This window comes from Leuresthes tenuis, unplaced genomic scaffold (assembly GCF_036924035.1).
Source record: "Leuresthes tenuis unplaced genomic scaffold, fLeuTen1.0.hap1 SCAF_13, whole genome shotgun sequence".
In the NCBI taxonomy this organism is placed as follows: Eukaryota; Metazoa; Chordata; class Actinopteri; order Atheriniformes; family Atherinopsidae; genus Leuresthes; species Leuresthes tenuis.
This window is the reverse complement of record NW_027325367.1, coordinates 20,400,650-20,461,597: the sequence shown is the minus strand read 5'-3', so window position 1 is coordinate 20,461,597 and position 60,948 is coordinate 20,400,650. Positions and strand designations below refer to the sequence as shown.

General features: G+C 38.9%; 3 protein-coding genes across 3 annotated transcripts in view; 1 reads left to right on the top strand and 2 right to left on the bottom strand.

Annotated features, from left to right (window-relative positions):
* The first annotated feature begins 3,418 nt into the window (after window positions 1-3,418).
* On the top strand, window positions 3,419-25,646 carry LOC140267026 (prepronociceptin-like). Its single transcript, XM_072362187.1, has 3 exons — window positions 3,419-3,510; window positions 16,996-17,253; window positions 24,340-25,646. Exons 2-3 carry the CDS (start codon window positions 17,116-17,118, stop codon window positions 24,991-24,993), a joined length of 792 nt encoding a protein of 263 aa, XP_072218288.1. The 5' UTR covers window positions 3,419-3,510; window positions 16,996-17,115; the 3' UTR covers window positions 24,994-25,646.
* Window positions 25,647-27,999: 2,353 nt separating this feature from the next.
* Window positions 28,000-43,332, bottom strand: znf395b (zinc finger protein 395b; the record flags this gene model as incomplete). Its single annotated transcript, XM_072362518.1, has 10 exons — window positions 28,000-28,856; window positions 29,329-29,435; window positions 29,799-29,894; window positions 34,124-34,418; window positions 37,251-37,351; window positions 37,531-37,730; window positions 39,971-40,083; window positions 40,168-40,328; window positions 41,010-41,188; window positions 43,140-43,332. Coding segments are annotated over 10 exons (1,557 nt in total), but the record flags the coding sequence as incomplete, so codon positions are not given.
* A 16,768-nt stretch (window positions 43,333-60,100) lies between these two features.
* The window catches only part of paqr8 (progestin and adipoQ receptor family member VIII), a 1,717-nt gene continuing 869 nt past the window's right edge, over window positions 60,101-60,948 (bottom strand). Inside the window, 1 exon segment of the mRNA XM_072361890.1 lies at window positions 60,101-60,736. Within this exon segment, the coding sequence (XP_072217991.1) occupies window positions 60,408-60,736 (329 nt within the window). The 3' untranslated portion in view covers window positions 60,101-60,407.

The window sequence follows — 60,948 nt, the reverse complement described above, 5'->3', positions numbered from 1 at the left end:
GAGCAGTATTACTGAATGATGAAAGATCATTTTCTTCTACACTGAAATTAACTTGTCTCTTCTCCAAGGCCAAAACATTACATGTATATTTTTATATATTATACTCATTAAAAAGAGTAAAAAACTGTATAAATCATTTTTGTTTGCTTGCTTTGTATCATCTCAGTGACAAAACTCTCTACATGACTAAAGGGCTCTCAGAAACCTCATGATACAGAACAGCTCATGAATTATGAAAACCTATCATCTTCACTTTAATTTAATTTCAGAAAAAGTTGAGTTTTTCAATTTGGTGTTGTAGAACAAGAATATAACAAAAACACCATTAGAATTATAACACAGTGGTCAGTGATAGTTAAGTATTTGAAAGCTGGAGTGCCTCGTAGGGGGTGAGGTTGTCTGGTGCGCCCTGGACGGCGTGGCATCCACCACAACTCGCTACTTGAACATGCTTCCAATGGCTCTTGGCTGGATAAGCCTATTATCATCATTATTATTATACTATTATTATTACCTTCTTATCACTATTATCCTATTTATCAATTGAGTTTACACTGATAAAAAAATATATATATATATTTATATATATTGTATATAACTGCACCTACAAGGCTCTGGTATAATATGAAGTTAAGCATGACCACTCTTGTCATCAAGATAATCACTGCCACTTGACCACCATAGGAGGCGTTTATGTACACAGGACTGGTGGTGGATAACAGCGATATCAATGACAGACAGGCCTCGGAATGGCTGCTTGTTCCTCTGGACTCCTTATCTCAGTTGCACCGAGAAGCTCTGTCTATGGACCCAATTCATCCATCACTATCAGACCTCATGCAGGTTCAGAGCGAGCATTCACACTGTCACAGCGAGCAGAGGCTAACAACTTCTCAAGATGAGAAAACAGCTGAAGTGTTGAACTTCTAGACCAAAAAAGCAGGTTTCCACCTTGGCTTTATTATTATTATTATTATTATTATTATTATTATTATTATTATTATTATTATTATTATTATTATTATTATTATTATTATTATTATTATTGTGCTATAAATCAGTTCAACATGCTTTCTTATTCATCTCAAAACACCTACTGAAATTTAGAAAAAAATACATTGACACAATGTCACCTAACAGCAGACTGGAACCCTTCTGTGTGAGGTTTGCATGTTCTCCCCATGCATGCATTGGTCTCTTTAGGTACTTTAGGTGCTTTACTCCCACATAGTAGGGAAACATGCATATGAGGCAGATTGGTAACTCTTCATTGAGTGAGTGAGTGTGAGCATGCATGGTTGTTTGTCTCTGACTGTGATGGACCAGGAATATGTCCTGCGTGTGCCCTGCCTCTTGCACAATGGCAGTGATGATAGGCTCCCGCTATACACATATATGATATAATCAATTATGTAATGAATTTAATATAATTTATTTATATAGAGAGAGATATATCATATCTATATCTATACATATATATATGTACATATATATCTATGAATAGATATGTATATATATATATATATATACATATAAATACACACACATATATATACATATATATAGTTACATTCCGTTGAACATTCCCAGAACTGGAGTCAGATCCGAACATATGGCAAGCCATTTTAACATTTAAAAGCCAGACTGGATATGGATACTATATGGATACTATTCAAAATGTAATTACGACAAGTCAGAAAGACGTTGTTGATATCTACAATGTTAATTCTGGATAGTCAAACTTAGCTTTTAAATGTTAAAATGGCTTGCCATACGAACGTGATGGTGCTCCCGGAGAGGTTTAACCATAAAGGCTTCATATGTTGTCATTCAGGCTGTTGCTGACACAAGTTCATATCATACTGTGTATTTACATACATTACCTGTCATCAAAACCTGGGCACTACAGTAAATACAAACATGATGAAGCTATTCCTCCAGTCACACCAAAAACACTCTTGTTGTATTTGTAGCTATAGATAGTTACAGGAAATAGTTTATCAGTTTAGCTGTGAGTTAGCAGCAGATGCTCGTAAACAAGGTCATCTGATCAACATTTATCGACCAAGCCAGAGATGTACACAGTACATCAACTCTTGCTGGAACATTACCCTTAAATATAGTTTATCCGTTGTCCTCTTAAATCCTCTGAGGATCATGGTAGATGAAAGATGCATGCTCCACAGTACAGCTGACGAGAACATTTTCACACGGAGCTGACTTCCCTGGTCTAGCAGGTTCAATGCAGCCTAAGAGGTCTAACCTCAAAGAGGAGATGAGTGAACTGGAGGAGTGACATAATATTGAAATTAAAATCAGAATGGCCCGTTAAATCAGGATCTTTCATACAAAGGGGCACTTTAAAAAAAACTGTCAGGCCTGTATTTTTTGGGGAAATTTTGAACTTGCTGGTGATTTTAGATACCCAGATATATGCTCTCAAGAACAGAAAAAGTTATTTTTCCATTCTACATTATCTCCCCTTTAAAGTCTTGGCAGCACAGAAAAAGCAATAAATGGTTCTATGAACCTTAATAAATTCGGTGGCGCTTGAACACTACCTCATATAGTTTTTGTGTTCAAAACTCTAACTAATTTTAAAATAGTCTGTACAGACTTTTAGAGTTGAGTAAATCAGTGTAGGTAAAGGAATAGTTTATTGCTGATTAGCATGTTAGCAAACAACACAAAGGTAGTTAACATTGCTAAGTTATGTACTGAAACACTCCTGATATCATCTTCTCAAAATACTCAATGTGTTTTTGGGAAGCAGGCTACAGGGAAAAGACGTCTTATGTCCCACATGACTAATACTAACCTATCATCAGGCTGCCTGCATGATCTTTCCATTGACTTCACTGTCTTACAATGTCAATTTTTTTAATTCAGAAAGATAACACCGTCTCCCATACAGGTGTATCATCTTAATCAGTAACAAAAGGCTTGTTAGTTTAACCTTTTCCAGCACAAACAACATTTATTGAACCATGATCATTTCTCACTTATGCTCAACTTTCCTGGTTAAAATGTTAGATTTAAAACGCCATTGTCTCCCTGACCTTAACAGCACGTTGGCATTGGTTATGACATTTTCGGACACCTTACACAAGGCTTCTAGATCAATCTCACGGTAAATTATGCATATTTTTAGTGCACCATTAGTTGGCTCAGTGAAGACGAAATCGGTGGCGTAGGCAATGCCTCCTACGTCACTGTGGGCCAGTGGTTTGTGTGTCTACCCAGGGTTTGTGCGTAACAGAATGGGGGAACCCACCTCTTTCTCTAGCTCTCCTGTGATATGAATGGTGATATACACTAGAAGGGAGGGAGGGAGGGGGGGACTAGAGGGTTGAGCCAGGAGGGATGGGGTGTGCCATTATAAGAAGCCTCAGAGGAGGCATGCGTTTAGTTGTTGAAACCCTGCGCCAAAGGATACGAGCTGAGCCACCAAATTCTCCTGTGCCTGCAGAAGGGAGGACTTTCAGAGATATCTTTACGTCACGCTTACAGGTAAGGAAGTGACTTTCTTTCATGTGAATGTAATTCTACCTGTGTGGAGAGATTATGTTGTTTGCCTGGGATAAATAAGGCAAGACAAAGTACTAGTTAAGATATTTGAACATTAATTAGGAGAGGACTTGTTGTCTCTCGTCTGCACAATTCAATAGATTCAGAGGGGAATATTGTTGTCTTTGAACAACCATTGTTAAAATTTTCCATCATAAATTCTTCTTTTTAACCAGTCGGTCTTTGCTGCTTTATCTCTGTCTGGCTTTGTGATTTCAAATGTTGACCCTGGAGATGATAATGTAAATAACCCTATCATCTAGAGTAGTCTTGTTTTTTTTCCATTACTGTGTTTGTGTCCCTGTGGTTCTAAAGGATCACAGCCACCATCAGCAGTATAGACTTCACACTTGTTTACTGCTTAATTAACAAGAAAGAAATCCCAGCTCATGCTGAGAGAGCCAGAGAGCAGGAGCCACTCAGCTACATTCTATATAGGGCTGACTTTTTTGTATTTTTGTATTTGTATCATTTATTTTTTCATAAACTGGATTAACCAAAACAGCACCAGCAAAAGTCAATGAGCTACACACTAAGCCACTCCAAAAGCACCGTAGTTGCGGTTGGCTCTTCTTGTCGATAGTGGAGTATCATACATCAGATTAAATACATCAAACAAAAGCTTCAAACAAAAACTGACAAAAGCTGTATTGCTGTTTCTCAAATGGCTCCACTGTCAACCTATAGTAGAGGAAAAGCTTGAGAAGTGAATCTCCTGAATGCTGTTGTTAAACTAAGCACACGATAATGATGATTGTAATGATAATGGTAATGAATGTGCATAATCTTTTCCCATTATAAGTAAAGGCGATACTCAGAGACCAGGAGAAAATGGGTGGTTAATGTGCCATTCTTGGATAAACGACTCCACATCAGAGTTAGGTTTGCAGTACGGAGTCAGAGATTGTATTTTAGAGATATATCTGATCTATTGAACTAACCAATTTTAGTGTTTGGCTTTAGTTAGCTTAGGTTTTCGATTTCATATTTTCCTTTGAAATATGTTGTATTCTAAGAAATACATTGTTGGATTTGGGCTTTTCTCTTTTTTTCCCCATAAACAATAAACTGGTTTAAATAATTATAAATATATTACACAAGAGTCCATAATGTATATTCTCACTTGTACATCTGAAACTGCAACGTGCAATGTATTTATTCTGTCTTTTAAAAATGGTTTACTTACCAGAGCAGAATAAACTCTCCTTTTGGATTTCTGTTGCCTTCTTGAAAATAGCTGGCTCTTGCATTGTTGGATATACGCAGATCCTTATGAGAAACCAGATGTAAAATATATAACAGAAAGAAGACATTCCATCATCAGTTAGCTCATACTGCAGCCACCTCTCATCCACAAAAAAATTGCTGTTCAACACTTTTTCTGGTTTCACTGTCATCACCTCAGTAAGTAAGGCGCTTGTCTGGTCGAGATAGATTGCTTTTCTCAGGCTCCATGTCCAATGGATTCACACAGGTGTCAGCGCAGCTTAAGAGCAACCAGATCAATGATGACACCATGTTAGCTGCCTAACTCTGCGGAATTTCAGCTATATAGTCAGAGCTGCTAGGCAATAACACTAGCAAACTGAATGCATCATTACTGTCCCTGTTGTATGAAAACCTTTTTATTTTCCAGTTATCAAGAGTAGAGCTGCCAGTTGATATTTTGTGACACATTCACTTAACTTTTTTGGATGTATTCTTGAGGATTATTTTTGTCCATGTCAGTGTGTGTCACTTTGTCATTGGGTCATAGAGAAATATCAAAACTAACTAAATAACCTCATCCTCTACTACTTTAGGAAATGACAAAGGAGTAAAGTGCAATTCACTGCAGTATAAAACATCCCTCTTCTGCAGACTCTCATATCTAATCCTCCATCAGCTTCAGCCTGTGTGACGGTTTATCAGCCAATTGGATAGCAGCTCTGACTGCTCTGTGTTCTACGCTGTGCGAGAATAATATCATTTTTGGGCTATTAACGCTTCATGGGGGCTAAATAAGATGATTGTTGATGTGATTGCCTCTATGATGGACTGATCTGATGCTGTCTATAGCTATGCTTAGGTGCAAATATGTTCCCAATTAAAATAAATCCCGCTAGTGCAATTGATGGAAACAGCAGTAATAATATCGTAATTTCACATGATGTGATGGTGCCTAGAAAGAATCCAAATATGAATATGAAAAGTATCATATTTTCATTTAATGATTTGAAATAAATGAGTGTTAGTATAGCCTCTGTGGGAAATGAGGAGAAAAAAAGCGGAAGAGTTTATCTTATTGCTTCTCAATTTGTGCGCTCAGCAGTGTGCATCATGACATTTCCTAAATAACAGCAGTGCAAGATACAGACAGTAGCAATAGTTGTGATAGTAAACACAAAGAAGTAGAGATGAAGACAAAGATAATTCAAAGGATAAGGAGAGTCCATATTGCATGTTTCGCATCACACTTTGTCATATGCTTGAAAATATCTGCGCTTACAGCATAATTATACCATCACGACCTTTATTAGGTACCCCTTTACCTTTATGAACTGTCAATTGTGCATCTGTGAGACAGTAACAAGACTTGAATGCAGCAATGGGGCAGGTAATAGGTGCAATCATGAAATCTGCTGCAGCTGTGTCAAAAATGTCTAAATCGGATTAGGTGTGTTCTCTCAGATTAATCATTTCAGGATCCTGCGAGGAAGGGCAAAATATCCCTTCTGCTCCTGGTTTTCTGAACTCTCAACTGATTCAAACACTGTTTATCTGTGGCTACACAGGCTGGATTTACACTACTGATGAGCCTGTGGCTAAGTGTGGGAATCCTCCATAAACTGAAGGTTTTTAGTAGAGTAACATGTTATCAGAGTTCTGACAGGACAACAGGGGACACCTATGTTGTAGATATTAGTGGTCTTGTATTAGTCTTGTTGGAGGTTTTGATCTTCAGTGGTTGGGAGGGGACCAATGCAGTGCAATCACAAAATAACTAATGGGAAACACTTGTTTTGTTAATTTAATAATTATCCATGAGGTTTATAAAGCAAATATTTGCAGTTAGATGCTTCTCAATTGTGGAAATTTGTATGTTTTCTCCATATCAAATTGAGTTGTTTATTTCTTGCTTTTGGACTGCTGTTTAAGCAAATCAAGCATTTGGACCATGGGTCTTTGGGCTCTGGAAGATTCTTCTCCAATTTCATAGACTAAACAATCAGCTTCAATTATTTGAAACTTTGCAGTACATCCTTTATTTGTACAACCTTCAATTTCAGAGGTAAAAAAACAATTATGAAATTATTCCATTAGAGGTGGGACTTAAAATTAGTTTGAGCTTAGTCTGTTTTAAGGCAATCAGAGTACTATGAGAGAGATCGAGTTGCAGTGTTTTTCTGTCAAGACTTAATGAGCCCTGTTATGTTGCAGAAAGCCTGGTTTTAAAAAGTAAACATAAGATACATAAACACATACAAGATAGCTTCTACAATGCTAACACTTGTGCCATTTATTTGATGGTTTATATTCATCAATAGCATAGATGAAAAAGGTGGGAAATATCTATATTTTGAAAGTTTCCTTGTACCTGCCTTTTGTGTCTTTTTACCACCAGTAGATTCTGGAAAGTAAGAAGCTGGAGACAGCTCCACCATTGATTTGGTGCAATGTAATGATAAAAGTCAGGAAGAAATTAAATATATTGCAGTGTGGCTGTGAGTTGAACTCAAACTTAACAACTATGGTTCTGTTACCACAGTGTTTCAAGCATCAGAAAGAGCTAAAGACTGCAGTTAAAAGAACAAATACTTTTCCCCAAACTATCTATCTAATCTATCTACATAGCTATCAGCTAACTAGGTAATAGCATGTCTCTTTGAAAATAGTGAAAGGTGCCAGTCTGTAAAACTAACTGAACCTTGACTAGGTTAAAAAGGCGCTCCATAGAGAATGAAATGATTCATCATGCTGTCATTCTTGCCTGGTTAGATTTGGTTTTGTTTGGCTAAAGACAACCAAATCAAGTGGAGAAGAGAAGAAGTAGAGAAAGAAAAACAGAGAAATAAGATTGACTCTAGTGGGGTTAATTGAATCACACCACTGAATGTAAGATCTACAAATTAACAAGTTGGTACTGTGCCAAATCTGATCCCTTGCAAAATCCAACCTGCATTTTTTGGCAAATCTATTTAGCTAAATAGATCATAATACTTCCAAATGCATTCAGCAATGTGTTTATTATATGAAGTCATGTGTTGTGGATTTTATGAGTCACCCTAACCCTAAAAATTTAGATGTGTTTTGATATTGATACTTCTAAACTGTGATCTGTTTTTTCTTGCAGTGGACTGATATGTTTAACATTTGGTTATGAGCATTAGAAAGGAACTGAGGTATAATTTTACAATTTGAACATAGAAACACTATTCTGAAGTTCGAGACCAACTTAGCATTTTCTAAGTTCTTGTAGAGTTGTCCAGTCATGTCATTGTTGATTTTAAATTTGTAGGAAGAGGTCAACTCTTCATCAGAGAGTATTGGGTTGGGTTTTCTCAGTATCCGACAGCATATGACTCTCATTCTAAGGATGCCTGATTTTAGAGTTTGTTGGGCTAAATTTTATTTTTTATTTTTTCCCTTGTCCTGTTCAGCATTATGGCAGAAGAATTGTAATCTGAATACCTTTTATGCCAAACAGATTTGCTTTGCCAAGGAAAGCTTTATAAATGTAAAGCTCCCCTTGATGCCCATCAACTGCTCATTTATTTATTTTTGTTTACAATATATAACATGTAATAGAGCCGGACCGGGGGACAAGGAAAGAAGAAGAGGAAACAGAACAAAAATACAAACAAAAACCAGACAATCAGCTGCTACACCTGTAAAAACAAAACAGACGACAATCCACAGCCTCTGTTGGGAATCCAGCCTTAGTGCCTCCAGGAGCACCTGAAAGCAGACAAGCAGAGAAAAAACAAACACACAAACAAACAAAAACAAGCACAAGAAGCGGCAATCGCATACAACACAACTGTGGATAGATGACCTGAAACCACAGGATAACACATCAACTGCTTAGCGAGCATGCTACTGGGCTAATAAATGTGTGTGTGTGTGCGTGAACATGCAATACCCATGGCACAGGACCTACATGATAACCCTGCTTAATTATGAGTGTATAAGTGTACAGAGCCACAATCCACAGCCACAAGACCCAGGTCACCAGCAGCCCCCACGGAGCACAGAACCCAGGAAGCATACCGCAAGGACAACCACCCAGAAGACTGCAGAGGAAGCCCCTGGACAGAGCCCCCATAAGCACAGGGCAGAGGCCCCCCGGGAACCCAGGGCAACGGCTCACCGACCCCGCCAGGCCCCAGCCACCCAGACATGGGCCGTGCATCGGACCCGGGCCCCAGGAGCCCGAGTGCCCCCAAACCTCCCGGTAAAGGCCCCACCCAATACCCAGGAGGGCCAAGCGCCCCAGACAGCCACACAGTGGGTCAGCACCTGCCCCAGCGCTCCTGGCCAAGTGCCCCGGAAGTCAAGACGTGCCCACAGGTGGGTGAAGTCGCGAGCAGTGGGGAGAGGCAACGCCACCCCCCCACCGGGAGCAGCACAAGCAGGCCAGGCGACAGCAAGTCCCAGATCCAGGCCCAATCATTACCACACACACTTTCACGTCCCATACATCCACACGTCCTCCCTCCCTCGACTCCGCTGGGGTGTGGCGCAGCGGGCACACCAGGGTGGGCCAGCAGCCCCCCAGCCACCACAGACCCCGAACCAGCAGAATAATTCATCCTCCTGGCCCCTCCCACCCCGGGCAGCAACCAGGAAACAGGGGTGTGGGAGGACTCCTCCCCTCACCCTTCTAGCTCTTCATTATTTTCTAATAGTTGGGCTAAATTTCATGTTGCAACAATTAAAAAAATTTTTTTTTTTTAGAATAGATTCAATAACATACACATAATTGACTCATTGATATCAGGTTTCTATCTGCTCTTTACAGTTTTGATTAAAGATGTTAATGTTAATTTTTGCTGGAATTTTTTCAAAACTTCGCTCAGGCTTGGTAATGACAATAAAGAAACTTACTGTACACCAGAAGTCTCCCAAGTGTCTCTGATCCTTAGAGCCTGAGGCAGATTCAGTTTGCCCCCCCACTTCTGGAGATATTACTGGCTGACTTTGAAGATGTTTTTTCTTTTTTTTTCCTTCTTTAGGTATAAGTTCTGAAAAATAGCCAAAGGCTTGAAAGTCCTCATTTATTGGGAATAAAGTAATCTCACTCCGAAGGGCAAATCTTGCAGGACACAGATAACGCAACAATAAGTTGTAGACCACTCAAACGAGCTGGCATTATTTTATCCAAAATGCACTTTTTAAATCATGGATAGGTGACCTATGATTTTTTGGGTTATCACTCTTACCTTGAAATGCATGGATTACCAAATTGACCTGTTATCCTACCCGGGAGCTCTTGACAACCAAGGGCTTAAAAGGTCACAACTTTTCCATATCACAATAATTTAATTTTCAATATGTATGACATTTTGAGCTATAAACCCAAACACTCTTCTCTCTGCTATATTTTCAGTAATGATTCAGTTCTCAGTCTTAATATTACTAGTGACCATTTTTGGCCACCGTTACCTATAAATTTGCATATCATTTCAGCTGTCCTCCAACATTTCATATGGTTTGCATAATCTGTTTGACAGAGCAGACGCTTGACAGAGTGCAAGGGGCTAATATAGGTATAATGTACCACACAAGGATAAAACTGAGATCAGTGGTGTGGGGCGTCAAACGCTAAGCTTTTCCCCTGGGCTCAGAGGTAACATGATCTGTCAAAAAGCTTGCGAGGACATATCAGCAAGGTTTGCATTTGAAAATAAATCTTCATCATATGTAAATTGAAACCGCCTTGCCTTCCTTGATGAAAGCTGGCATGAAAGCAAAAAGAAAATGGACTTTAACGAAGAGCCGGATGCTGCTCTATTCTTAGATGCATCCTTCCATCTTGTTGAAACGAATGCTTTTACCCAGTCCTTTCCAAAACAAATATATTGTTGTGCACTTCCATTAGAGTTAACTAAGACCTTGAAAATATTATGTGTTTTCAGGAGAAATGCTCTTCCTATTGAATCAGCGAGGAAGCAATCAGAACATTCACAAAAGGGCTACTGCTCTTATGCATTTGGTTTTGTTATTTAACTGTGGTTCTTGTCAGAGCAGATAATGCACAAGAGCAGGAACGTCTGGTTCCACCCATTTATGGTTCATTGAACAGGCAGTTGGGAGGTCGGATGAGAATATTATATGTCTAGTCTTTGAGTTGAAGGAGAGGGCCATTTAATGTATGTAACTTTTTCCTTGTGACCTCCTTTTGTGTTTAAAAAAAGGGGGGAACACAGTCATCATATCAGGACTTTATTTTCTTTATCTATTCTTTTACTCCTTTATAGCTTTTATTATCCCGTTTGTTGCTATATTTTGTCCCCCAAAAATAGAAAGTAGCTGCATATTTTTCTCACCACTTTCCCTTTGTTTTGATTTTGATTCAGCCCTTCTCAAAATCCAACTACTTTTTGCGCAGCCTCTTAAAAGATAGCAAACAATGAATAGCTGAGTGGGATTTATCTGTTGCGGACAAACTTGCACACTGAGGGTAATTAATATAGGTAAATTAGCATTAGCAGCTTAAAATGAAGGGTGGAAAAGGTGCCAAGGTGTCATGGATGTGAGTGGTTGAGAAGAAAGCTTGGTGCTCATTTCTAACAAAGCTGTGACGCACTCTATCTCATCCATTAGATGTTTGCATGAAGCTGAAAAAGCACAATGGAGTCTGTTAATGCGGAGATAACCCAGGGGTCCCTAACGTGTCTGTCTCTTTCGTTTTCCCTCCAGCTTACTCTTTTGCATCTACCTTCCTGTTCTTGTTGCACCTTCCTCCCGACACGCTCTTTCTTCCTCCACTCACCTCCCGATGTTTCTGTCTCTCCATTGTCACATTGTGAGTTATGGCTTTTACCTTTTTTTTTTTGACCTTTTATCTCTATTGACATATTATGCAACATTCCAGTCTCTTCCATTGGCAATCGACAGTCCTTTATTAAGTTTGAGCCAAAAGCCGCCACAGATGACAGCATGAAGATGTGATCACTGTGTAGAAGGAAAGATGATTAAAAATTCTGCTCTACCAATAACATCTCATGGACCATTAATGATACCTAATGAATCTTTACATCACAAGATTCATGAGGGTTTTATGACCATACACCAGTTACTGCTGGTAGAAAACACTTTGATCTGAGTTAATAGGCCAGTAAAGTGTGGTGTAGCACAAGAAAAGAGGAAGTGGAGGAAACAAAAAACTCACAGTCCTCACAGATGTCTCTTTGTTGTACAGTTTAAACATGTAAACTGAAATATGAAAATATTTGTTGCATGGAGTAACAGAAGTAATTTACTGTAATGATGTGGATTTTTAAAAAATTAGTTTACTCTAATTACTCTAAGTAGAACTATATATACAGTATTTGTCCTTTAACCTCCTTTAATCTCTGAGTTTTATTCCTCAAGTGAAAACAACTGCTAAATGAAACTTATATTGCTCATATTGTCAACAGCAGCAATATTTTTCTAGAACCTTTTTTTTCTTTGACAGAAAACAGTTCAAGTGAAGATTGCAGTGTGGATTAAACAAAGCAGATGTATTTTACTGGAATGAGTTGATGTGGATGATATTTCTTTTAACATTTTTGCATTGAGAGCATCAAATAGATTCCATTCACTTCCATTTTCTGGTGAATGTGGAACTCTCTACATTCAAAGTAATAAAACCCAACACTAACTGAAAGACAGTTAGATTATATGAAACAGCAGCATATATCTAATTCCTACAAACAAATTCATTATTTATGACTAATTTGAGGTAGCACGTATGTTTAGACTGACATGAAATTCTTTAATAACGTTAAAATATGGATCTGCCAAATCTTCGGACTGATCATAGCTTCAATAGATTACAGTTTTCCAACAATCGTCGCATTTAAAGTTTGATATAGAGTCACTCTGTAGTGATGTAACATGACATGGTAAGTTTACTGTATTGTACTGTAAACATTTAGCAAAAAACACTACCTCTCTGCATGATCACAGAATAAGGAAAACTAAATAAAAAATATTAGAATTTTTAATTGAATGACTTCTACAGTTACATCCACTTCTACAGTGGAAACAAAAATTACGAGGAGACATTACAAATGAATACAGTTATTTCTTAAACACATATCACACAGTAACAAATCGTAACAGTAGGAAGCCCAAACACCAGAGAATAAGCAAATATGATCTTCCTCATTGAACTTATGCACAAGATGATATTGGTCCCAGATGAGCAAACTGAATTTAACTGAATTAAATTGAAACTGGAAATATGCAGTCAGAAGATGGTTATTTGGTAATAATACTATATTTCTGAAGACTGGATGTCCCATGTTGTGAAACTTTGTATTGAAGATGTTCATTTGAGTGAATCAGAGCAAATGGGATGAACTGCTGGGAAATAAAGAAGTTAAGTGTGCCATGCTTTGTAGGAAGAAGGTGTGCAAACAGTGACCAATACAGATCACTATCATACCCAATCTGCAAATCTCAAAGTCACAGATGTCTGGCAGTCTTTCAACAATGAAAGATCCTGTCACCTGCACATGGCTCTTCATTAATGGCGTCCATTCATTGTGTTTATTGCAGTAAGCACTGACTTCCTAACAAAAGAAATCAGCAGGCTATTGCATCTTAAATCACAGTGAAAATTTACCTGAAGCCCTGAAAACTTGACTGCTGATCATTATTTTCACCAAAGAATTCAATAGGTAACAATCAAAGCAAGGGCTTAGGAGGAAAAAACATCCTTTAGTACTCTGATTGGTGCACTAAAGTGCAAAACTGCTGACAAAAAAGTCCTCAAATGAAAACGCTTGAAATGGTTTGAAATGAAAATGCATGAGAGAAATACAATTCACATGAATGTTTCCACATAGAATCACATGTCACCCTCAAGTGTTTCCTTTAATAAACCATAAATCTACATTAGGAACTGAGGGGAGAGGACCAACATATGACAGCTGTTACAATGCGACCATCACCTTCATGGATGCCATTTTGCTAGATACATTGGTTAGATGTAATCACAACACATTATGACAAAGTTTATTCTTCCTGGTTGGGTGTAGGCATCGCTTGGTTTGGCTCAAATTGAAAATGACATGGTTTAGAATAAAAATGATAATGGTAAGGGCTAAAATACATTTGAATTTACAAAACAGTCTTTCTGGATGCCATTTTTGCACTTTGCATGCTGTTGCTCTTATGATCACCAGAGGCTAGATAGTTTATAATTATAGATCCAATATGACGACATGAGCATATGATCTGTGAGGTTGTATTTGGGAGGACAATCTAAATTATTCTTATATCAAGCAATTATTTTCTATTGTGGTGAAAAGGTAATTGTCAAAATAGGAGCCAATCACTCCAAATCTTTTTGAAAACTGAAAAAACTTCCTTCAAGGACCGTTTTTAAGTGTCTCGAGATTCCCTGACTAAAACTAATCAACTCAATGCTTCATAAAATAAAGTTTTCACTCAGATGAAACTTGTTCATAAATGTTTATCTTAAACAAAAGTATCTTTAAAAGTATTAAAAGCTTAAGTTTGAAAGCTTCCTTAGGATATATAAGGTGTCTGAAAGACACTAATTATGCTCTCTTGTGTGTAAGATGTTCAAATACGGGTCCCCTATTGTTTAGCTGAGAGCCTAAATCACAATATATCAAAAATGAACCTGTAAATGTCTGGTGGCCAACAAATGGATGTATTATGTCTAATTATTAAAACATGAACATGGCACGAATTTGTTCATTAATAATGGTGTTGACAAAAATGGCAAACAGAAGCCTCAAATGCCAGACCATATCAATACACGGGTAGAATATTAATAATGTGTGAAAGCTGCATCTTTGTAATACAGGAGTACATCTAGCGCCCACGCCATCACTCACACTGCACTGCTTTATTCATTTATTCAACTTAGAAAGGGCCACTTAAGAGAGTACATAACAATATCAAATGGACTTAGTCAGCAGGCTTGTAAATGATCATTGCACAAAACATTTCAGCAAAGCAAACAAGCAGCTCCCATAATGAATTCCCATAAAGATGTTTATAAATGGGCCGAAGTCACGTATGACCTGTTTTGTGCGCCATTGAAAACTAGTGGAAATATAGAGTGGAAATGCTCATGGTGTGCTTGTTTTTAACTATTCATTTAGATCGATCTCAGTGCACCCATCAACACAGCATCCATGCTGTTTATTGTCAAATTTTCCCATTCACTTGCATCGAAATGATGTCCTCCCGGTGGGAGTGTTGTGCTGTCACTTGCTGAGGCTTCTCCTTGTCTCCGGCAGAGTGCATTTCTGAGTGGGTCGAGGAGACAGTGATATTACGGACACATTATTATGCATCGGAAGTGTAGATGTGTTCCATTTATAAATTCTTAATCTTTTAAACCAACTCTTTCTTTTCTCAACATTCTTCAGCTTTGTTGTTTTATAGAGAAATTGAGCCTTTCCACCAATGTAGTTTAAGGACTCCTCTGGAGTCTGTACCTTCTCTTAAACCAGTTTTTTTGTATTTTGACCACGTGAGGTTTTTTGAAAGACATACAAGATAAATCAATGGCATTCCATAGATTATTTTTAGCCAAGCTTTGGCTGACCTTTGGTTGACTTGGACATACTTGAAGAATGACTGTTTTGCTGTGTGGAGTTCAGTGATTACCAACCTTCAATTTATGAACCAACCATAACATTCTTCCGAATATTTCAAGGAACCCATGATACAAACAAAACAGACCCAAAGACCATCCCAACAGACACGCTTGTATGTTAGCTTGTTGTTCTTCTTGTCAGGCAGACTTTACCCCTCTTACACTCTGACTTATTACTGGTTGGTGGATTGTTGCAGTTCCTGTTTAGACTCACTATATTAAATAGAGTCATGGAACTCTACTGGGCTGCCCAGGATCCTAAAGCCTGCACAATTAAGTTAACTTATTCACAATGGAAAAAAAAAAGAATCCTGTGTTTAAAACAAGTTCAAACAAACCTTAAGTTTAGTAGTGTTAACCCAATGTATATATAAATATTTAAAGAACAGAAGCATTTCATGTAGGCAATTCCCCATAAAAAAGGGAAATAAAATGTTTGAAATGATAATGTGAAAATGAAAAAAACACAACTCAGTTCTTTTCAGGTTATTTTCTACTGCCTTCCAAATAAGGAATTAAATATTACACTCCCTAAACAAGATGTTGACTGAGTCGAACATGAATTTAAAAATCTAAAACAGTTTCCAGATAAAATGACAGCTGACTGATTATGTGCTTTAAAATGCAATTAATAGAAATAGCTGCCAACAAGCTTTGTATATCAACAGCAGTGGAGTGTCTTGAAATTGTTCTCATCTTTCATTTTTGTATTTTTTCAAGCTGCAACTGTTGTTTTTAGCATTTATAACTAAAACTCAACCACAGACAGCAGAACATTACACAGATGAAGTGCCACATATATAGCTGGTCATACCTACAACTAAAAAGATGGTACTAGATTTGATGCTGTTTACAACAAACCTCCATAAATGGAAGATGGATATGTGAATTTGCAAGTGAGTGTTATTTCTGCATCTCAGTGGCCAAAAAAAATCTGTTAATTGAATGTTTATTGAAGGCAAACAATGTATACAATGTTTCTGTGTGGAGGCATTTTTGATGGGTTTTTTTTCCCTTCGTCATTTCAGTATTAATATCTTATATAGCGGTGCATGATAGAATAGATGCGTCTCTGGGAGTGAAGGTCAAGTAACAAACAAATTTATGTATCCCTCCAGTTATTCCCAGTCAGCTTATGCATGCAACTTTTGACACAATTTTTTAGTACAAGTTTATCATGAACTTTTTGACTTTTTACTCAAATGCCCTGTTTTTACCCTTCTCCATCGTTACATCTCCTATTACATGGAATAAGATTGTTGTGTATGAGTTATTGTTGCCATAGGGTATGATCATTGCGATTTAAAGCTTATCTCCACATGTAAACTCTTACAGTCCAATCTCTGCTATTAGAACGAGTCCAATCTGTGAAGCAACCTGCAGAGGATGATTCCTGCCCAGTGGAAAATACCCATTTTCTCATTCATTGCGTCGGGTTGTGCTCTCTCTCCATCCTGCCTACACTGTCCATCTCCTGATACAGGCTGAACACTCTTCCACTACCAATGTTTTGACTGACCACACAAATACAGCTTATTATCTCTATGGGTTGAAATTGATGGAATATTGCTGTCACTCTGTCTGCCCTCTTCCTATAGACTGGAGCCAGATCCCAGAGGTTTTTACATTCCCAGATTCTCCGGCTATTGACTCCTTGTTGTAGACTTTTCTGCCTGCTGGGCTCCGGTTCATCCCTGTCTGTCTGGGTGTGCTGAGCGATGAAGGTCCCTCTGTGGTCCCTGCTGGTTCTGCTGGCATGTCTCTTCACGCCTGGACGCTGTGACTGCCAGAAGGAGTGTGTGGCCTGCGATCTGCTTCTTCAGGAACACCAGCTGCAACAAGGCTTCAATGCCATAGTAAGTATGTGTGTGTGTCATTGTTAGTCTGTGGGTTGCTACCAATAAGACAATCCACTGAATGGCTTGTCAAAATTGTAGTGCGTCTGTTTGGATGTGACTGCAATAAGCATTCAGTACACTGAAAAAGGTGTCACTCTCAATAAGAATATAGTGTTTGTTGGCACAGCCTCACAAAGGTACGCACATGAAAAAATATATACATATAATACAGAATGAATAACACAAACATAAAAACTGAAGAGACATACAAGCAATGATAGTCATAACATTTGCAGCCAGATGTATACACCTCTAAATAATTTTAATTCATTCAGCAAAACCAGTGCTAAAAGATTCAAGTTGTTCAACTGATTCACACACAAGAAAAGCAAAAGTGCTACATCATACATCATAAACTGAAGCTTTCCACACAAGCACATTTTGTCTATCTTCAGTCCTTTCTGCCATTCTGCTTATTCAGTGAAACATTGCAGAGGTGTGGATGGAAGTTTTCGTACAGGAAGTTCTTCTTGTTCTTGCTTCATTTACTTTGTCTAGTCTAGTTTTTTTTTCTTTTTAATAATCCAGATGTGTATTCTGCATTTTCACACTCAGTTACAAATGTTTGGACTGCATGCAGCTGGCTACATAGGAACCAGGTAGTTCCTTGTAGATTGGTGTAGATTTACAAGCAGACACGGTACAAGAATTCCAATTTCTAAGAGACTGACAGTTTAAAGTCAGATTTCACATTTGGGATATAAAACATTAAACCAAAGTGCATTTAATTCTTAGGTGAATTTTACAACTGCTGATGAAGTTGACTGTTACCTGTAATAGCAAATGGATGGAGAGGCTGTGTATCTGTACTCTGTCCTCGAATTATGACACACGAATCAGTCTGAGGAGCTTACTGAATCAAATGTTTTAAACCAAGGGGCTTGAAACAAATTGCCAGACACCATATGCTCTCAGGCACAGAAAAGTGTCTTTTTTTCATATTACAGATAGTTTTCAATTATATGGTGGCCCTGGGGGCCCATTTGTGTGCATTATTAGCCAACAGATAATTGGCACCATCTGGAGAGCCATTACATCTGAAAATGAAAAAATAACCTGAATTTCTAATCCAAAAGTGTGTTTGGATTATAACAATTCATGTCTAATCACTGTTTGCTGTCTTTTTTTTAAAAGTAGTTTGACTGACAACTTCCATAGCTGTTGTTCTTAGCTTAGTGTAAATACATAGATACAGACCTGCTTTTAACAGTTGGAAAGCTAGAGATACAATATTTTAGCTGGCAAATTATTGCTGTGTCTTTTTAGTGTCATATTACAGGAGGTTTATTTGCATGTGTAAGTATGCACAGCACATTTGCAGTGCTTCGTGACCAACATGAAATACCACAACTTTAGCATAGTGCACAACCTAATTTCCAAACAGTTGAAGACACATCATTGGATAAAAATAGTCTGTGGGCGTCCATGAATAGCTGCAGGATGGCTAATTTGGCTGATAATGATGCAGAGAAAGACAGCTGGGACCTTTTTGGGAGTTGTAATAGAACTATGTAATTGACTGCTCCTCAGTATCATCAGCACAGGCTTACATCGGTGACTGACACATTTTATCAGCCCCTCATTGTTTCTGCCGCCTTTCCACTGAGCCGCAGATGGAATCCACTGAGCAATTCATTGTTTTCCATTCTAGAAGGAAAGAAGGTGTGTGAGGCCGCCGCTGTTTATTATAATGTCAGGACCCATTGATTTATTCCTGCACACACCTACACACTCGTGCATGTATCCGATCACAGAGACAAACAGTTCACAGACTCACACACATAGACACACACGTTATTCCTTCCTCTGACTACATTAATGACAAAATGAAGTTTGCAAAGTTAAATGCCAGTTTTTGTTTACATTTGCGCTAATTATCAGATATGGGGTTTTTAATTGCCGATTCTGTTCAGTTCATGCATACGTACATGTAGTTCTGTGAATCTTTAGTGTTAGAATAAGGTGTGTGAGGTTTCTTTCTGTTTACATGACATTACGAATTGTTGCCATAGGACCCTCTTGCAAATGACCTAAGGTGCATTTAAAAGACATAAAAACCAAAACAGTGTTTCAAAAACAGCCTCTTAACACCTGAGGATTTTCTGAAAAACCTCTTTATCTCTATATGATCTCTAATATGAATCATTTGATAAAGAAAACCATTGCTAATTAAACCAATTGAAAATAATTGTTACTTTTATTACTATAAAATGATAACACACTCCTAGAAGTAAAAGCAAGTAAACCTTGCTCAGTTTGAAATGGGTATATATAGATTAAAACAGTCCCGGTGGTACCTCTAAGATGGTGGCATGGACGGATTATACAAAGAAATACAAAAATCCACACTTACTAGCTAGAAGCTATACACCCAGTCTGGATGATACCCAAAAAGATGTGGATGTGTTTTCTATCTCTTTCTCAAGTAGATGGGAGCCGTTCCATTAAGCACTTTGTAGGCTAACATCAGTGACTTGAATTTGATGCGGGCGGCTAAGGGTAGCCAGTGGAGTTCAATGAATGTTCAATGAATGTTTCATAGCACAGGCTGGGAGACCAGTTAGGAGAGAATTGCAGTAGTCAAGGCGGGAGATGACCATGGTCTGCACCAGGAGTTGGGTGGCATGTTGGGTTAGGTATGGTCTGATCTTTCTTATGTTTAGTAATGCAAAGCGGCATGAACGAGCAACTGAGGTAACGTGATCTTTGAAGGTTAGTCGGTCATCAATCATGACACCCAAGTCTCTAGCAACCTTTGATGGAGCAAGAGATAGGGATTTGGTTTGGATGCAGATGCTGTGGTGTATGGTTGGTTTGGCTGTGAAGACAAGCAGTTCAGTTTTTGGGAGGTTAAGTTGGAGGTGATGAGCTTTCATCCATGTTGATATGTCAGAGAGACAGTCTGAGATTCGTGCTGAGACCGTGTGGTCGTCAGGTGGGAATGACAGATAGAGCTGGGTATCATCAGCATAACATTGGTATGAGAAGCCATGTAATCGGATGATCTGTCCCAGTGAGTTGGTGTATATGGCAAAGAGAAGAGGTCCCAGTACTGAGCCTTGGGGAACCCCTTGGGGGACCCCATTATCTATTCTTTTTTTTTTTTAAGACATCGTGTTTTTTCTTAAGGCGAGAGTGATCACTTGTATTTTCTTTTGTAAGCTTAAGAAGTCTCTGGCTGATTAAGAGAGATTTGATCCCTGTGTTATGTAGAGGGTGGGCAGCATTGTCAACTTTTGCAGTATTCGTTGCAAAATCGGCTCCAAGGGCTCCAGAGCAGTCCCCAGCACTTCTTTATCAATTTGTTCAGTTTCTTTGACTCACTAGTTCTGATGCTACTACCCCCAACAGGTGGCTCCAAAGCAGATTGTACTCTGCAAGACTGAGATATGCAACACCTTGGTGCAGTCATAAAAAGACCTAAGATTTTAAAATGTCATCTGAGTATTTCTGAGGATGACAGGACTCTTGAGTTGTACAGAGTGAAAAAAGGTGCTCACAGAAAAACAAAATCCTTTAGTCTCACAAACTCTGGTCAATTAGTACCGTAGTAAATATTTTTAAGATGATTTTGGAGGCATCCACCAGTAATTTCTGGAACTTCATACATCACAGTGCAGCGCGAAAAATGTCAAACGCCCGAGTGAAATCAAAGAACATGATCTTCTCAGTGCAGATAGACGATGGCATCTTCAACCCCAACCCCAGGATGAGAAACAAATTGTGGTGAGTCATGAAAGGTGTTCACTTACTTCCATCTTGATACACCCCTGAAAACGAAGACTTTTCCTCAATATAACCCAGCAGTGAAGAACAAGGTAATACTATGTAAAACCACTGAATAGTGGTCAACCCTCATGCATCTCTTATAGAAAAATAAAACCTCCTGAAAAGTACAGTCATCTCAGAGACATCAAGCATTTTATTTTAAACTCTTGTTCTCTCGTGTATATAAACACTTGACTACATATTCACAGACACACACACACACACACACCCACACACACACACACACACCCACACCCACACCCACACACTCTCATATCCTTTCACTTATAAACTCCTTTAGATTGCTCCATTGATCTGATGTGGAGAACCCCCTGGTGTGCTCATTTAATTTACGATGGATAATTAATTTCCGTTGATGGATTCACAGCGGAACTCCCTCTTCTCTCTTTCCTTTGATGTGAGCAGGTTTTCTGATAACAATGCATTTTATCTAGTTTGAGAGAGCTTTGACGAGCAAATGGGATTTCTTCTTAGCTTAAACTGAAATTTAGCACAGGAGCTCAGGAGTTTATGGAAGGGGAGAGGAAAGTACATAAATCTCCATAGTGCCTAAGCAGTGGCCTATATTCTGATTGTTAGCACCGTCACCTCACAGCAAGAGGGTTCCAGGTTCGATCCCCACCTGGGGCCTTTCTGTGTGGAGTTTGCATGTTCTCCCCATGTATGCGTGGGTTCTCTCCGGGTACTCCGGCTTCCTCCCACCATCCAAAAACATGCATGTTAGGTTAATTGGTGACTCCAAATTGTCCATAGGAGTGAGTGTGAGCGTGCATGGTTGTTTGTCTCTATGTGGCCCTGTGATGGACTGGCGACCTGTCCAGGGTGTACCCCGCCTTTCGCCCGATGACTGCTGGGATAGGCTCCAGCCCACCCGCTACCCGATTAACGGACTGTCGGTATAGAAAATGGATGGATGGATGGATGGGGTTTTCTATATTTATGGGCATAGATAATACATTCTGTCTTATTTTGGGTGATTTGAAAGAGTGATGGCAGTCATTCTGCTATATTACTATAAGATAAAACTTGAAAAATTTTGCTTTCAATACTAACAACAACAAAAAAAAGACTTTATTATTTAGCATACATCAAATGTGCTCATGTCCTTATCTCTGTACTGGTAAAGTTGCTGTCCATCATCGAGTTCAAGCATGAAATCAGACTGTCAAGTGTGATGATTATAAGACAGGAAAGTCATTAAATCTGTGCAACAACTTTATTCTATATAAAAAAGTTCAGTTCTAAAAGATTGCATGTATAATTTCAAGAGCAAAAACATCATCAGAGTTGAGGAGTCAATTGGAAATAAATAGTTGTGCCAAAGGACATCATTTACCTGCTGTCCTTCTAACTAGTTTGTAATATTTTCCAATTTTGTGCTGTCAATCATTCTGCAGTAGCAGATGTCACGTCTGTCAAATGATGGACATTTCATATTGGCCCATAACCTTCCATATACGCTGAACACAGCAGGGACAAGGCCCATTAACTCCCATGACATGAAATACTTGGATACTGAGAGTCTAAGATAGGGTCTGGTAATAAAGAAAATAAAAATAATTGCATGTCATGTATTAATGACATATTTATGGGTATCTGTTCATTTAAAAAAATATATATTGTTGATATTATCATTTTGCTTGTAGAGTATGATTAAGAATGATGAAAAGTACTGACAGGTTAATGTCAGTAGGATTAAAGCTGTATTAGTCAATATTTCTATATAAAAAATTGCTGCAATGAAATGTGAAAATGGAGTTGTATAGTACAAACGTCTTGGCTCTGCAGTTTTGTTATTTTTCTTAGATTTTCAGCCCATTATTTTGTGGCCCACAACTTAATTGACTATTTCAGTCACCACTCTCATCAATCACATATCCACCAACAGCTGGAATGCATTTTTGGCATGCAAACTCTCAGTGCATAAACATATTAGCAAAATGCTGGTAACGCTAAGAGAACATGCAGGAAGCTAAAAGCAAAAACATAAAGAGAGTGAATGTTTGGCTTTAATCAGGTAGTCAGACACACGAGCAGCAATGCTGCTCTCTAGATAACACTTTGTTAACACCTATGAATATCAACTTTACAAGATTATAGTTTGTCAAACATGATTGTTAGGTTTAGCTTCTTTAATTAAAAAAGCTCCAGGACAGCGTGTGATAAGATGGGAGTCTGTACAGGTGAGGGTTTTACTAGATATGGAGATATGACTTTTTCCATCCATCCATTTTCTATACCCACTTAATCCAAATCAGGGTTGCAGGAGGGGCTGGATTCTATCCTGGCTGCCATCGGGCTAGAGACAGGTTACACCCCTGAACAGGTGTAATCACGGCTTTATTTTATCTTCAATTATTTTCTAAACATAGTCATGGTCTGTGTCTATTAATGATTTTGGTTCTGTTTTTATGTTACTTTGTTTTTCAGATTTCCATTTTTTCCTTTGTTAGCCTCAGTTAAATTGGATTGTATTAACCATTTACTGCACCTGCTCCCTCAGACAAAATATTCCTTGGTTTTCTTCGTTCACTACCAGAAGTGCATCATATTTACTGCCTTGGCAGAACTTTTGGCTTATTTTAATTAAAGTTTTTGTTTGTCACTCACTTGCCTCCTGCCTGCTGAGTCTAGCTACTTCATTTGTCCTGGGACAAGACAGTTAGATAGATGTTTTTGCTCCATGATGGGTTTCTCTTTTGGTTTTGGCTGGGTTTTTTTGGTTTTGTTTGTTTTGGTGTTGGAGACACCCAGTTGTTTTAACCTTTGAGTGCAATAGCAACAATCTCAGTTTTGTATGGTTCTTGATATGAGATTGGTTTGCAACGACAATTTTTCCCACATAAAACCCATTAAAAATAATTAAACTGTGTGTGTTCTCATTTTCAGTAGTTGAGGACCTCATATCCTGAATGTGTGACAGGCTGTCGTTCTGGATGCTTTCCAGTTAATATTCCTATACAATAATTTTTTTGGTGGTTCATTATTTCTGCTTCTCCTAAATGGAAAAAAACATGCTCTTGGAGAGTGAGGTATTTCAAACTTCACTCATTTTGAGTTCTAATCATTAGCATTGCCCCTCAGACGACCATATCATTTCTTTTGACCTTCATGGCATCTGGGCAGATTAAGGTTGTCCCCCCTCATTAGGGCTTAGACTTGGTTGCTACTTTAATTTGTCTACCTAAAGTGTGTCATCATTGAAAATGTTTTTATAGTATTTTAACTATGAATCACTTTCTTTTCCCTCTTCAGGTGTGTCTGTTAGAGTGTGAGGGTCATGTCTCCTCCTCACTCACATGGGAAGTTTGTAAACGTGCAATAAAGCTATCAAACCATCCCTCACTTCCTGGGGGGGGCGCTGTCTTCAAGAGAACAGGAGAGGAGCTGGACCTGACCCCTCTTGACCTGAATTCTGACAATGAACTGCTGCAGTCCGCAGCCGCAAAGCATTTCGAAGAGGAGGATCAGAAGGATGAACCGTATGAGCAGCGCAGTGTCCAGTATGAGCCATCACTGCTGGAATCCTCGGAGATGGGGGAGAGCCTGGAGGGTCTGGATGTCAGTCTGGCGGATGAAGAGAGGAAGCATCGGGAGGAGAGGAATATGGATGGTGTGGGCCAACGTGAAGGGGACGAGGATGACAGCTCAGAGGTTATCACCTTATCCAAACGCTTTGGCGGCTTCCAGAGGGGGCGTCATGGATACAGGAAGCTGATTGGCTCACCCATGAGACCCTTGCAAAAGCGATATGGTGGGTTCATAGGTGTCCGGAAATCTGCCCGCAAATGGAACAGTCAGAAACGTGTGAACCAGCTGCTCAGGCAGTACCTGGGCATGAGAAGCAGCCGCAGCGGCAGGTTCAACAACATCCCCGTTACTCGGGTTTGGAGGCAAAACAAACTGTAATTTATTTCTGTTGTTGTCACCGAATCCTTACTAAATCAATCATTTTTTTCAGCAGCTCTTTCAGTTCAAACTGTGACGTCAGCATTGTGATCAGAACAACAGACTCCATCTCCCTGCACCTCTCTCTGTGTCTCTAAGTAATAAAGAATGTTTTGACTGTGATGTCCCTCTTATGAAGCATATTTACATGCCATTCTGTGAAATAAAAGAATTAGAGATGTGCAATTGAATATATTTTTGTGTGTCGGTATAATAAAAGTGGCCAAATGAGATTGGAAAACTAGCTGACTGTGAGGTTTGTCAGAACTTAGGGTGTGTTAGTTAAAATCACGTTGAATGCACTTTGTGTGGATGGGACAAAAGCTATGGCCTCTGCACTCTGTGGGACGGATGGGATTGGACTTACATAACACTACACAGGTTTTCACTTTTAAAAGGCATTTGTGGATTTGAAACAAACCTAATACATGTTGTCATTTGTCTTCAATTGGACTATAAGTACTTAGTCATAGCAGGAGTCCATTGGAAATGTACCAGGACTGTGTTTTAGAAATGATTCAGTCAGAAGTTCATGTGGTTGGACAGTGTGACTGTTGAAGCACAAACTGTTAATTATTGGTATAAGAAGCTAATTCTCTGCTTTGGAAATTTAATTAACTAAACACAATGTAGATTAAATTGGTTTCCAACTTTTTAAACTCAAAACTGCGTCTTTTCTCCAAAAAGTCTGTTCCATCAGTCTTGCCAAAAAACAGAAAAAAGTATCTCTCCTTTCTATTTTTTCTAGGTTTTTGTCTATAATTTTTGACTGCAAAGCTTGTGAGTGATGAGTTTCTTTTGTGGAGATGGGCAGCAGGTTGGCAGGCTCCCATGAGCGCCTCACAGTGGAGCAAAACTGCCCTCTAGTGATCAAGGAACAAACATACTGAAGTTGGATACTAAATGTACATTAGTTTGATCATATTTATGATAAACTCTCTTTTCCTCTAGTGTGACTGACATTAGAAATCAAAATTAAACAGCAAAGTGAGCGCCCTTGAAATATATTTTTAAAGAAGATATTACAAAACTAGTCCAATTCATCTCAATATTATTAGGTGTATGCAGGGATATTTCCTTGTGAAGAGGGATGGAGTTAAGTTGGAGCAACTGTATTGAACCAAGTTGTTATAAAACCCAAATTCAAGTGGTGACACTGTGTGAAATGTAAATAACAAAAACAATGACTTGCAAATCTCATAAACCATTATTCTATCCACAACTGAACTTAGAAAACATCAAATGTCGAAAGTTAAACATTTTACTATTTCGTGAAAGATATTAGCTTATCTTGAAAGTTGATGGCAGCAACTAGTCTCAGTTCGGACAGGTCCGTGTTAGCATAGTCTATAAACAGGAGAACTGGAAACTGGAAACTGAGGAGACCAGTTGCTGGACCTGTGGGAAAGGAATGTTGTCATTTTCTTGTCTTATATAGAATTCTAATTGCTCAACAGTTCAGTCCTTTGTCATATTTTGTGTCTCATCAAGCACCAGATGTTTTCAGTTGGTGAAAAGTCTGGACTGCAGACATGCCAGTGCAGCACCTGCACCCCTCTACTATGAAGCCATGCTGCTGTAATGGACGCAGTTTACGGCTTAACATTGTCTTTCTGAAAAATGCCACCCTTTCCCTGAAAAACATGCCATCTGGTTAAGAGCATCTGTTGTTCTAAAACCTGTATTTACCTTTCAACACCAGTGGAGTCTTTCCAGATGTGCCAGCTGCCAAAACCATGGGCACTAACGCACCCCCATACCTTTAGAGATGCAGAATTTTTAACAGGGTGCTTATAACGAGCTGGATGTTCTATTTCCTCTTTTGTCTGGAGCACATGGTATCCATAATTTCCAAAAAGTATTCCAAATTTTGATTTGTTGGAATGAGCTTTGGCTTAGTAAAGACAATTTTACATTGCATAACATTCTGAAGTAGTTCCATAATTTGTAGACACAATTTTTTGCAGATTGCTGAAAGACTCTACTTCTCTAGGTGCTCCTTTTCTAATTATGTTACTGACCTGTTGCCAGTTAACTTAGTACAACATGTTCCTCTAGCTCTTTCTTTTTGTTACTTACTTTTCCATTCTTTTGTTGCTCCCATCCCAACTTTTTTGTGACATTACAAACATCAAATTCAAGATGAACAAGTATTTTGTATATATTTTGTATAATATAGTAAATTGTCCCACTTTCAGCATTTTACATGTTTTCTATGTTCTATTGTGATTTGGTTTCTGAGATTTGCAAATCATAGCATTCTGTCTTTTCTTTTTACATTTTGCACATCTTCTCATCTTTTCTGGAATTGAGGTTGTAACAACACAATCAATTACAACTTTTTTCCCCAGTTTCTGGAATACTGTGTGAGTAGTGTAATATCATTCAACATACCAGCCTACACCAGACTCCATATATCAAAATTATGAGACATTAATCGTACATTAATCTGCCAGGTAAACTAATATTTACTGTCCCAGTTCTCTCCTCTTTTGCATTCTTAGTTTCCCTCCATCCCTACCTCACCTAATCAGTTTAGTCCAGTTGCCCTTAAGTGTATGAAGCTGCCTGGGTCATTGGGTGTGTGCCACATTGTAGCAAAGGAAGTGGGAATTGCAACTAAGAGAACATTTTTGCTTGATTTAACAAAAAAGAAAAGAAAAAAAATTCATTTGTTTTTTCTATTAATTTTCTCTACGAGCAGGTTGAATTCATGATGTTGCATTTTTATAGTGTTTACTTCTGTCTGTTTAATAGATACAACTATTTCTGCTGATGATAGTGTGGGTGATCGCAGTGTCTAAATGTGCAGATGCATGTGTGTTTCTATCGAACTCAACACGGATTTTGTGATTCGTTTCACACCATGTTTGACTTACAAAATGTATGTAGAGAAAAAAATTACAATATTTTACTATTCCTCATGTGGACTGCAATGCAGAAGACAGAAATAAGAAAGAGCATCTCGAATTCTCAGTGCTTTTTTTTTTTTATTGTGTTTGACAATATATTTCCTTGAATACAAACTTATTCCCCTAATGCTAATCCCACTGCCATGACTCAAGAGTTTCACGAATAAAACCATTAACACTGGTCGTACTCCAATACAGGGCAGGAAGGAAATTGATTACATGGAAGGAACTTGGTTGAGTCAAACCAAATTTAGCTTATTCTTGTGAGTTAATTTTCCAACAAAGTGCAAAAAACATTTTTAAAAAAAAACAGTGCCCAATACATGGGCTAAACAAGACGATAAAAAAAAGGTATAAAATACTCGTACGTAACTCAAAGTACACAATATAATGTACATCATAACCACTGTGTAACCACTGGAAGAGAAGACTGGAATAAAGAAAAACAGCCAAGTAGCAGTCTAACATAGAGGAGCTACAGGGGCACTAATATGACCTTTGGATAAAGTAGGAGAGTATATTAGGCCTTGCACATCACATGGTCAAAGTCAGTCAACAGCACCATCGCAGACTTCAGTTTTCAGGATCAAAGATACAAAGACACACAAAAGTCAGTTTTCATTCCTTCAGGAGAGAAACAAAAAAACAAAAACAAACAAAACAAAACTTGTAAAAGAACTTGTTTTTCTTGATGGCTCTCAGGCCCTGATTCGTATTCTCTTTTTGATAAAAGTCTCTGTTCACACTCCATCAGTCCACATCTTTAACTCTTGCGCTCTCTCTCCTTCACACAGCAGCATTTAGTCTGGGAAGCGCTGGCAGGCCTTTTTCCAGCGGCAGGCGGTGCACCACTGATCCTTGCGCTCCACGCCGTACACCTTGCGGCACTTCTTGGCCTCCCCTCGACCTTTCCTGCAAAAAGACACACATGGCAAAACGAGAAGAGAAGCGCTTCATGTAAGCAGTCTCTGTAAAAATCAGGCTTATTGAATAAATTACATAATTCCAACCTGAAGGGAATGTGATAGCAACAAGGTGGGAAACAAAAAACAAAGATAGCAGGAAACTGGAATTAAAACTTAGAGCTTCAGAAAAATATGTGTATTGTGAAATATTCATATAATTCAAGGTTCAAAATAATCAGTCAGCTAGGGCACCTTGGCCTTAGTGAGAATTTCCTTTAGCAACTTAATTGCAGGTCTCCAGAGCTGTTTAGGTTTTGGACATTTCCATCACCCACAGCTGCACTTTTACCACCAACATAAAGGGATTTAGCAAATTTTGTGAACTGAGATTTGAGGCTAAGATGGTCATTTGAGTATTTAAGTCCACAAACTGCTGCTAATGAGGCTGCAGGCTCTGAGTCTCATTTAAGTGTTAATACCTGAAGGAGCAGTGAGTGCGGGAGGGCGACGCACTCATTGGCTGCAGCCTGTTCTGTTGCAGCCATTGTTCCCCGACGCTAACAGACCGGCAGCGAGGTTTCACCATCTGACGAGACAAGAACACATTAAGTAGAACAGCAGTTTGGAAAGGGAGTGACAAAAAGTGTGGTGTTGCACATGTGTGAAGGCACAACTGGAAAGAGTCAGTCTAATCTGTCAGAAGTGCTTGGCAGAAGGTTGAATAGCTTCCGAAACACTCTCCTTCCCCCACGCACTGAGTGCACAGCGACAGAAATATTTAAACTACACGACTTCTCCCTTTCTGTGACAGGCCGCTTATCTATTTGCTTTTAAGTGTTTTTTCTGATCTGATATAGTCAGACAGAAACTTCTTTTCTAGTATAACTCTGCATTTACCCAGCACTCTCTGTATGTACACGGCACATATAAGAATAGATAAAAGACCCACCTGAGTGTTACTGTGGCCCGAGACGGAGGTGGACGGGGTCCAACCCTGGCTGCAAGGGCTTTTGGGAGCCACAGAGACCTGGACAGGGCCACATGCCTGGATAGGGTACAAAAGAGGAGACATGATTCATCACACCAAGAGAACCGTAAACTAGCAGCATCATCCTGTGGGGATGTTTCTTCTACGACAGGGACTGAGACAAAGTCTGGAAACAGAGGAAAGATGGATACGAAAAACACAAAGAAAGAAAACAGAAGTGGCTTCAAAAATCCTGAATGAACTGGGTCGAGTCTGAATCTGAACTCAACAGCAGTGGTTTCCAACCTTTTCATCCTGTAAACCAAACAACCAACAACAACTCTGCACCCTCCTCATTCAACTGCCCAAACCCTAACAGACAGATGCACATACATGTGTGCGGAAACAAATCAAAAGGATAACCAACAAAATTTTATTGGCACCCATTTCCAGAGCAATCACACTTTCCTTTTGTAAAAAAAACTAACGGGCATATTGAGCTTTCATGCCTTTGGTCAGGGATGAGATGTCAGGTGTGGTTTTTGTGAGACTGTAACAGGCTTTTGTTTCTGAATGGGAGAATAACCAGTCTTGGTGCAACAGTGTGTCTTTTGATAATCAGTACTATCTAACTATTTCTGTAACTGAATCAGCCTGAAGGAACAAGCTCACTTTCACAGCTGAAATATTCCACATTTTCAAGACTAGAAATGTAGAGGCCCAAAGGTATGATTTCTCTGAGAAGCATGCGTCAACATTATTAAAACAGGACTTCATTTTTTCCTGAAACATGTTCATATGCTGAATAAATGTGTGCGTAGAAAAGCATACTCTGTGCCACCGAATGTTTCACCTACAATGGAAATTGTTGAGGCTCCCCATTTGACATTTTTTCAACTCTGTATTCCAGCGTGCACACAAATGTGTCTTCGCACCACATGATATCTGATTCAGATTCCTGCACTTGCTTTTGAGGAGTAAATTTGTCTGTCAGGTATGCTGTTTTATCCAAAACACATCAGAAAGGTGTTTACACTGAGTTGTAGGTGGAATTCTGGGAGTTCTGAGAGGGCTGCAGCTCCTGCAGTGTGGACACAAAAAAAGAGGAGGAACTTCCATTAATAGTAGTAAGAAACTACAAAGTTTCTCTGTCCAAGAGCAACTCAAGTGAAGGCTCTGAAAGTGTTCAATCATCACTACAGACTACATTCCAGTTGGACTTAACTTCTTTAAAGTAAACAAATAAAGATACATGCTGTAAAACCAAAACATTGAGCTGAAAGATGCTAAAATGCTCTGTAGAGTTTTGGACTATTACAGATAATTCTATGTGGGTTTGTCAGTTATACTGACACACTTCAGCAATAACATAATGGCTACCTGCCAAATATTGAGCAGGTCTTCATCATGCCCTATGAAAAGAGACCTAACCAGTCAGAACATGGACAAATAACATCTGAGGGTTTCCTGTGGGTTGTGGGGTCTTTGTGGATTGGGCTGGCTTCCCACACATGCCATCAAATTCCATCAGATTAGTATCAAGGGAGTTTAGAGGTCAGGTGAACACCTCTGAGTCTTTGCCTTGTTCTTTGAGCCCTACCTAAACTGCTTAAGAAGGGCTTACGGCTGATGTGTAATGTATGTGTAATAAAATAAAATTTCAGTCATTTTAAGGATCTGAGTTCATTTCTTTTTTGCAGTTCAAAGGAGGCCGATCACCACAGTACAGGAAATAAAATAAAATCTGCTTATTGAGTTATTTTGCAACTCAAACTAGTACAAGCAGCTTCTGGCCATGTTTGAACTTCTGTAGTTTGGCCATGAAAAGGCAACATTTAGCTAGCTTCCAGAAACATGACTCCCAGCAGACACATTTCATTAACTGAAACAAGGGCTACTAAAACAACTAAAATGCCACACTTTAAATCATTATTTTCTGTGTAGTTGCTCCCATTTCTCCTCTCAGTGCAATGTTCAACACTCTGAACAAAGAGAACACAAGCTCCTACTTTCATAACATCCCATCCCACAGCGCAGACAGAGAGAGACGAAGGGACAGAAAAAAATCTGCAAAGCTAAATATGAATTGTGCACTGTGTTAACCCTAGCAGTTACAGTCAGTGAGCCAAGATCAGGAAAACTCATGCCCACGTGAGTGTAATGTTGTGATCAGGCATTTCAAGCTACCAGTAGCCATGAGACACACTCAGAAACACCACTCCACCAGCAGCACTGACCCACAATTCAACTCGCCCTCCCGCCCAGGCAGAACACTCAATAGATTTTCTGCCTCAATGAAGAAATCCAAGACAAATGAGGCACAAAATTGGTCTTGTTTTCCAACATCCATACCTCAGTCATAGTTATTTTTTGATTAAGCTTTTGTTTTTATAAAGACAAAGAAGAAAAAAGTTTGGAACTTGAATCCGTCCAAAGTGTGAGTACATTTGGTTATAACCACTGCACAGCTAAACTGGAAGAAATAAGCCGATGTTTTTCTGCCTTTTACAGGCTGGTGAGAGTCTAGTCTTCTTGGCAGAGAGTGCAAGCCGACAGCTTGCTCTCTCACTGTCACAAAGCATCCATTTACAAGCTCCAAGGTTCAGGGTAAATGCAGGTCACCAGTGAAATGTGCTGTTTTGTGATGCATAAACAACACTGTAGCTCACTGGCTCATTAGAGGGGCTTTCTGCTCGGAGGCGCTGGGTAAGACAGACTTCTTAAAGATGACTATGACAATGTAACATGAGACTTGCAGAAACTCCGGTCAAATTAAGTTAATGTCCTAACTGAGCAACTTTGTATGAAGAAGAATCCTGATCATTTCATCTATGGTTTAATTTCCACCTGATTTCTTGTAAATAAAGACAGAATTTGGAATAGTTTGCATTCCTGCACTCACACTGAAATTTAATAATTCAAGCTGGAAAGTCCAGTGCTGTCTGCCTCTATTTCTCTCAAACAATCCCTAAAACCCTATCTTTTTCATTAGAACTCAAATTCAGGGAAGCAAATTAGGCATTTACTGAAACACAATTATTTTTACCAAAATAAGTCTACAGGAAGCTCCAGATGACAAATAATAATATACTATAAAAAGCCAGAGGAAAAAAAAACTTCACAGGAGTGTTTTATGAATCAGGGAAATCTCCAGGAAAACAGATTTCTGAAAGCGAAAAATTTTACCATTTCATTAAAAACATTATCTCATCTGGACTTTGATGGTATCAACACATCTCAAAGTTGGGTCAGGCCCGTTTTTACCATTCTGCAGCATCCTTTTTTTTATTCAACATCAGTCTGTAAACATCTGTAAAAAGACTACACTAGTTGCTGGACCTTTTGAAGAGGAATGTTGTCCCACTCCTGCCTGATATAGGATTCTCGCTGCTCAACAGTCCTGGGTCTTTTTTGTTGTATTCTGCAATTCATGATGTGACAAATGTCTTGAATCCGTGAAAGGTTTGACCTTCTACAATGAAGCTATGTTGTTGTAATGGATGTTGTATGCCGTTTAGCATTGTGTTGACGAAATATAAAAGGTCTAACCTGAAAAAGACATATCTAGATGGGAGCATATCCAGATGTGAACCCCAATACCTTCAGAGATGTAGGCTTTTGAAATAACTACTGATAACAAGCTGGATGGTACCTCTTCTCTTTAGTCTTGAGAACACAGTGGCCATTAATTCCAAAAAGAATGTCACAGTCATACTTTGTCTGACCAAAGAACAGTTTTTCATTGTGCCTCAGTTCCTTTTAAATGAGCTTTGGCCCAGAGAAGACTGCTGCATTTCTGAATCATGGTCACATATGTCTTCTTCTTTAAATGAAATAGCTTTAACCTGCAATGGTGGACGTGGTGTTCAGTGTTCCTGTGCCTATGCAGTGATTTCCATAACAGAATTGTGTCTGTTTTTTATACAGTACTGTCTGAGGAACCAAAGATCCCGGGCATCCAGTATTCATTTTCGGTCCCTTGAGCACAGAGATGTTTCCAGATTCTCTTAATCGTTTCATGATTTTATGCACTTTAGATGATAGAATATTATAAAGTCTTTGCAATTTTATACTGAGCAACATTGTTCTGAAATTTAGGACATGTTGCTGCTATCAAATTCAAGATGAGTTAATATTTTAGTAAAATATCATATATATGTGTGTGTATAAGATATATAATAAATCATTGCATTCTGTTTTTTTTCCAAATTATCCATATATAGCAGACAATATAGTTAATTAATATTTCGATTTTTGTTTTCCCCCACATGTGCACACAATTTCCTTCCTAGTACTGCTGCACCTACCTGATAAAGATGTTCAGAGTGGATCTGCCAGATGCTGCTGGGGGCTGACTGGCTGAGTGGACTGGGCCTGCTTGAGCCGGGCACAGAGCTGGAGTTGGATCTGGGTCTGTGAGCCAGGGGGATCTGGAGCTCTGAGCCTGGTGGGGAACCACAAGAGGCCCAGCTGAGATGAACAGAGGAGGGCTGGCCCGGGGACTGTTGGGCGGTAGCTGCAGTAGAACTGGCCTCCACGGTTTCACAGCAGATCTTGGTGTAGTAAAAGTCCTCCTCCCTTTGGGACTGATCTGATCCATTGCTGTGTGTGTGGAAGGGACAGGCCAGTGGGCAAACAGAGAAAAGAGTGACTTGTGTGTTTGGAGTATTACTAAAAGCAACCACTCACTGCAGCTCAGATCTAAAATCTCTCTTGATCTTACCAAGTCAGAGCTCTTCACAACCTGAACATTTTTATTCCCTCTTGTTTTTTTTGATGTTCTTTTGCAGCTGAGAAATGTTCTAAAGGGCTAAAGTGTTTCCACTCCAGCTCAGACTGGAAAGTGGTCAAACATTGTACACAAAAACTTCTTAAACTAGACTTCTGTATATCACCATATGGCCTACAGGTGGTGACCAACTGATTAAACTGACATCAAAAGACCTTATCAATTTGCCATTAAAACTACACGATCTGCCAGAGACTGCAAGAGAATCCTTTAGTTAACAAGGAATACTGTTGTAAAAATGTTGTAAATACTACCAATGCTTTAGTATTGACTGAAACAATAAAGCTTTGAATAAAAAAAGTCTGATCAATCTGTTTTAGTTCTTTAAACACAATTGGTAGACAGCCATGGGAAAATAAAATAAAACTGATTTCAGGCCAACATTTTTTGGTATGAGGACATTAAAAAAATGATCAGTTCCATACCAGGTCTTCGCATTTGGTAATTAGCTAAAAACAACCATGTTTTGTTAAAAAAATTAGCATATCGCTATTTCTATTTTAAAAACTAAGCCAAAATACAGAAAAAGTTTAAGAAAAACTAAGTACCACCCATGATTCAACAACATGTAGAACCAATTTTAGCAGCAATCACTGGAAAATTTAAATTTTCTGTATGATCTTAACAGTTTCACATCATTGCGGAGGAAGTTTAGCTTCTTTACAACATCGCTTCAGATCATTGAGGTTTCCCATATCTATTTACACAAAACTTTCTTATAGTCCTGCCACACTATTTCAGTTGGGCTGAGGTCTGGACTTTGACTGGGTCATTACAACACCTCAATGCTTTTCATTTTCAGACATTCCGTCGTAGATTTGCTGCTGTGATTGAGATCACTGTCCTGCTGCATATGTCCATATACTTTGCGTATGGTTTTATTAGCGTTCCCTATAAGACCACTATGTACAGCACAATACTTATAACATATTTAAGTTTGGATAAGGGTACAACCATGAACAAATTACTGAGTGTGCCTCGGCAGCCAAAGATCCAAGGAGTCATAAGAGCCTTGCTCTAAACCAAGAAATACAATTTGTTCATAGAAAGACATAAAACAAGCAAAACAACATTGAAAAGAAATGGAAAAAAAGATATACAGTGAGCACAACACAGACAGAAGTTCAACAAAAAGATACAAAACTAACACAAAGAAATAAAAAAAAAAACAAAGTTAGACACAAAACAGCTAAAAAATGTGATACAAATGAGCACAAAGAAACAAGGAGAAACTACACAGAGATGAGATACAACCAACATGCAAGACAGACAAACCAAAATTAAGTGCAAATGACCAAGAAGAGATGTGCAACTGACCAACATTGGCACAAAAAGATTTCAATGAAATACAAAATTACCCTAAAATGAGACAGAAACTATGACCACAAAAAATAACCCATATGAACCACAAATTGATCCCGCGCTGAGATAAAAACAACCAAAATTGGGTACTAAATGGAAAATCAGACACAAGATTACCTAGATGTAGGGCTGGGCGATATGGGAAAAAGTCATATCACAATATATTTTTTTTATATCAGTCAATATCGAGAAATATCACAATATAAAACAAATCACTATTTTGTGAATTTTAAATGTTCCCTGTTTTTCCTAATTGAGATTTGAAGATATCAGAAGGTTAATTTTTAATTAAATATTTATTTTCTGTCAAAGATGAACATGACATGTAACACTGTACAACTGTCTCAGATAAATACAGAACAGGTATTTTAAATTAAAATCCTATATCTGACCGGTCAACTAATCAAAAACAGTTTGCATTCTCCGTGCTCAAAAAACAAAATACCTCCACACCACCGAACATTTTAGGCCCTTCTTATCAACAATGTCATCAACAATGTCATCCCTTAGGCCTTGAGCTTAGGCTTCCGTCGTTTCTTCTTAGGGAGAACTTATTTTCTTTTTTTATACGGCTGCAGCAGCACAAACAAACACGCCACGACCAACTGCTGGCGTGGCTCTATTCCAGCAATTGGTTTAGCGCGGCGCAACTCTCGTTGTCATTGGCTATTCGTATTGTCTGTCAAAAGATGGACGAATGTAATCTATCGAAAGAAAAGTTATTCCTCGATAGCTATTATTATCATTTTATCGCCCAGCCCTACCTAGATGAGATACAAAACAGGCAACCTGGACACCAGACAACCTACAGATAGATGCAATCCCAAAAGAAACGATGCAAAATACTTCAAAAACAAGACGAGAAGAGCTGGACAAAAAAACATTACAAAAATGGAATGAAAAACAACTGCAAAGAAATGCAAAAGGACCAGAAGGGACGTAAAACAAAACAAAAGCCTCTACAAAATACAAAGTAGCACACACAACAAACCCCAAATATATCCGTGTGGTTTGTGCTGTTTTGTTTTCCCTCAGTTATGGTGTTTTCACTCCCAGGAGCCTTCAGAATCAGTCCATGGAAACATAATTCTTTTATGCTTTTATAGTTTAATATTTGTTTTCCTATTGTCAAGGGAATGATAGAATAAAATGGAAGTGAACTAATTAGGAGACAGAAACCATCTTTTTCAAAAAGTGAAACTGATGCCTCAACCTACAGTTATCCATCCCCATAAGAATGAAGCTCACTACATGTAATTAAAACATTCAAGATGTCAGCTCACCCAAGATGCATCACACGGATGTGTCTTTTAATCCCGACCGAGGATGTGAGCACTTTGCCACAACTGGGCCACAGACACTTATACACACTTCTGAAAGAGCTCTGTGGGAGAAAAAGCACAACAGAAGTCAAAAACAGGAGAAAAAAAGAAGAGACAGAAAAGACAATGAGTCTCTGTTCCCCATATTCAAGGCTTAGGTGAAGCAGCAGTTTTCATCCACTGCTACAACTGCCTCATCAGTGAAATCTTTTCAGGGAACACAAACAGTTACTGTATGTACCTTTGGCTTTTTGGCAGTAAGCTCCTCTCCCTGCTCCAGCTCCATGTGCAGGCCTTCATCGGGGCTGCTGTCTATCTCTGTGACGGACGGCGAGGGGGCGGGGCTCACGTTGCTGTGGTCCCAGCTCCAGTAGCCACTGCTGCCGCTGTCAGAGAGCTCACCACCACCACTCTCCATGTCAACCGACGATGATGAGCCAGCTAGAGGAAGACCAAGTATATTCACAGTTCAGTTTTCAGGAACCATTCCTCCTGAACTAAAGATTCTTTGTAAACTCTTCATAAAGGTAAAGCAAGTACTATTGTTTCCTTTTTGTGACGGAAACAGCTACTGTGTGTTTTGGACTGCTTTCTGCTGCTTCCCTTCAAGTCCAGATTTATGGCGACACATTAGATTAAACAGATTAGATTATTTAATTGACAACAGTGGCAAATACATCAAGCTGCAAGTTTTTTTGTATTCATCCCCTACTTTTCTCGGTAAATACTGCAGTTCTTAGTGCCTACCTGCCCCTGTGGCTCACCTAGTAGAGTGTGCAAAAAATGTACAAAGGCGTTGATTACCCTCCTGTCTGTCCCTGCTTTCTCTCTGCTCCCTCACTGTCAGTATCAAATAAAGGAGAAAAAAAGAAGAAAAAAAAAAGAAAAACCAAAATTTTGAAGTGTGTATATGTAGCTTTTTGACCAGAACGAGCACAAATAAAAAGCAGACTTCAAAAGCAACAACACACACATCAGGTTCTGGCATAACCTGTTGCTTACTGTGGCAAATATTTGTTAATATTAGATGAATAGACACATTAGATTGTTGGGTTTAGGATCAATTTTCATTTGTACTACTGTTACACAACACTTCAGCATTTACAAACATTCATATCACAAATGGAAAAGAGGCAATCAGCAAATTACTTTTGAACAGCTGAGAGATAAGCATCTAAAATCATATTTATATGATGCATGTGTTGCAAAAAGAACTAATAAACTGTTTGAAAAAAGCTGTTGCTTCAAAAGCAAGGACACATTGAATTAATTCTGTGACATTCTATGACACACTGCCACTTGACAACACATGCCCTGGGCTCTTTCAGAATAAGATGGAAAAAAACAGAAGTTATGCTTCGTGTTTTAAGGGATATGGATTCAATGAAGATTCTGAATGGCAGCAAACATCATAGTGTCAAATGGGGACATAATGTAGGTGTGACTCATTAATCAGAACATGATCTGTAATGGGTGCAATATGAATAGCATTTCCTATTTTCAGCTCCTGTAAATACTACCATTGGACAAATGTCTTATTTAGAATATGATCAATGGTACTGTCCTTGTAGCAAACGTACTCAGATGGCTGGAAGAACATGATCACAAACCAAAAGCATTTGTCCTACAAACCACCCGCGGCACTACTATTGGGCCCTTGTGGGCCTGGGCCCACCCATTTTAGGCCCGGGCCCACCCTCGGACACGACATTAGTGAATTAAATGAATGACAACGGCGTGTAAGCTTTTCAAGCACGCAATGAATGAGACAGACACAGACGATAGCTAATATGAAACGTAAACATGACAAAACAAAGCAAATTAGCTTGTTTTCAAATAGCTTCACAAAGAAACACAAGGAAACTCCCGACATATTAAGTACGGTTACAAGTGACGATGACTTAATGTTACCATCCAGCTCGGCCGCCCTCTACCCATCAAGTCCTCCCGTAGCCACCCCCTCACACCAGCAAGGCAAGTAACAGTAAGACTAATGTTAACGTTAGTGTCTGGTTGTCTGTATGCACATTTTCTGGAGGGAAAAATAATATTGGCAGTAGGCAAAGGTAACTTATGATAGTGTTTTATGTGTTATAGTTGCTGTCCTCAGTACCATAGAAAAGTGCTGAAATGGAGATGAAGGGGAACCTGTTTTTTTTATTTTTTTTATTTTTTATTTTGCTTATTTTAACTGTCTCATCCAGTTTTCTGGAGGCCCACCCACAATCAAATTCCTGGCGCCGCTAGTGCTCCAAACTCTCAAAATTACAATCCAAACCAAACAGCCATTTGACATTCTAAAACAGCCAAACTGACAAACTTGGAAAACTGAGGGGGAGCGATACCTGAGCATAAAGTAATTTTGGCTTTTCCAACCACTGACCATTTATCTGGACCAATATCAAATTTACAACAGTGTTGCATGAGGATTCGTTTTGTTAGCTACAGAGCTAACAATAAAAACAAGTTAAGCCGTCTTAAGCTAGGCTTAAGGACATGGGAGCATGGAACCCCTTTTTGTACACTAACGAATTACCATCCATTTTACCTGGTTTTATTTTGGGTTTTGTTTTTTGTGACCCAAATTTTGCTCTTAATGTTTTTGAAAGCTCTACAAAGTATTAACTACATGTTACATTTGTAACTGAGGCCATATATGATACAACTGAAATGTGTCCAACCTGGTCCACGGTCTGTTTGTGGATGGCTTTGAACCACGGGGCTGCAGGACAGACTGGTCAGGACCATGGCTGCCATGATCTCGTCCATCTCCACTGACTCCGGGCTCCGGAAACTGGAGACAACTCAAAACAACATATCATTATAATTTCTTCATAATAAAGACCACTGTAAAACCACTACTTGCAGGATCTCTCACCTGTGTGGCGCTTCTCCAGTAGCTGACATGGTGCTGAGTTGTGCTGTGGCACCCACATTTTGCTGGGGAGCCGGTAGGTTGCCCCATCCTGACGTCTTGCTCTTATGATGCCTACCGTCTCTGAATGCTTTCTCACCATGGACACAACTCTGCGCGCGCACCTTCAGATGGAGGCAGCAACACAATAAGCCCCCAGTCCAAGTCAGGAAAAGTTTAGTGTCTTTCTCTGGTTCACTTCAACACCAATCTTCTTCTTGGTAAATCAGGATGAATCATGGATCCATGTATAGGCCTTATTTGGGCTAAGCTGTTTACATGAGATACCCTGCAATTGAGCCTCTCTGTTGCTATGAATAAAGCAGTTAAGAGAATATTTCCTGTCCATCTGTGGCATCTTGCCTGCAGACAGCATAATCTGTCAGTGAAACAGAACGAAAAGGAAGCTGTTGCCAGCCTCTGACCCGGCAGCACATTACGTCACATGCAGGGGATAAAAATAGTTATCCCATGCGTGGCAACTCTTTTTTTCCCCTCATTTAGGGTTTGAACTTTGTTGCCTTTTCCTTACTCTTATGTTTTCCTTGTTATATGCAACCATAATTCCACGCAAGCCTGGCTTGTGTTTGACAAAAAGTTTTTGAATATGTTAATCAGCTAATTAAGGGAGGGAATATTGAAAATAACTAAGTACTAACACTGGGGAAAAAAAAAAAAAAATCAGGTGCATTAGTCTCAGTGAAACTGGGTACATAGGATTATATATGTACGATTTCCATCAAGGGATAAATAAAATATCTCATCTTTCTAAACTGGATGGGAGCTTCATCCCTGAGTCATCTTACCAGAATCTGCTGCATGTCAGGCCCATTACTGTTGTGCATCATTGTCGACATGCAGTCCTGCTGTCCCAACGGGCATGCCGGCGTCCCGCCTGGCCCTGTTCCAGCTCTGTCCTCTGGTCCCATAGCTGCCACAGTGCTGCTGCACACAGTGAGGGGACTCAGCACAGAGTCACACTTTGCTGCAGACGAGACACCAACATGAGATCTTAACAAATCAAAATATTTGATCACACTTTAATACTAAGAGGGACAGTGACTTCAAGTACCAGTGCACCTTTGTTTATATGAGCTCAGTATAATATCAAAATTACTCTTTAAACAGCCTTATGTAACTTGGAGAAATATCTGCACATCTTCCCTCTTAAAAGCATTTAACAATGAAGCTGGAAATAAAATACTCCCAATGAATCACAACGAAAATATGTTGATCTGAACAGACGGCGGCTTTGCAGATAAGTGACTGTTGGCAAACACGTCTGCACTCATTCCATCCTGCCTCTCTGTGCCTGGCAGTGCAGAGCTGCTACACCACAGGAGACTTGAAAATATTGCAGGAGTCTGAAGGAAAGACACACCTGAGTGGATTTAGATAGTGTCTGAAGCAAATGTTGATGTAATTCTGCTGTCTTCTCCGATAATGCATAGAGACTGATAACATGGTCCACAGACCTAATCTGACGTTTGGCTACATTGACTGTGGCCTGCAGCCTATAGAGGTAAAAATGAGGGCAAAGCCACATTCACGTGCCAGCGGACTAATCCTGAATAAATAGTTAAATAGCTTAAATCAAGGGCTGTGCAGTGTTGGTGATACATAATTAACTATGATTCTCAAGCTTCGTGGTGTTTTAGGGCTGTCAAAGTAAACAACACAAGATATCTGTAGAATACTAAGATTAATATATTTAGGTGTAGTCAGTCATAAGGGCAAAATAAGATATTTAAAAATCAGAAATCATGGTCCAATCAAATTATATTTTTACATGTTTGTCTTAAAAAACTATATCAGTAATAAACCTTTAATTTGTTGTTTTTTTGCTATATATATTTTTGTTGTCATTAAAGTCAGTAGAGTACAAACTCAAAGAAAATAATGGATGAATCGACAAAATACAGTGGATAAGTGTAAATTAATAATAAACAAATATCTGAACATAAGCATTGCTTTGTAAATAGCACATTTTAATGGCACATAACACAGTATGTTGTAGTTGTAACAAAATATGTAAAAAAAAAACTAAACAAAAAAGAACAAACAAAAATTAATTTGTCTTTATAACCCAAGTAATTAGTGGATTTCAAATAGATGTAGCAGTTGCTTACTCCTTGAAAACCTCCTGCCAAACCTGTTTTTAACGAAAAGTCAAAGTTCTCCTACTCTTTTCTGCGACCAAAAACGCAACACAAAGCTCGAGTTTGTCTCCCTTTCCACCAATCCGCGTCGAGCATTGGTAGTAAACAAGCGCCACAGTGTGGGTGGGACGCAGTCGCCGATTGGCTGGCTTCTGATTTTTCAGGTACACACCCCCGTTCTAACAACGTGTTCAGACACGAGTTTCTCCTATTTGGACTGAGTCGGACGGGGGAATATGGCTGGACATAACCCGATTTTTGACACAAAGTAAAAATAAAGAAAAGCTCAACTATACGATCGAATTGCTCAAACTTACATTCGACAGCATGGGTATAAAGATGGAATTACAATGTGTTAAAACAGTGTTGTTGAAACTTGCAAAAACATGATGGTTAACGTAATTTCCACGCTAATAAGTAACTGCAGTACACTGTAGCTCATATTTTAGATGTCTAACTCAGAGTCCTTGTTAGACGGCTTTGATTTAGCCTACACGACGGTACCGCCTGAAATGAAGCACTTAGACTTGAATCAAAACCTTTTATTAATACATAACTGCATTTTTTCTTGTAATGGCGTACGCGTTTTCGTTTAATACCCGACAAGAAGTTACTGCTTATCATCCCCCAATTACCTCACTGATCACCAGATTGAGATCAGGAGAAACACCCCCTTCCCAACCGCCATAAATGATGCCATGATTTTACCGTCTTTTCAGCAACACAAAAAATCTCCGCCTGACTCGAATGGTTTTTAAAAATGTTTTTCTTGCTTACTCTTTCGGTGAGGACCCCTGTCCTTATCTGCGTGGTCCGAGCTGCAGCAGCGGGTCGTCCCTGCCTGGCTGTCCCGCCGCTTGCCGGCTCCACAGTCTGCCGGAGGAAAAAGAGGGTTGGTCGGATGCGCGCCTACGTGTGTCTGCTTGGTGGACCAATGCCGGGGGTGACAGCTGGGCAGAGAGCAGAGATATCAGCGTGCGGCGCGCGGTGCACAAAAGGATGATCTAGGTGAGGGGTTAGCAGAGAGGCAGCAGCAGCAGCATTTACCGTCTCTCTGTCTGTCTGACTGAAGCACACGAAAATCTGTTTGTTTACCTGATGTGCATGAACATGCTGCATGGATTCTGCCCCAAAACATACAGAAATAGAAAATACAAATTTCAGTATCTTTTTTCTTTTGGTCAAAACTGAAATGAATGCACATTTTCCTGCAGAGATGGCATAGGTTACAAGTACTAGTAAGAATAACATTTAATATCAGAAGAGATTAAATAACAAAACTGATTAGATATTGCACAAAATCTGTTAGCCATCATCACTAAAACACTTTTGATAAATATATATATATATTAGTGTCCTGATGCTATATAGCATATGCATGTTTTTTTTGCAAATGTATGCCTAGGATATGTAATGTAGCTACTATTAATCCAATTTAGGGGAGGAACTTTCATTTCAGTTTAATTAAAGAACACAGATCAGTGGCCCAACCACTTCTAGTAAAACTAGCTGTTTCGTTTGAAAAGAAGAAAGCTAAAAACAAACAAACAGCTGAAACCATATGCATTCAGTTTATCAACCCCCATCATCACATGATAAATTGCCTGCATATGAAACATAACTTGTATGTGTGAGGCAGAGACCGTGCCTGTGTGTGCGTTTGTTTCTCTGTGTTTGCGATGCCGGATTAGTGTAGGCTGTCTGCACCCTCTCAACCAGACATCTAGTCAGCAGGGATTTTAGAGTCTGAGCACCGACACAGTCAAAGAGAGTAACCTCGGCCTAGTCCCAATCTGATTCCTAAACCAGCCTGAATTCCGTCTATGCTTACATTTTCACCCACTGGTGACACTGTGGAACACCTACAGACCTCTGTGCCATGTTCTTGACTAGACAGATTGAGACTGATAAATTATGAACCCCTTACAGAGTGACTGCCGTACCAAGTAAACATTTACAGAATCCACAGTCCAGTAAAGGTTAACAAAACATTAACTTGGTATTTTAGCCTACAATGGGTAGCCTACTTTTGGTATTTGGGAAAATGTCGGAGTAATTTTCAATAGGTGGTAGTCATGAAAAAACATATACCCTCTTTCAACACTAAGATGTTACATATCGAGACATAATAAAAACTATCTTGTGCTGACCAGGTCTCAGAATTAGGTAAGTATAGTCTCAGATGAACGACAACACAAAACGCACGACACCATGCCATATTTATTCAATAAAAAAACAAAACATAAAATTCAGAAGCAGTGTGTGAAAAACTAAGTCCACCCTTAATGCTTTAATAAAATTGAGAGTGAAAGAAGTAGCCAGGTGCTAATAATCAAATGCATTTGATCAATTGCCCATCATCAAGTGGGAGCATCTCTATAAAAGCAGAAGTTTGGGCAGTTTGCTGTTCTGGAGCATTCGGGTGTATGTTAACACAATGCAAAGGAGGACTCAGCAATGTCAGACTGAAAATTTGGAGTTCTTCATCCTTCAGTAAGAAAGACAATTCACAAGTGGGAAACATTCAAGACAACTGCATATCTTCACAGCAGTTGGCACCCAAGCAATTCCTCCTAAGGTCAGAACGTGCAATATTCAAAGAAACTGCACCTCCAGAGCTACATCTCTGTAAGAAGCCTCCTCTCTAAGAAGAACATGGCAGGACAGCTTAGATTTGCAAAGTTGTCTCTGGAAAGTGGAGATGTTTGGCAATACTGCACAGCACCATGTGTGGAGAAAACCCAAACACAGCGTATCAGAACAAATATCTCATACAAACTGTCTAGCTAAATGTGGTGGGGTGTTGATTTGGGATTGTTTTGCAGCCACTGGACCTGGGCACCTTGGAGTCATTGAGTCAGCCATGAACTCCTCTGCACAGTGATGTGGTGCAATATAAATAAAACTAAAGTGAACTGAGTTTTAAAAAAAAGTCCTAATTATAAAACTAAATATTTCTGATGGGGCTGCACAGGGGTGTGGTGGTTAGCACTGTCACCCCACAGCAAGAGGGTTCCTGGTTTGGGTTTCTGTGTGGAGTTTACATGTTCTCCCTATACATGCATGGGTTCTCTCCAGGTACTCAGACTTCCTCCCACAGTCCAAAAAACATGCATGTTAGGTGTATTGGTGATTCTAAATTGACCCCAGAAGTGTGTATAAGCATGCATGGTTGTTTGTCTTGTTTGTCTTTGTGTGGCCCTGTGATGGACTGATGACCTGTCCAAGGTGTACCCTGCATGTTGCCTGATTGCAGCTAGGATACGCGCACGCTCTCCCCAACCCTGAATTGGATTGAGCAGGTGATCATGCAGTGATCATGCTGTCTAATCAGCATCTTGATATGCCAAACCTGTGAGGTGGGATGGATTATCTTGGCAAAGGAAAGGTGCTCACTAAAACAGATATAGTCAGATTTGTGAACAATATTTGAGAGAAATAGGTCTATTGTGTAAGTAGATCTTTGAGTTCAACTCATGCGTTTATATTTTTGTCCAGTGTAAATTTATTGCATCGACTGTTAAGGAATTACAAAGATCCTCAATTTTCATATGCTCAAAACCACCTAGACACATTACCTTGATTATAAGGTGGAGTACATAGGATACAAGAATTATTTCAATCAATCCTTAGATGCAAATCCTTTGCTGTAAGTGACTGAAGTGTGGATTTCAGTAACGTCATCCAATTTATAATTCCACAGGGTGGTGCAAAATTACAAAACTTATGTCCTCATCCAAATACCTGGAGATCTGACCATATACAAGAAATATTAAGACATTCAGTTAAAATGAAGCATGCGAACCTTAAAGTAGAAGCTGGTAAGATATCATGACATTACTATAGTTATCAGCCTGAGGAATATGACTGCCTTCACAGTAGTCTGTCTAAAGTTACACTAAATCTCTGATTAATCAAACAAAAATCCTCAACTAACGTGCAGCAGGAGAAATTTGGTATTTCCAGGTATTCCAAAACAGATATTCTGATTGCACTAGACCTATTTTAAGACCCCTTAAACATTTGGTCATACATTACAGTGACATGTCTTCATATGAAGGAGTTAACACTTGCCTAAATCCTAAAAACATAAAGTTATGTTTTTTTCTCCTCTGCTGAACTTGTTTTATTTATAGATTTAGATTTTTACCATTTCAATTTATGGTATTCTTCATGCAGAAATTACTAGTTTTTTGCTCAATAATTCTTTAACTGAAAAGTTTGGGAATTCCTGTATATATATCTATTACATAAAGTAATTAATGACTAGATAAACATCTAGGTTAAAATGTGGAGCAATTTTAAGTTTCTGAAATGTTTGATGTCAGTAGCTAGTCAGATTACTGTAGGTGTGGTTTTATCAGATTTGACTGACAGCTACCAAACAACCCATCAACTGAAATCACATTCTGAATCCACATTGTACCAAAGTATTATCATCTTTCCCTGCTGGTCCTAACTCACACAATTGAAGTTTCAAGAAAAAACACAAATACAGAAATTCATAAAAGGTTTCCAGGCACTTTAATGTACTGTGGCAGGAAAAGCAGGATCACTGACAACAGTTTCACTGGGGTGTGTCATATTTGAACAGTTCTGTTGACTTGTCTGGCAACAACATGCATTACAGGAATTACAGCTCCATCCCAGTTTCAAGTCTTATGACCTGTAGTTCCCCTTGAATTCTCTGTCACCCTGGGTGCCACTCCTATTTCATCAATATCATTCAGCTTGTTTGCATTAAGGGTAATACTAGAACATAGACTTTATCTGCACCAGCTGAGCAGAGCAGGGACAGGAAGAGAGGAATACAATAAAACAAATAAAAACAGAACAGTAATCCCTTCACTGACAACAAAAGGTTAGAAAAGTTCCATCTTATTGCATTTTATCATTGTCAACACTACATAACCAAAATACGTAAAATATTTACGTATCATGAATGACTTCAGGACTAACCTTTACAGAATACAATAAAATGGTTTGCAATAATATTAATGAAAGAGTTTGACATTTTGAGAAAAAGTTAAATAAAAATATCAGGAACATCTGGTATATCTTTTTTCATATGAAGCTACAGAGAGTAGTTAGTTTAGCTATCACCAAAGGTGAAAAAGGCTCTTCTTTGTCACATCAGCTCTGCAAAAGGCAGTTTTACATGAAGTCACTGGTGAGGTAAAGAAATAATCCAGAAAAACATACATCCATAATTCAGACAAAACAGCATGGTTTAAATATAACTTTAGATTGTTGGGTGGCAAAAATGCTGCCTTTTCATTAATTTGAAAGGTGGCAGATTGCTGCGACTATGGGAGAGAGCAGGACCCTAAAAGGTTTTTGCTTTTCTCTACTAAGCCAACTTTGGTTTTTCCTCCATTTACAAGTCTTTGTGGGAAGTTAAGCCCCTCTGTTCTTGGTGGGTTTATGTAGGAATCTGCATGGCAGGTATAATTCATCTTCTCATCTAAACCTCAGCAAGAAAGTATGCTAAAATGTTAAACTAATATGTAAACACAGTCAGCACTGAGATAAAAAGACAAGGGAACAACAAAAAGGGTCAGTAGTGTGGCCTTTAAATTGTTGCCTTACTGTGTTGCACTCAGGAAAGAGATATATCAGTATTATATGACCAATTTCCTGTACTTGGTATATTTCATCACTGAAAGTGGTCATTTCCCAATTGGTCTTTAATTCATCTATATCTCAAGGACAGTAGGTTATCCTTTAACTCACACTCCACAGCTTTTAGAAATCAACGCAAGCAAGCACCAAATAGGTATAATTTGCCAGGCAGGGCTAATTAGCTCAAAACTGGACATCTTGGATCTATCCTACTACAAACGTTCTTGCTTTCAGTACCTTCCATAGCTAATGATTTAATATTTTTCAGTGTGCTAACTTGACAGAAAGTTAAGAAAGTGGTAAATGACAGAAAAATCATAATTTGAATACATGATAGAGCAGACATGTGCATATGAATAGTTATTGTCAAATAAGTTCAGAAAAGTAAGAGACAACTTGGGGGGGAAAAAAATGGTTCCTTAACCTGTCATGATGGGTTCAAGGTGTAAATGGTAGCTCAAGTTGGCAGTGGACAAGGCGAGCTTCTCCTCCTAACCTTCTTTGTTTTTTCCGTCCATCCGTCAGGTGGTGGTGGTGTGGATGTTGAACATTAGGTTTTCTTTAGTTTGTTTGTCATGTGGCTATGAGGTTAGTGTTCTGGACTGTAACTAGCTGGTTAGTTGGGTATGGTTTGAGCCCTCTCTAGTGTGCTTGGAGGCATGTCTTTGTGGCTTCGCCATTCTGAGTAAACTGCAGTCTCTGGGCCTGGAAATTTAGATGAGAAAATGTGAATGAAATATAAATTTACAACACATGTCAAGCTTTTTGTCACACATGCACAAGAATAGTCTGGAGATATTCCATAATGGTGGAATGTTGATGCCAGCAGCTGCTGCAATAATACACACTGATTGCAATCAACAATGACTATATGTGTCACTTTTAAAACAGAATCATGGCAGAGAAGAAGAGTCGGTCCAAGACATGGCTACATTTCACACAGAAAAATGATTACGGCACTAGTTTTATCCCTCCATCCATCCATTTTAAATCTGTTTAATCCAATTAACAGAAATGAACGAGACAAACAACCATGTACACTCATACTAATACTTTTTGAACGGTGGGAGGAACTGGAGAGAACCCACACATGCACGGGGATAACATACTCCACACATAATGACCCCAGGATGGATTAGAACTGGGAACCAGCTGTGAGGCAACAGTAACCACCACACCACTGTGCAGCCCAAGCTAGTTCTAATGTCTGCATTATGATTATTTCACCAACAATGTGCTGGAGCATCTTTTTATACTACATGGGATCCACCTCCAGGAGTATCATGCAACACAAGTTCTACCGCTACTGTTTACCAACCGAGCAGATCATCTCTAACTGACAGTAAATATCCTGCAGTATAATAGCATTAGCATGATGCTTAGCACATTTTCATATGGTTAAGAAGGCCCGAATAAAAACAAAATTCTATAATTTTTCTTTTTTCAGACTGTCACAAAATTTGTAGTGAAATGTTTGCAGCCTTTTACAATAATAGAAGAGCCACATTTCTAGTAGGTTAGGTGACGGAGTCTTATACAGTTTGGTATAAAAAAAAAATTGCAAAAACATAGTTGTCTGATATTGTGGATTATAATTATTTGAAATTGTAGCGTTGCATGTTAAATTGTCCCTAGGCATGAGTGTGATTGATCAAGGCATTGGTGTCACTAAAATCTTATCACTACCCATTCCAAAGCATGAACAAATACAAATGTTGACAACATTTGCTCCGGACTTCTTGTGGAGATTTTCTACCTAGCTTCCCAGTGACACCTCTTGAAGATCACTGGGTAAGAAAATGTGTAAACATAGTAGCAAATCTTCCATTACATTTACCGCCTGTGTGCGCTTGAGTAAAAGAGCTGCACCTTCATTCTCTTTTCTGCTGACATGTGTGTTGCTTTATACTCACTCCTTGCTATTGTGGATATGCTCAGATACATGCGGTATTGAGATCAACACAACAAGCAGCCCCAGTTACTATCATCAAAGTGTTGTTAACTAAACACAGCGCTTTCTGCATGATGTTCTGTCTTCTGCGCAATATAGACATGCCCTACACCCTTTTCCTCTGTAAGAGTGCATTTCCAGCAGAAAGTCACCAAATGTGAAACATGTCAACAGCTACAGTGGAAAAAAGTTCCAACCAAATTTTTGCACAGCCTCCATGGTTCATGTATGAAAAAAGGCTTAGGTCTGAAATTTCCTTCCATTTTCTAAGAACTTACCATTTGTTTCTTCTGACATCTTGCCAGAGTTTCCATTTTCTCCTGCTCCATTAGTCTGTCAAAGAGAAGAAAAAAGAACACATAAACAAAAAGATTATTATGTTCTGCATATGTAGAATATTTGTTGGTTAAAAATGAAGTGGTTCGCTAGCAACTCAGGTAGCAACTGTTGAACTTTTACAGTTTTTACAGCAAAATCATGTTTAAAGTTTTTTTTTTTTTTCAATTGAGGGTACATACTCTAAAACAGTCTGAACACAGACCTGAGTAATGTTTAGTTACTACCTCCCACAGAACAACCCTGTAAGCCATGACTGTATAAGATATGGCAATACATTATATTCTACAGGATAATCAAGTTTACTGTTAAAGTTCAACAGTTTTAGGTTGGTGTTTTGTGACAATGATTACTGATTTGGTGATTTTTTTTCTCCTTCTATCCCATTGCTTATGAGATGTTGTGTTCCTACTGTAAGCAATCAATGTAAGAAATTCCATTATATGCTATTAGAACGTACGAGGTTTGTTACGTTGCATGTTTGAATTTCTTACAGAAGCAGGAAGAACATCCCTTAGCAAAGTACCCAAAAATCATGTCCCGACAATGCCTGATGGTGGCTCATTTTGATCCTTCCAGACATCAGTGCAGTATTGGTAACAGTCTAACGCAATACAAATACAAAAGATCCATAAATGGTTCTTAGTTGTCTCAGCTTTTTATAGTGTATATTTTTATTAGTTTTTTTTTATCTGCTGTTTAAGGAGTTTCATTCTAAGAATTGTATTATTGTAAATCTAAAGTCTTTTATATAATACATATTGTGGTATAGCCTTGCTACTCCTGCTACTTCCTAGACTCTGTCTTTATCTTCTGGATATCTGGTGGTGATGATAATGTATAGGTTTAATGATACTACTACTACTACTAATAATAATAATAATAATAATGATACTTATGTATAAATTTTTTATGAGTTATACATGTTATGTTATTATTGTATAATTTAGTGAAACATCTATTTACATTCCTAGTTTGTTATAATTGATTCAGCTGTTCACATTCATAGTAATATTGATCCTATTTAGAAAACAACTTTTATTAGATTTAGTCAAATTATTTCTAATACTCTTTGACTAAAACCTTGCATAATTATACATTTTACTGATGTAATCCATTTTAATTTTCTAATGAGTTTTGGTGGTGTGGATCTAATGAGGCCAGTAACAGCTCCACTCTCACAACCTCCATTGTCTTCTGATTGATTGCTGGTGATCAGCCACTAATTGCTCTTAATAAGCAGCTACTGAACTGCAATAAATACTACATTTTACATTTACTCATAGATGATCTAGTTCAAGTAATGAAGTGCTTTTTTGGAGACAAATGGATAGAAAGATGGATGGAAACACCTGGCAACATAAAAGAGAAGAAGATGGAATTTGTACCTTGGTTCCGCTTACGTCATAGCCGTTGCTGCTGCCCCTGTGAATGTCAAAAGAGTAAATGAGAGGTCATTAAATGTTATGATGGCATGTCATACCTATGTGTACTCTATATATATGACGGTAAAGTCCTAGTTAAATATAAAATTTAGATTTATGGCTCAAAATTCTGTCCAGCTATCTAGCACCTGCTGTTTTGACCCTTATCCACCACTGTTCATCTTGCTCTCCTCATAAATCTCTATGTACCTGTGATAACTATTATTCTACCATCAGCTCCCTCCAGTCTTGCTACACTGTCCAAAACTAAATTACAATGAACTGTTGTATCACTACTCAGCTGAGATCAGGAGGAATTTGTCAGTACATGCTTTTGGATTGGAGGGGTTTTGGTTGAAAAAACAATTAATTTCAAATGGATTTTTATGAGTGAGTGTGTGGTGATCTTAACTTGCTTTAAAAAATATCTCTTGGACTATTAGCAAGACAGAAATGTTACTTGAAATAAACTTTAATACAACTTGGAAATACAGGTGACTGTAGTCCAGATTTTGGCTTACTTATACAATATTGTGACAACTTCCTCAATGCTTTGATCACTTGAGATCTTGGTCTGACAAGATGGGTCCTGTCAAATAGTTTATTGCTTGGGAATCTTCCTGAGTGAGATGACCTTTCAGTACTGAAGTAGCAGCCATGACAAGTAGTACTGTCAAACTGCATCTCTCACTCCTCTGCTCCCTGGGACTTTAATTTACAAAGAAATGTAACTTCTGAAATGTATCACAGAGACCTAGGAGATGACAATGATTTGTCTCAACTGGGTCTTGAGTTGCTTTAAAAACCTTTTATACAATAAAAACAATATAAATCATTATTTATTCAGGCTAACAAGCAAGGTTTTTAGCACTTCCCTGTCAGTTTGACTTTTAAGATGACAAATCAGACCATTGCAACCTTAAAGACTCACCCGCATGGGAACTTGGACCATATCTGTTCTCTGTCTGAACTCAATCAAAATGCTGGCAACAGTGTGCTTCCTTCTTTGAATAGTTAGACAGTCTCTCAGTTATCGGCTATGATGCCAGTCTGTCACTACTGTCTTATTGCGGTTTCATTCTTGTGAGTGAAAAACAAGCCCTAGAATACATATGAACAAACTGCTGAGGATAAGCACACCACAGTTCCTCTGTGGCACCGTTGCTAGTATATTTGGTGAGACAACATTAATGGGTGCTTAAACAGACATGTGCACACACTGCTATGTCTGAAAGTAACCTCAAAATTGTTCTTAGACCAATGCACATACACATGAAGACCTCATTAGGAACACTGGGTTTGCGGCTGAATGATCCAAGCCCAGCTCATTTGGCTCCACACCCTCTGCCTTGAAATTAAATGTGACTACATTTCACTGCTTCCGCTTCAAACAGGCAACGCCCTTCACCAAAAACCACCTGTCAGGTCTAACAAGTCTATGTGCTTTACTTTTGGAGAGTCATGAATAACAATTAAATCCAACTGGGAGCAGAAAAAGAATCAGCTGCAGAACAGTGACCTACTCCAAATAGGAGAAGACTTGCTTTCTAGTGGGTGGCACTGTTGGTCACTATTACTCATACATTTGGTGGCACTTCCCTAATTCCTTTAATGCCTCTGGAGTGACAGGCAGTAAAGAGTGTCTGTAAATGAATGGCTACATACAGTATATTTCATAGTGTGTTGGAATAAAGCAGACTTAATACAAATATACTGAAATCGATGTCACCAAAAAAAATTTTCCCCCTCACCTGTGACACTTGGCACAAAGGGCGAGGAGAGTGATACTGAGTATGAGGAAGGCAACTAGGGAGATGATGACCACTTCTGGGGAAGAAAACCAACTCATAACACCAACCATCCCTACTGGAGCCATTGTCTTAGTGCTCTGTTAAGCATATCTGTATATACAAACAAATTCACACACCATGTCAAAGCAAAGTTCACATACTAAAACACAGTAAGTAAAAGGTACAGACTTGTGACGAATTCCCCCATTCCCTTTTCCCACAATGAATAATCCTGTAAAGATACAGCTTCTTAAATATAGAAGGCTAAAAGTTCAATAAACAGTAAAAATATAACTAGAATCATTTGTAATTGAAAAAAAAACCAAAGTAGAGATTGTAACTTACATTGTACGCTGCTTGGCTCTGCTGTTGCTCTGGTGTTACTCTGTCACCAGCTGTTGTCAGTCATTCAACTGCCTTTGCTTTATGTGCTTCACAGCATTCAGACAAGTTAGGGAGGGACTCTGTTCATTAGTATCCTGTCTGTGATGAAGGAGGTGCTGACACCATCCCACAGGTAGCTCATTGTTTTGTTTATCACATCTAAATCACATCTACACCTGACTGACTCAGCACCTGACAAGCCTGAACCCTCGAGGAGTGCAGGAATGCGCATTTTAGCCAAAAGAAGAGCCACAGTGACAACACTGATTGTTGGTGTGTCAATGGAATACTGGAGAAACCATTCACAGAAACTGCTCAAACACTCAATGTTTGAAACCTGTTAGGTGTCTCAGCCTCTGATTTTAAATCATAAGAATATTGTTGCTTTCAGTCAGGGAAATGGTAATTCAGTACAGACTCACCCTAATGCAAACAATACCTCCCTCTTGTAGCAGTTTGCATTACTGCATAAAACTGGCAGTTCACTGCAGGCTAAAGGCAATTTTGTATCACAGTTTTTCTACATTTGTACAGTGTACTTTATTGTCTAGTTCCCAAGCCATATGATTATACTGTCTATTAAATCATTACATTCTCTCTAGCAACTTTTCAAATTGTACTGCTTCTATTAGAGAGGCTATTATATGACTTTGTGTTCTTATAAACTTATTAACTCTATATGTTAATGGTTTTAGATGCTTTTAGCTATAACATTTAGGCACATATATTGAAATATATACAGGGGAGGCATTTAAAAGTACACTGCTCTTTATCCTTCATCCTGATAGACTCTGGCCACTGAACTTAAACTCACAAGGGAGACATTACAAAAAAAAGGATCTTTGAAATGTCAGCTCTGTTCTTCCAATTTGAGACATTTTGTTTGGATTGCTTTGAAAATGTCAAGTATTTGGTTCTGCAAATAATGGTCTGTGTAGAAAAGTTACCCCTACAGTTATGAGTAATCACCTTGTGGGGAATAGTTGTGAGAAGTGACATCCTGTAAAAGCATGCCTTTAGAATATGTGAGATGACCGATAAGCTTGGAGCCCTAATGAGGACACAACATGAATATTGGGAAGGCAATACATTTGTTTCACTAAACTATGGCTGTAGGAACAACTCCACAGAGACATCAGACAGAGAGGTATCAGTAAAGGAGAAGGGAATGCTTTGCTTGTTAACAACAGATGGTGTAATCCTGGACTTGATGCTAATCTGCACCCCCAATGTGAAATTGCTTGTTGTGAGTTTCTATCCATGTTGTCTATCAAGAGAATTCACCTGTATTACCTATGTGTAACGTCATCAGCTAAGTTGTTGCCAAGCTACAAAAACAACACCCCAAAAACAACACCCCAATCCATACATGGTGATTTGAACCACACCTCTTTCACTACTACAGTTTGACTGTCTAAAACTTAATTGAATCGAATTGAACTTCAAATCGAATCCATTCTAATTCAGTTTAAACTAATCAAAATATGATTTTTGTGTGTTGCTGTAGGGGGTGGTATACCAGAGCATGGTGTAAAATCATGGTGTTAGTATTGCAATCCTGCAAGCCTCACCATAAGGCTGTCAGACACAAAGACTTTTTTGTCTGTTTGATAAGTGAAATACAATATTCCCGAATGTGTGACAATTCCTCATATAATTGTTGTAAAAATATAGTATTGCATATGTGAAGCCAACAACACATTGTCTTGCTTTGGTTTTACTTAAATGAGTTTTTTTTGTTTGTTTGTTTGTTTTTTTGTTTTACACTCAAAGGATAAGGTAATTAGTAATATTTCCCAAAACAGAGCAATTCCTTTTACTACTGCCCCTTATTCAGCAGACTAAGAAATATCCCCCAAAGATACATATGCTTTCTGACTCAAGCTGTACCCTAGCTGAGTACAGCACCATTTGATTTTTAGAGTGTTTATGCAAGAGTTGACGCAGACCTGCAGTTATCTGGGAATTTGTTTCACCTCTAAAAAGTCCATTAAAAGACGCAAAAGGAAAAAAGACATGAAGTGGCAATTTAACACATTTGCTGAGGAGTTTTTAAACTAGTTCAAAACACAAAGTGCAGCTTTTGCTTTCCATTTACCTCCATTCTGTATAATAAACAAGGATAACAGAAATGACATGACAGGATAACATCAGTTTTCTCCAAGATAAGCTTTTATTCATGTACTTACTGGGCCATCCTGAAACCTGTCCCCAGGGAATTCACTTGCTATACTAGAAACAAAAGCTGGGGTTTTAACTTCAGAATGGTTCAATTGGGGCAGCTGTTGCTCTGGAGAAAGAATAGTTGCTTGCCAATTGGAAGGTTGGTGATTTGACTCCTGACTTCCCTGGGCAACAGGTCGAAGCATCCTTGGGCAAGAGAGGAAACCCCATGTTACCTTTAGGTTGCCAGTCTAATAGTTATTGTTCCTTTCTTTTAAATTTTCTTAAATTGGTATTAAGAGGGCAATGGAGAAATAGTGAATGAGACACTTCATCACCACATCTTAGGTGACTGGTAATTGAATTGGTCAAACAGTTAGCTGCTTCTGCATGCTCCTGCAGGACAGTGTTATTCGCTGCCATTTTTTTCAGCCCACACGCTTTACAGTGGATACATTTATTCTGGCATATTATCACTTGGAGGACTGTTGTGCCAGCTTGTCTCCATGTGCTTTAACCCTCTACCTAAATATTAAATAGCCTCTTTATTTACCTAAATCCCACTGGCTAGCCCAGTATGGTGAACACCATAATCTAGATTTCTTTGTCATTTTAGCGGTGTTACAATTGCCCAGTAGTTCCTTGTGTAATAGACTCTACTGCAATTCAGCAATCTCAAGTGAGATTCTAAACTGTCATAGAGTAAAACATACACAGTTCAAAGCCAAATGTGGAGTGTGCAGGGAAGAAAAAAACAACTTTTATCACTTCACATTGAGCTGAATAGCAACATTACTCATTAGTCACTGTGGCTTGGTTGAGTTCCAAAGTAAAAAGAAAAAGAGATAACTTACTCAATGATAGAACAAATACTATGAAAAAAACCACTTCATAAGTCCCCAAAGGAAAATCAAGTCAAAATGTCAACAACAGAATACATTTCTGAAAAGTTTACATACTGTATATATTGCATTGTAATTAATGCTATCATTATTGGAAAGATTTATGAGGCCCCCTTACGCTCAAAACCCCCCACAAACACTCAAAACTATACAAGTTTTTAAATATCTTTAGAAAGACAAGCTACCGTTGACATTAAAACTAGCCTATTAGCAATCTAAGCTAATATCTGATAGCTAACACATTTGTGTAACTTAGAAGAAATGTTAACGTTAGCTGTCATGGCTAAAATGACTACAACATCGGGTTACATGCTGCCATTCCGACATCTCGCCATTCCGACATGGGTCTCCAATTGTCGGAATGGCGACACTTAATTTTTTATCAAACGTCCCGCCATTCCGACACTTTTTTCCTCCTATGGTCGGAATGGCGGTATGTTTTTTTTTTTTGTTTTAACATACCGCCATTCCGACAGTTCCTTTTAATAGCCTATTTTTTACCCAAAACATTTTGCACTAATGATATGCCGGCGCAAATACGCCCTAAAGTTTGGCGCACAAGCTCTGCACATGCAGAGGCCACAGCCTCGCAAACAAACTTTAATAATCTATTATCAAAATCCCCTGAATTTCAAATATAAAAATACAGATATTAATGTAACTCTGGCGAGACTGAAACTGATTAAGCAGAAATACAGTGTCAGTGAGCTGTCACGGCAGCCAGCTGGAGCGGAGCTCTCCACAGAGCCCATGCGTCTTTTGCACGCTGTCATCATATGCAAAAGTAATAATTGCAATTACAGATATCACGGCTACTGCACAGGACACAGTTGCGAGCACTCTGCCTTGCCTTGCCAATAGGAGAAGAGAGAAATGACAGCATAGAACGTACAAAACACAACAAAATGCAGTAAAAACGTTTATTCATGTTATTCACGTGATTTATGAGTACTCGCTCCAATTTTGGGAAGCGCGGATGGGCTTTGCGCATTTGGCACAAACACACAGCCGTTGCGCAAGGCTTTATACAGCCTGTTGATATCTTAAGGACCTAACTGGTCACACCTGGGAGTAAATGTCATGTAGAGATTGTTTTTACATGACATTACAGCTGAACATATAGCTTTCACCCACAAACCAACGTGGGAGAGCCCGAAGACGCATGTGCCAGACGCACATAGGCATGCGTAAAACCAATTTTGACCACTTCATGCTGTTTATTTGCTTTCTTTTAGTTAACTTTCGTTTCTTTTGGATTCTTGTGCGTGTTATGGAGCCGTTTTGGTCCATGTTTGTAAGCCTTTTTTTCCTGGATTAAATTTTCCGAAGTTGAAACAAGTGGCATTGGAGTGTGTGATTGAAAACCACCGCGGACTGCTTCTCCTCCTCCAGTTGCCGAGACTTTGTGTTTTTAATAACGCTTGTCTATAAACATGTGTTAAACATATAAATTGCATGAACAGAAAGAAGGGACTCACCTGTTGAGTAACACACATTTCCTTATACGGAAAGCCTTGTCGGAATGGTGGGACATTTGAACGTCGGAATAGCGGGATGTCGGAATGGTGGGATGTCGGAATGGTGGGATGTCGGAATAGCGGGATGTCGGAATGGCGGGATTTCGGAATGGGTGTTGCCAAACATCAGCACAAAATTTAAATAGTAATTCCAGAAAAACAATGGACGTTAAAAGAGCCTTAAAAGAAATACTCCACAAAATGTGCCATCTATGTGACATGAATGGGGTGGTCTAGCTTATTTGAAGAGAAGCTCAGTATGATGATTTCTCTGGGATGCAAACAGGTTGATCACCATTTCGTTCAAGTCAGGGGATTTCTGAATAAAGTCCCGCTCAATAGAAAGCATAGCCAGTGCATTCAGTCTTTCCTGTCCCATACTACTTCTCAGAAAAGACTTGATCCTCTTCAGGGTCAGAAGAGTGACTTTTTAGCTAGGCTTGCCGTTAGCCAGTCCTTTCTCTCAGACTAAGTTACACAAAAGCTACGATTTTGGCGCTTTTCTTTCTGTGTAATTTGGATAGCCTTTGAATGATGTGCAAAGCAAATACCCCCCCCCCCCCCCCCCCCCCCCTCATACACACACACAAGCGCATAACAACTCACATCAAGTAGAGTCATCTGTGATTGGCCCAAATCTTCTGGCTTTGGGCTGTACAGATTTAGCAGATTTAGATAATAAACCCGTTTTCACCGATTTCATTGGTTTCAGTTCAGATTTTGCTCCACCTCTGATCAAAAATTAAAAAAACTAATTTGCTTAAAGCTTTTATTGAATTATTTATATATTATATTCTCATTTTTATTGAATAATGTAGGGAGGGCTGAGCCCTGTTAGCCCAATTATACCAGCCGTTCCTGGTAATTATCCTTGGGTATATGGCGGTGAATGAATTGAATCACTGGCACAAAGCATGTCATACCCAGTAAGATAGGTGGCGCTGTAACCATTTTAACTATTGCTAATAGAGCCACTTCCGGTTGACCTCTTCACCACCACCACCAACAACAACAAACTCAGGCATTGGAGAAAGATGGTGAACGAAGAGCAAGATGAAGCTACGTCCCTCTACATTTAGTTTGTGATGAGCTGGTTATGGCACAAACGCGATGCACAACGCCGCATTCTCCATCGTGTTGTTTATTTCTTTCCGACGGCGGCGACAACAACAGTAATATCATCTCCTTCGATTTCTGGATGATGATCCCTAAAAAAATCTCAAGCATGCGCATTCTGCTTAATCCGATCCACTGCTGTCTACATGCACGTTCAATATATTTGGTTCGAGTTATCTCAGGGTCTTAATCTGATCGCGAGTAACCCAATCCGATCCGTTTTTTTGTCAGATTAATGTGTCTACATGAACTGAATAACTCAATTTTATTGTAATTTAGTCATTAATCCGATCCGATGGCACACATGTAACCCCACTGTGTGTGGCAAACAGAAATGTCATATATTAAAAGCTTGAGAAACAATTTTGAAGTGGTCCAGTGGTGTGTCCACAAGTAAATAGATTTTCAGTACATAGGTGCTTGTTTTATGTATGGAGAAATCTAAAGTATATTTGTTAATTATTCAAAAAATGGCAAAGCCATTATTATTAGGTTTATTGTAATATCCTAAACCAATATCTCCAGAACTCTGTCACCAGCACCAGTTACACAGTGATTCACTGTGGAAATCTTTACTGAGCCAAACTTAGCCAACTTTGAAGTCCACTGAGCCAACTATTTCTTTCTTGATTCAGCAGTTAAACCCTTTGAAATTTTCAGATGACCTGATAATTGTGTCAGACCAGTTTTTCATTTAGTTTTATTCTTCAAATGTGTAAAGAAATCACATTCCTGACAGAATTAGACTGTAAAATAGATATATTAACAAATGTGTGCATTTCATTATTTGTGTTATTATTAATTTAAACCCAGACCCTTTTTTGCACACACAAACACTTGTCACTTGTTCCTCTCTTGTTTACTCTGCAGTTCCTTGTTAACGTGCCTCATTGTGATAAGTGCTGTCAGAATACAACACATGAACAGCGCAGGGAGAGACACACAAGCCCACCACAGCTGCCTCTTTCTAAATAACTCCAGCACCGGATGCTGCCTTCTGGCGTAGTCCCTGAACAGAGCCTCGAGCTGGAACACGTTGCCCAGGGATAGAAACAGGTAGAAGACCTGGTGACCCTGGCCCACAAAGTCACAGCAGCCTGGAAAGAAATGATCAGGGATGGGGCAAGAGAAGAACAAGGCAGCCAACAGATAAGAGACAATTTGGAGGGTGTTTGAGTTTTTAATAGTTATCTCATGATTTACATACTGTACGTTTCCACTCCATCCCTGTTGTGACATCTAGTATTTTTCCACTTCTATTGATTGTGACATTGACCTCATATGAACGTATAGAAAACAGAAAACTTTGCACGTCCTTATCAGACATGAAGAGACAATTGGACTTCCCCTTCCCCTGCTCAATAAAAACAAAGCTGCTGCA

What these genes read in the sequence shown, in the direction of transcription:
- LOC140267026 (XM_072362187.1), top strand. Translation starts at nt 17,116, where the DNA reads ATGAAGGTCCCTCTGTGGTCCCTGCTGGTTCTGCTGGCATGTCTCTTC. An exon ending in AACAAGGCTTCAATGCCATA is followed by an intron (nt 17,254 to 24,339) that starts GTAAGTATGTGT and finishes TTCCCTCTTCAG; the next exon opens with GTGTGTCTGTTAGAGTGTGA.